Raw genomic sequence first — 69,019 nt, 5'->3', positions numbered from 1 at the left:
TACCCAGGAGGCTCCAGAGCCTTGACTAAAACTTCAGGGCTGGCCTCACTTCGTGGTTTTCAAATGTTTTTAGCAGCAGAGCCCCTTTGTCAAACCAACTCTTTTGTGGGACCCTGACTTATAAAACCATCAAAGTGGAGTGTCCTATGGAGGGGGGTCTGAGGGCCAGGCCCTGCCTAAGCGGGCCCTGGGCACCCACCCTGCGTCCTAGACCGCATCAGACATGGCCCAAAGTGCTCCCACACTCTGCACCCCAAAATGACATCTGACTTCGTGGCCTCTGAGTCAGCCATGCCAGCGATCCAGGCCCCAAGCCCCTCTCCCTCCAGCACATGCGGTGCGAGATGGAAGAGGCCCTGCAGCCTCTGCCACCTGGCTGCCCCCCCAGAGCCCCACCCAGTGTGAGGACAGAGATGTGCTCCTCTTAATCCGTTGGGGCCAATTGTCCTGTGTGATTTGGTTCAAAAAGTATTCGCTAAGTCCTGCTGTGTGCCAGGCTCCAGGGTACTCCAGAAAGATGCCCAGCCTTCTGTTCTTTTCCGGAAAGGTCTCCAGACCCTAAGCATGGGTGGATGGGTTGAGGGCCTCATCGGGGTCCCCTAGTCCCAGAGTGCGCCTGGATCTGACACTCACTACACTGTTCCCAGGGCAGTCTTGGCATTCAGTAGTGCTCAAACAATACATTCAATGGACAAAGGTGCACGGGAGCTCGTGTTCTCTTCACGACCTGAGCACAGGCAGGCTGGGAGGGACGAGGCCTGGGGTGGGAGGAGGGGACATCAGCATCTCCTTTGGGCCTCCTGGTGCATCTGGCGGGCTCCTGCATCCTCCCTTTATTTTGATTTTTAATTTTTAAAATAGAGATGGAGTCTCACTATGTTGCCCAGGCTGGTCTCAAGCTCCTGGATTCAAGCAATCCTCCTGCTTTGGCCTCCCGAGGTTCTGGGGTCACAGGCCTGAGCTGCGGCACCCAGCCAGGTTCCTGCATCCTCTCTGCCTGGCGTTTGGTTCTGTACTCAGAGATTCTTGTTTACTGAGTGTGCAGAGAGCCTCCTTGGGCTTCCGCTGGGCTGGAGTTTTGGCATCATCTCACCATTGAACCAGTATCTGGAAAATACCCCTCCACTGGTTCCACAAAAGATCGCTGTGTGCCTGCCATGCCCCAGGCTCTGTCACTGGGCTATTGTGGTAACAAGCCGGCCACCACCTCCAACTGAGGCATTCATGCCGTTCAGAACAAACCAGCGGCCTGGGGACCGTGCTCAGTGGCCAGTGACTGGGAGGTGTCTTGAGGTGGGGGCCTGGCGGGGTGGCCTGAGGATCAGCAGGTTGGCCACAGGGAGGTCTGTGGGGAGAGTCAGGGGCAGAGGGGCTGAGGGGCTGAGAGGCTGAGGGTGCCGCGGTCCCAAGAGGGGGCTTGTTTAACGAAAGTTGAGGACCAGGGCGGGCACAGACCTCAGAGTGTCAGAAAGGATTAGGGGCATCCTCGGAGGTTTTGGACGGGCTGCTGGTGTGGTCTGTTGTGCATGTTACTAAGGTCACTCAAGTGGCAGCTGGGAGACACGGTGGGAGGAGGGTGCAGAGTTGAAGGGACAGATGATGGTGCTTGGGTGGAGGGGATGGGGTGGCAGGGTGCAAGATGGGTGTTGGGGGTAGTGTTCAGGGGACAAAATTGGGGTTCCACGTTCTCACCTGACCCACAGGCAGACGAGGAGGGTCTGGGGAGATTCCACAGGGAGACTCTGACCTCCTTGGAGTTCAGATGATCCCTGGCAGGGAGGCCTGGGGTGGGGCATGGGAAAGGTAAGAGCCACTGGTCACTGAACATCCACTCTGCACAACACCTCACTCCCGATGCCCACGAGAGCCCTCGAGCAGGGGCCAGGATGACCTGGGCCAGGCTCGGGGCCAGATGCTTTGCTGCACACGGAGCCCCAGGCGTCAGAGCCGACGCTCACCCAGGCCTGCCACATGCCATTACCCACCCGACCAGCAATCATGCCGCTGGGGTGTAATGCACCAGGACCCTTGCTTTTCTCCCCAAACCCCAATTCTGGATGCCCAGCTGCAGCCAGCTCCGATGGACCCTCTTCTGTCCCCTGCTCCAGAGGAGCTGCCCCTGGGGTCTTCTCTGAGCCTCTCTACCCAGGCCGCCTGCCGGAGGCTGAATGATGGCCCGCAAAGATGTCCAGCCTCTGAGCCCTGGATTCTGGGGAGATTGCCCTGCAAGGCAGATGGGGTTGAGTGGAGGATTTTTTGATGGGGGAATTATCCGGGATGATCCGGGTGGGCCCTAATGCAATCACAGGCATCCTTTTAAGAGGGAGCTTCGGCCCCAAGGCCGGGGGAAGAGGAGCTCAGGGAGATTTGAAGATGCTGCCCTCCAAGGCCGGGTGATGCCGCCGCAAGCCGAGGGCGCCGCAGTAATCAGAGGCTGGGTCCTCCCCTGGAGCCGGGAGGGAGTGCGGCCCCGCCCACCTCTGGATTTGGGCCCAAGGATGTCGATTTCAGACTCCTGGCCTCCAGCACTGTGAGAGAATAAATGTTGTTTCAAGCCCCGTTTCTGTCATTTATTCCAGCAGCCCCAGGAAACCGTGCCCTCCCACCCCAAGGTCCCCAGCATAGAAGCCTTTTTGCTGTCCCCACCGGCGGCTCAGCCAGACTTCCCAGGCCTCTCCAAGCCTGGGAGCTCCTGGGGAACATCTTGCTTTCTTGGGACACAGCTCAGGGTCCAAGATGGGGCCATCAGAGCAGCACCCCCAATAGGAGGACGCCGGCCCCCACATGGCTCACAGAGGCCCCGCCAATCGCTGCAGGGAGTCCTGGGCAGGGAAGGGCGTCCCCAGGGAAGCAGGGGGGGGTTCCAGCGAACCCTAGGATGCAGGGCACCACTGCACAACGCACCGAGAGGGGGCGCGCTGGAGCAAGGGCGAGAGGGGGAAGTTGCCAGGCGAGTTGAGGAAGGGCTGGGGAGCTCAGGGAGGGTGGGGACCCTGGGAAGCTCTCTGGAGCGGGAGGCTGGGCGGGGTGGGGCCTGTTGGATGACGCAACCAAGCGTGTGCTTCAGGCCCCAAGCTCTCCATTTGAGCCCTTTTAAGAATAAAAACAAATATTTGTGTTGCATATTGTGTGTGTTGGGGTTGAGTTTTCTTCTTAAGGCTAAAAATAGGTGCATCTCCGCGTCCCCACAGCGATTCCTCCCGCCCCACCCAGAGTTGTGCAAGTCCTGGTCTGGTGCCCCGGATCTCATGCCAAGTTTTGACTTCACCGCCAGCGATGGGTGTAGGAAAGGTGGCAGAAAACGATTATGAGGTAGAGGCTGCCCACTGCAGCTGCAGAAGGCTTGGCAGGGCCAGGCAGGCCACGCCCAGGCAGGTGGCATCGACCCTGTTCTGGAAGAGGCATCGTGCCCACTGAGGCCTGAAGGGTGACTGGGTGAAGGGACTGTGTCTCTGCCTGAGGGAACTGCCAAGGTCAGGCTGGGACAGTCCTGGACTTACTGGCCCCGGCTGGGCTGGTGTGGAGACTGAGGGGGCTAGTGAGGGGGAGCCAGGGAGCACCGGAGGATGAGAAGTCTGCAGGGCCTGTGGGGGGGTGTGGGGTTGTGGGGTCCAGGGTAGACATGTGGAAATGATGGTCAGCCACTTCACGGGGTTTGGGAAAGACGCTGCAGCCCCGAGTGCCTGTGATGGGCAGAACAGTGTGGGGGTGCAGCTTGGCATGAACATAGGGACCCCCAGGAGAGGGGACTGTAGGGTGCAGGGGGAGCCCAGGGCAAGTGGCCCCAGGCAATCACCAGAAGGGAGGGGCAGTTCGGGGAAGGCGCAGCTCTTACGAGATCATGATAAGTACAGAGGGGATGGGGGGTTCAGGGAGGAGCTCTCCGGCTGGCTGGGGACAGGAGGGAACCCAGGGGCCAGTGAAGGGAGAGAGGGCCCTGGGGAGGAACTGAGGAGAGGTGAGAGACACCAGCTGAGGGGCCCTTGAAAAGTAGCAGAGAGGCTGGGGCACGGGGCTTCTGGGCCTCAAGGCTGAGCCAGATAATGGTCATAGGGGCAATTCGTAAACTGTAAAGTGCTGTTGGCACATGGGCAAGGGGCTCTTTGAATCTTCACCAGGAAGCGATCCAGCTGCCATGAAAACCCCCTTCCAGAGCCCCGACTTCCCAGAAGCCAGCCCTGTGCTGCCCCCGGGTCTGCAGGGCTCCCAGGACACAGCCCTGCCCTCCCCTACTGCACCCACACCCCCATCTCCCCTCCACCCATGGGGCTGCCCAGGGGAGGGGAGGGACCTTTGCTGGGCCCTGAGCAGGGCGGGTGGCTAAGAGACCTCCCAGGGCTCCTGGCTTGGCTGCCAGCTGGAGGGACACAGCTGCTCTCTGCCGGTCTCTTGGCCCCCAAGGCGGGCAGGGGGAGGGGCTTCCGCAGAGTGCGCCTCCCTGCTGCTATCCAGGCACTCTCAACCCAGCTTACAGGGGAAACTGAGGTAGCATGAGGCCAAGGTCACACAGGTAGACCCCACCAGAGCCTGTCTGAGAGCGGCTGTCCAGCGCAGAACCCCTGCTCTCAGCCCGCTCCTGGGCCCAGCTAGCCAGTCCCTCCACCACAGGCCATGCCAGGTGAACGAGGAGCAGGTGCCTCCCACCCCAGGTTACCCGCTGAGCCTGTGTCCTGGCTCCTTTCCCCACCCCTGGGGGGCCCTGGGGCAAGTCCCCCCACACCTGAAAGATAGCTGGGGTGCTCAGCCTGGGCCAGGCACACACTTGCCTCCTCTGGCCTTCCCCTCCTTGGGGTCGCTGTCTAGAGCCTGCCTGACCTCTGTGCGGGGACGCCCCGGTCTGCCTGCAAAATGCCTCCAGAACCCCATGCTTCTCTCATGCACCTCTTGACCTGACCTGAAAGTGGCCTCCTCGCCCTCTCCCTGCCTCCTCCCCTGCCCCCCTGGGCTTTTCCCTGCACTGCAGCTTAGGGACCCTCTTAGAAATGAAGGCAGACCGTGTCCTTGTCTGCCACCAGCCCTGCAGTGCCCATTGAGTCACTGAGAGGAAAGGCCACATCCTCTTGGTGGCCCAAAAAAACCCTGCTGTCTGCTCAGCCTCACCTCTGCACTCCTCCCCCTCGCTCTGTCCCAGCCACCGACCTTCTACAGCTCCTGGCCATCATTCATTCTCCCGCCTCCCAGCCTCATGCCTGGAACACCATCTACACCCTCCACACCCCACTCCCTCCTCTCCTGTGCTGCCATCTCTGTGTGGCCTGCTCTGTCTCTGGCTCTTCCTGAGCCATGATGACCTCCTTCCATGCTGAGTGCTTGATGATTTATAACATCTGCTTCCTTCATAGTAGGAGTTTATGGTCTCACGTCCCCCTCCAGACTGTCACATCCCTGTGGGCCGGACTTTTGCCAGACACATGGGAGGAGCAATAACGTCTGTGGAACCAGTGAACAAGGGTGAGACAGAGCTTATCACCTCTGAAGAGAACTCCCAGTGTCAGGCACAGAGGCTTCCCCCAGACCCTGGCCCAGAACTGCAACCCCTTCCAACCACAGAACAAATTCTCCTTGCACCTACAACTAAACATACAGCCTCTCAGCATCTCAGAATCGTGGAATCAGAACACCGGGGGCTGCACACCTCCCTCTCCATCATGTGGAGATCAAACCATGCTTGAATTCCTCCAGTGGTGGGGAATTCCCTCCTCCTAGTGGCTTGGCTAGCCTGAAAAAGGCCTTTCTAATGCAGCCTGAGGGCTGCCCCTACTAGGCCTCCTAGGGCTGCCCCCTGCAGTGTCTAGAATGAGAGGTGCTGGTGGATACACATAGCAGTAACCCTTGCCACAGAGCAGGGCCCTTTGAGATTGAGGAGCGCCCTTCCCTGCAGAGTACACTACCTGGCTCCCTGACACAGTCCTGGTGACTCAGATCTGTTGCCGCCTGCCCTCCCCCTCCCACAGTGTCTGTGGTTGAGATTTAATCGATCCCTCTTTCCTGGGAACCAGGAGAGGAAGCAGATGTTAGTCACTGTCTGTGTCAGGACCCATTGGTCAGCCAGTCCCCCCTCTCAGCAGGCAAGGTGCCCGCCTTGCAGGGCTGGTTGACAAGGAGCTCAAAGCCCTTGGCATTGGCCTTGTTGGTGCAATGCAGGCAGGTATGATGAGCCTGGGGGGGGCAGCCTGCTCTGTGCCCACCCAAGCTCAGCCCATCCTGGGGTCTGATAGGATCCCCAGGGATCAGCCTGTCCAAATAGTGCAACTGAGGCCCAGAGGAGGAGTGTGGAGTCCTCTCCCAGAGGGCTTTTGCTGGGCTAGACAGACCTGGGGAAACAGCCTCCTCCCCAGGGCAACCTGAGGCCAACAGCCCTAGCCCACCAGGCCTGGCAGGGGGCTTGAGACGGGGCTAGGAATAGCACCAAGAGGGGCCTCAGTGCCCAGCCCTCACTCCCCACTCCCCTGCAGCCCCCTCACAGCATGGGACACTTTCCTTCTGGGACCTAGGAGCTTGGCAGGCAGCCGGGGGTGGCCGGGCAGCCACAGGCCTTGTCCAGATGGCACCAGGCTGCAGGGCCATAGGTGGGTGGGGTGGAGGGGGTGACAGCTCCTTGTCCAGAGGGCACCAGGCTGCAGGGCCACAGGTGGGTGGGGTGGAGGGGGTGAGAGCTCCTTGTCCAGAGGGTACCAGGCTGCAGGGCCACAGGTGGGTGCGATGGAGGGGGTGAGAGCTCCTTGTCCAGAGGGCACCAGGCTGCAGGGCCACAGGTGGGTGGGGTGGAGGGGGTGAGAGCTCCTTGTCCAGAAGGTACCAGGCTGCAGGGCCACAGGTGGGTGGGGTGGAGGGGGTGAGAGCTCCTTGTCCAGAGGGTACCAGGCTGCAGGGCCACAGGTGGGTGGGATGGGGGGTGAGAGCTTCTGCTGAATGCTAGAAACCATGGGGCTCAAGAGCAAGAGTCCCCTCTGTCCCTCCAGAATCTTCTGAAAGCTTGTCTCCAAGCTCCACCGGCCCCTGCCCCAGCTCCCACTAACTGCATCTCCACTGTCCCTTCAGTTACCCCAGGCTCGCCGCTTCCTTTCCCTCTGGCTCCCACTGTCTCCCCCCTTTCCTTTCCTACTTTTGCTTCTGGTCTCACTCTCCACACAGCTCCTCTAGGAAGCCGTCCCTGATTGCCCAGGCAGGGCTGCACTGCTGGCCCCTACTTCCCTCCATGGTACACTTGGTCATGGAGGCTGAGGGTAACTGTTCATTTGTCATTCTGTCCCTCGTCCTGGCCTGGGGCTAACTGGGAGAGGACCCCACTTGAGACTCAGCTCTGAGACCCCACAATGCCCAACCATGCTCCAGGCGCTGAAATGCCCAGCAGTGATGGGCACATGAAGACATGAGTGGAGAAACGAGTGTGTGACTGGGTGGATGTCATGGGCCGTGCTTGGTGGGAACCACAGGGAGGGTTGGAGCCAGGGGCTAGGGAAGAACACTGGGCAGGGCCCCCACCCATCTGGAAAAGTGGAATGGTGTGCACACGCTCGGCCGGCAAGTGGCCCCAGCTGTGGCTTGGCCCCAGCAGCTCGGATGGGGATGGTGTGCGCACGCTCGGCCGGCAAGTGGCCCCAGCTGTGGCTTGGCCCCAGCAGCTCGGATGGGGATGGTGTGCGCAGGCTCAGCCGGCAAGTGGCCCCAGCTGTGGCTTTTTTGGCCCCAGCAGCTCGGACGACGGCTTCCAGAACGGCAGACGCTGCAGGGACCTCTCCAGGAGTCCTGTCTAAGACCTTCCACTGAGCTTGTCCTGGCACTGCTTGTGAGGCCACCCTTAGTCCTCAGGGTGGGTGGACTGCCCGCCCAGGGAGACCAGTGTGGCCTCAGGTAGGACACCTGGGTCTGGACCCAGAAGGTGTCCCGGCCTTGCCCCGCTGGCCCCAGGCCCTTCCCTGCAGATAGAGTGAGAGGACTCCTCAGCTTCTGCCTGCATCTCCTCCCTGCTGCTTCCGAGTGAGGCTGGGAGGGTTTTCCCTTCTGTGGCTACAGGACTCCAGCTGTGAGAGGTGAGTGGCCCAGACCACAAGAGGACAGGACAGTGGCCTGGAGGCCCAGGCTGCCTCCCCTGGCACAACCTCCATGTGTCCTAAGGTGGGGTCAGCAGACGACTCAAAAAAGAGCTGGGTCTCCAGTTCTGGCTGGCGGCACTGCTCACCCCAGGGTCCTGGCAGGAGCACCTACCCAGGGCAGGCTGTAGGTGAGCTTTGGGTCCTGGGACCACCTCTCCTTTGCATTTTGCTGGCCACCTGCCCACTGGGCACTGTCTATCTATGGGGAACTGCTGTGGGCATCAACATGCAACTCCCTGGATCCCCAAAACTCATAGGCTCTGATTCCCAAGGGTCCTAGGGCACCCAGGCCAAGCAGCTCTGAGTCCTCAGGTCCTTCAAGTGCAAAGACCTGATGAACAGACAGAACCCTAGGGAAGGAAGGCAGGTGCAAGCTCAGACTCAGAAGGAAGCAGGCTAGGACGAGGCCTGGGTGACCGCCAGCTGGACTCCCCGTTTCCCATGGCGAAAGGAGTCTGCAGCACCTACTCCAGCTTTGGGCTCTCCCGGGAGCAAGCTGGCGGCTCTGCTCGGGGAGCTCAGGTTTTCCTGTGTGTCTGGCACACGGCGACTCAGCCACCCCTCCCTGTGCACCGCTCTGCTCTTCTGCCCCTCTACCCTCTAGACCATGGCCCCTCCCAAGGGGCCAGCAAGACTAGCCCAGCTTGGGGAAAAGGTGGCCCACGGCCCCTCCTTCCTGATCCCCCTCCTTTACCTCCCAGTTCTGGGAGTTGTGAAGTTCACCCAGACGCATCTAACTCAGACCTTGCCTGCTGCATTTTAACTGGGTCTTTCTTGTTCTGTTGCTGAAGATACAGTGTTGCTTGTCATCTCTCTGAGACCAGCCGTAGCCACTCTTTTCCCCTTCATCTCTCTGTGACCTTGGACAAGGTCCCTGGGCCTCTGTGTCCCCTAATGGGAGGAGGCACATGAGTCGGGTAGAAGGAAGACCCCAGAGGGCCTGGGTTCAAATCCTGGTTCTGCCTTTCTCTGGCTGTTGAGCTTGGACAGTTTCCCTTACTCTCTGTGCCTCAGTTTTGCCGTCTGTAAAATGGAACTAGCACTGACCTATTTGGGGAAGGAGTGTTGTGAAGGTCATGGACACAGGTGGAACAGGCCCAAGGCCTAGCACGGGGGTGTGCTGGACCTCAGCCAGCTTGGGAGACAGGGGTCGTCACAGAAACAGGACCCCTGCCCCTAAGGGTGGGAGCTGAGGCAGGGGAGGAGGAGAGAGCAAGACTCTACAGCCAGCTTGTTGCAAGCCGGAGTCAGGGAAGGAAAAGTGTGGGGTGCATCCTGGGAAGAGCCAGCGGGAGCAAAGGCAGGGCTGGGGCTCACTCTGCAGGGGGGCGGGGAGGGGATGGGCTGTGCGCACCGCAGTGGGTCAGGAAGGACTCTAAGGGTACACCAATGAGACATCCTCTGCCCTCCAGGGCCACAAGGCCCCTGTGTGCTCTGGCCACCAGACAGTGCCAAATGAATGGCACGGGCAGCCCTGTGGGACAGGGCAGGGTGGGAGCCAGGGCTGCAGCTCAGCTGTGAGCCAGGGAAGGACGTGGATCCCCCAAGAGGGGAGGAGGGGACCAGGTGGCAGCAGGGCAGAGGTTTTGTTCCCTTATGTCCATTCTACAGAGTGGGAAGCCCAGGCTCAGAGGCCTGGAGTGAGTGCAGAGAAAACCCTTTCCTCGCTCCCAGGCTGCCTTGGTCGTCAGCTGTTGCATCCCCCCAGATGGGCCACTGGCCTCACCACTGGCAGCTGTGGGCACAGGCACCACAGGGGAAGTGGGGAGAAGGGTGAGGGGTCAGAAGTCAGGGCCAGCCCAGGGCAGAACTGAAGTTGCAAAGGAACTAGCCAGCGAGCCTGGGGAGAGATGGGTTCCCAGAACTCCAGCCCTTCCAGCCATCGGTCCCCACACCTCACCCAGCAAAGCCCACAGGAATGGCCTATGTCTGGGAGCAGCCGGGTGGCAGGCCTGGTGTGGGAACTGCTGGGGCCAATCAGAGGGCAGGAAGGCCCCTGGTGTGGGCGACACCTGCAGGGCAGGGCTGGCCAGGGCTAAGCACGTGGGGGCACCACCCCATGCAGCAGTGAGCCACTGAGTGGGGGTGTGAGGGGCTGGTCAGGGGGAAACGCTCCCAAAATATGAGCCTTAGGGGCGGAGCCTGGGGCTGGGGTCAGGTGGGCCCCTGGGCCAGGCCAGCAGCAAGGGCGAGGCCTCCAGCAGGCCCCCCGGGAGGATGTGCAGGGCAGCCCGAGGGGACTGGGCGGGGGTTGAACCAGAGCCAAGAAATCAGTACAGTCTGGGCACCAGGGCTGGGCATCTCAGAGGCTTCCTCATTCCTGGCCCCGTGGGAGTAGCCGGACCCCGGCGTGCCGCTGCAGCCGCCGCCGCCGATTCGCTTACTGTCTCACGGGGAACCAGGGCCTCCTGCCAAACTGCACAGCCCAGGCTCCATGCACACGAGCCCCACCAACCACCAAGTCCTGGCCCCGGGCCACCCTCTGCTCTTAGATGGGGAGACTGAGGCTGTACATCCAGGAGGGTCGCCCCAGAGGCTGCCCATGCATCAGGAAGGAACAGGGCTGGGACTGTGAGTCCAACACTCTTTTCTGGCTGTCGCCCCCTCCACACCCTGGAGGGGTCCATCCCCCTTGAGAAGCCCCTCCACAGGGATCTGGGTCTGGGGCCAGCTCCGTGGGTGCCCAGGCTGGGCACAGCAAGGATGGGGTCTGTTTGATCAGCAGTTCCGCCCGATGCCAGGCTGCTGGGACAGCGGGCAGTGGCCAAACCGGCCCTGCCACATGCCTCCGGCCCTCGGGGAAGCGCTGTGCATCGCCATGTGCATGGCTCTCACAGGCTGCAGGCTGGGAGGCCCTGCCACAGCCAGGCTCTGGGGAGGAGCAGCGGAGCCTGTGGCCAGCCGCAGGCTGTTGAGCTTCTGGGGGCCTCATGTCACCTTCCCAGGCCTGGTGAGAGCAAGGCAGGCCCCAGGGCTGTGGAGCCAAAATCCACCAGACCCAGCTGGATGGACCTACAGGGACCCTGAAAGCCAGACCCCACCCTGGTCAGAGGGAAGCAGAGGCACAGGGGCCATTGGGGCCTGCTGTCCCTTCTTCTTACAGCAGCTCCAGCCCAGCCCCTGGTAACCAGGTGCCAGGCCCATGGCCCTCCTGTTCCTGCAGCCTGAGCCTGGTGCTGTCCAGCAAGGCCTCAGGGTCTGTGTCCTATGCCCCAGCGCCCCTGGCTGGGTGGGGCCAGCCCAAAGGTGCCTGGAGGCAGGCAGGCGTGACTTGATCTCAAGGGTGGGCTCTGGGCAAGGGTGTCTGGTGTGAGGATGGGAGTGATGGCCCACAGAGGAGCATGAGGAAGCCAGACAGCTGGGGGCACATGAAGGCCTCGGGGGCTCGTCCTGGGTGGGCAGAGCATGTGTCCCCACCGGTGGGGCCGCAGCTGCAGGCACATCGCATGGGGACTCCACACACACTTCTCCGATTACAGCTTTTATTGGGCCGAGCGCTCCCCTCCAGGGGAGGCTGCCATCAGAAGGGTGGGGACGCAGCACCTTGGTCACCATCACCCCCATCTGGGCCACCCTGACCCCCGTCTCACCCAGGCAAAGGGCCTGTTGCTGACAGACTTCGGGGTGGGCAGGGGCTCAGTGGGGTGCCCGGCAGCCAAGGGACAGTGCGAGTGACTCGGTGGCATCAGGGGCCCCGAGGGTCTGTTCAAGCAGGAGGAGGAGCCTGGCTCGGGAGATGGGGGATGGGATGGGGGGTGGGTATGGAGAATAGGGATGGGGGATGGGATGGGGGATCGGGGTCAGGGATGGGATGAGGGATGAGGGCCGCAGCCATCCCCCCTCCGGTACCCAGTGTAGGTCACAATAATTTAAAGACACTATAGACATTTCAACGCTATATAACAACATAAGTTAACCAGGTTCCTTGCAGAGGCTGCCGGGCCTATGGACTCAGGTGTGTTCTGGGACTTGGGGAAGGTAAGGGGATGGGGCCAGGCTGAGGATGGGGCATTCACGGTGACCCGCAGACTCAGAGCATCCAGGCATGGTTGGGGCACATGGGCTGGACCACAGGGCCAGAGCCTCCAGGAGGGACCCACTTGCCCCAGGCTGAGCCCAGGCCCTTGGCTTGTCGGCTGCTCAAGAACACATTCCCACGGGCTTCCAAGAGAACACACCCTAAATGGGGGCCAGGCAGTGGGCAGTGGGGGTGCACCAGGAGCCAGCTGCAGACCATCCTCTCTGGCCTCGGTCAAGTTCCTCCCTCTGTCACTCATGCTCCTCAGAGACGGGTGGGAGCGTCCAGAAAGGACATGTCCAGCTCTAGATCCAGATTCTCTCAGCATTGGAGTCAGGGTAAAAGGACCAGGACAGGGTTAGGCAAAGCCTCAAAGGCACCGAGGAGAGTGCAGGCCCCAATGAGGCTGTCAGGGAGTGGAGGGAGCAACCGAGTGCCTCAAGGCATGGGAGCTACCTTCTGCCACCTTGGGCATCCTGATGTGTTCTCCCAGGTCCAGAGCCCCAGGCTGGGCAGGAGAAAGGTAGAAGCCTCCACTCAGAGCTGCAGGGTCTCTGGCAGGTCCTTGTGCCACTCTGGGCCTCAGAGTCCCCATCTGTCAAATGGGACAAATATCCCTGACCACTCACCACCTGCCTGTCTCCCGTGGCAGCACTGTCCCAGGGGTCAGGCTGGCTCCAGGGGGAAGGGGGTCTCTGTAAACTGGAGGTGCCAGGCCGGGAGGGTGACAGGATGAGGGAGGGAACGAAGCACTCCTGGAACCTGACGTGGGTGACATTTTGATTTGCTTGATATTATTTTTTCTTTTTTTTTTTTTTTTTTTTTGTTTTTTTTGAGACAGATTCTTGCTCTGTCACCCAGGCTGGAATACAGTGGCACAATCTTGGCTCATTGCAACCTCCACCTCCGGGGTTCAAGCAAGTGTCCTGTCTCAGCCTCCAGAGTAGCTGGGATTACAGGTATGCACCACCACGCCCAGCTAATTTTTGTATTTTTAGTAGAGACAGGGTTTCACCATGTTGACCAGGCTGGTCTCGAACTCCTGACCTCAGGTGATCCACCTGCCTCGGTCTCCCAAAGTGCTGGGATTACAGGCGTGAGCCACCACGCCCGGCCATTGATAGGATTTTCAAAAGAAGGAAAGACGGCGTGGAGGAGCCTGTCCATGGCTCTCCTCCAAGGCCCGGTCAGGGCTGTGTGGTCCGACGAGCCCCTGCCCAGCTCACTTCTAGGACCCGCAGGCACCGCGTGGTCCCCATCAACCCCAGGCTGCCTCAGCTCTGCAGGGGCAGAGGGCCGGCCAGGTGGGGCCGGGAAAGGAAACAGAGGGTGTCGAGGGGATGGGCTGACACAGAGTACGGAGTTAGGGCTGGCTACGCATTAGTGCTGAGAATCCTCTTCTGATACTAAGAAAACATAAATAATTTGTGTCAACATCTGTTCCCACCGCCCCAGCGCCCGGTGGCAGACCCAGCCTGGGAACTGGTCTTGAGAGGCCAGCCAGCGTAGCTTTTCTGTGTCCCTGCTGCCAGGTGGGGCCGGGGACGCTCAGTCTCATCGTCACTTTGCTCTCTGGGATACAGGTGTGTCCTGGAGGTTCATTTTCCCAGAGAGAAGAAAGGGAACTTGCTGGGACCCGTCGGGGAGCACCAAGGCCCCTGGCCTTGCTCTCTCAGTGGGTCATGGGCGCTGTTCTGCCGCAGGAGGTGATGGGAGGAGGTGGCAGGAAGGAGCCCCAGGGAGGTGGGCAGAGGGCGTGGGCCCTGGCCGGTGCCCTCCTGCACCTGGAGCTCCCCGCTTCTGCACCCGCCTCTGTCTGCCGCTGGCAGCACCAAGGCAGGGAAGGCGAGGAGTGGATGTGCAAAATGCCGCTGGGTTCCGGGGTGCCCGTGGCCGCCTCTGGGCCTGGCCTCACTTGCAGGTGAAGACCTCGGTGCGCTCGCTGCAGGTGTTGCACTTGACGAAGCAGCACCAGTGGAATTTGCAGTTGCACTGCCACACCTTGGTGTACTGGTGGGTGTTGTAGCCTCGGCCGCAGCACATGGTGTCACAGCCGTCTGCGCCGGGCGACGTGCGGTTGCAGAGACGGCCCTGCGTGCCCACGCTGCCCGTGGCCGCGTCCTCCTCGCAGTAGTTGGGCGACTTCTCAATGTACACCAGGTCCGTCTCCATGGGCTTCTGATAGCTGCGCAGCTGTTTGATGCGCAGGAAGGTGGGCTGCCGCAGACGGCTGGCCCGCACCACCTCCACCTGCACGGCCGCGTTGTACTTCTCCTTCAGCAGGTGGCCCACCTCTCGGAACTTGGGCAGCGTGGTCCAGCAGGTCTTGGTGGTGCAGGAGCCAGACACGCCGTGGCACTTGCACTCCAGCTGCATCCGGTCCTCTAGAACCTGAGGGCAAGAGGGAAGCTGCTCGGCACAGCACGGCCCAAGCTGGGCCCCTCCAAGTTCCCCTACCCCTGCCTCCAGCCCAACCCTGGAGCCCGCTCTTCCACTTGCGGCTGTGTGACCACAGGTCAATGTCTCTCCCTCTCTGAGCCTCAGCCTCCTCACCTATTACATGGGGCTGCTAACAATAGGTCTCCACTGCATAGGAGGTTGTGAGGGCGCAGTGAGAATATTCAGGACTTGGCGGAGCCTGCTGTACAGTTATTGAAGGTATTTTATTAGACTCTCACTGCCCTTCAAGGAGATACTATATCCTGGTCATGCACTGGTGAAGAAACAGGGGCTTGGGGCTGTGGGACCTGCTGCAGGTCACAGGCAGCAGGTGGGGTAGGCCCAGCAACAGTAGGTGCTTAATAAATGCTCATTACCCCACCCTGCCATCTCTCCCGCTCCCCACCCTCGGGCTTGGTGTAGGGTCTGGCATGCAGTTGGTGCTTAACAAATGGCTGTTTAATGGAAGCCTGGAGTGCGGTGGCCCTCGGCGCACGTTTGCCCAAGGCCGAGGGCTGAGCGGGGAGGCGAGTACATGGGTCAGCGAGGCCTGGGTGTGCTGAGAAGCCAACAGCCCCGGCCCGCCCGCTGTTGTTCTTTCTCCCCAGCTCCACAAGGGCCCTCCACGGGTGCAGCCGAGTGTTTTCCTTGGGCCTCCCTCCATGGCCCTGGAAGGCTGATTCCCAGAGCCAGCCCTGACCCCAGGTACTCATTTACCCGGATCGAAAGGGCCCTGCCAGCCGGGCCTGATTGAAGATGGGGAATTATTAGCTGGCGCCCCACGGCTGCAGAGAGGCCATTTGTCAGCTGTCAGAGCTCTGCTGGCCTCACTCGGCAGCCCAGCCCTGCCGGGGCTTGGCCACCCTCTGTCCCTCGGGCCAGAACTCACGGACATGGGGCACCTGCTGTTGGCCCCCAGCTCTAGCCTGGTGGAGAAGTCCCCCAGAAAATGAATGAATGAATGAGTACAAGAAAAAGAGAGAACCCCACAGAGATGGCTACTGCCCCAAGCAGCTTCCCTCGCCTGGTTGCATGAGATCCTCTGAGGCTCACAGTTCAGCATGGGACATAGTGAAGGTGCTGCAGGAACCCAGGAGAGCCTAATCCTGCTGGAGTGAGGGTGCTTGAGGTAGGGGCTTCCTGGAGGAGGTGTGGGTATTGATGGATGAGTCGGAGCTCATTAGACAAAGAGGACAGCATCCCAGGAGGGGTTCAACATGAGCGAAGGTCTGGAGACCACTGAGCATGAAGGAAAAGACTGGGCCCTAGGCTGGCAGGTGGGTGCCGGGCGGGCCCAAAGCCTCATCAGGTGGGTGCTGGGTGGGCCCAAAGGCTCATCAGGTGGGTGCCGGGCGGGCCCAAAGCCTCATCAGGTGGGTGCCGGGCGGGCCCAAAGCCTCATCAGGTGGGTGCCGGGTGGGCCCAAAGGCTCATCAGGTGGGTGCCAGGCGGGCCCAAAGCCTCATCAGGTGGGTGCTAGGCGGGCCCTAGGCTGGCAGGTGGGTGCCGGGTGGGTCCAAAGGCTCATCAGGTGGGTGCCGGGTGGGCCCTAGGCTGGCAGGTGGGTGCCGGGCGGGCCCAAAGCCTCACCAGGTGGGTGCCGGGCGGGCCCAAAGCCTCATCAGGTGGGTGCCGGGCGGGCCCAAAGCCTCATCAGGTGGGTGCCGGGCGGGCCCTAGGCTGGCAGGTGGGTGCTGGGTGGGTCCAAAGGCTCATCAGGTGGGTGCCGGGTGGGCCCTAGGCTGGCAGGTGGGTGCCGGGTGGGCCCTAGGCTGGCAGCCTGGAGCTGAGGTGTTCTCTGCTCTGCATGAGTGATGCCCTTCAACAAAGACTGGGGAGACTGGGGAGGCTGGAGAGACTTGGGGGAGGTGGGAGAGGGAGGCTGATGCCCCTCCCAGGATGGCTGAGGGTGGGTGGAGCCCAGGTGTCCTGAGAAGAGGGCAGGGTAGCTTTGGGGAATTGCAGGGCTCGGAGGCTGGGCTGAGGGGCATCTGGGCCAAGGTCATGGGCCAGAGCCTGGACTGGGTGTCTGGGCGACCCCCAGAGAGTATATTGGGACCTCCTCCCTGCCTCCTGTCCCGCTCCCATCCTGTCCCTCTCCCATCTTGTCCATCACCCCAGCTCCCTGTTCATCTCTGCTGGGATCTGTCCCCTCCTGGAAAAGCCCTTCCCTCCACTAACCTGCCCTTCAAGCCTGGAAGTGTCCCTGGCCCTGGCCACACGGCCTGCTCGGATGCTCCCCAGGCCAGATGCCACCCCAGGAGCTGCCCCGATGGTGGCCCCTCTCGGAGTTCCCAGCCAGGAGAAGTTCACCCCACCTCTGGCTGCTCACCCTCCTCAGATGGGCCTGGATGGCCGGAGACCCGGCAGGCCTGTCCAGACTAGAGGGTGTGCAGGCCACGTGGTCTAGGCTCAAGCTGCCCTCTAGTGCTCCTGCTGTGGCCCAGGATGGCTGCCCCTGGTACTGTGCCCTGTATCCCTCCCCCTCCTCCCTCCCCTGTCCCTGTCTCCCAGTCTTCATCAAGGCCAGGGAACCCAGCTGCATGCTACTGCCCGCCTGGGGATAATCGGCCCCTGCAGGGCCAGGCCCGTGACCATCCGCAGATAAAGCCTATTGGGCCGCTGCTTGCAGAGCGAGGGGCCACATCCTCGCTTGGCTGGATCCTTTGGGTCAGAGCCTCTCCCAGGAAGTGATCACGGGGTTCAAGAATGTGCCGTTTCCTTCTCCAGTGCCCTGGCCATTCGAGCGACAGCAACGGTGGCGCCAGCACTGAGACCGGCCCCCTGCCCCGGGAGACCACCTGGCAGGGTTCAGAGTGAGCTCATCTTGCTCAGGGGAGCTGCAGGCTGCAGCAGGGGCCGCTTTTCCAGGCCTTGGTTCCTCCTCGACCCTGGGGGCCTGGTTGGGCGGGGGGGTGGTGGACTGAGGGAGCTCCAGGAAAGGGCCAATTCAGTGTTCTTTCCAGAGTAAGGGTTGTAGCCTGTGCTCTGGCAACAGTGCTCAGTTATAGCCAGGCTGGGGAGTCATGGGGTTGGTGGACTAAAGTCCTTCCAGTGGGAGGCTGACCAGCGCAGGAGCCTGACGTCCGATATTCCAGCCACTGGGGCCGACGGAAGGCACCTCACCCTGGATCCTGGCCACGGCCTGGGGCTGTGGAACGAGGTGCCTCACACCCTCTTCCACGGCACCTCCCCCGCCTGCTGGTCCCTGCCCCTAAGTGTGGCCCTGACCTGTGAGCCCCTCAGGGACACAGCCCACGTCTGCTTCACCCTCTTACCACGAGCCCACAGAGTGGATTGAATGTGGCCTCAAGTGAAGTTACGTCATGAGCCACTGGCCGAGGAGGAGAGTGTGGAGGGAGTGCCCCTCCCCGGAGCCGGCGCTCCCATGAGAACGGTGTGAACGATATGCCCACCCCGCAGGACGCCGTGGACCCTCAGTCAGGGAAGGGCTGTGCAAAGACGTGGGACATGGCCAGCTAATGGGGTTCCCACCCCCTGGCTCCAGGAGCTGGTGGCACTCCCCGACAGCAATGGCTTCTAACCTCATGTCACCAAGAGAGGTGCCCTCAGCTGTCCGGACAACAGCCCCCAGGCCTCTGCAGGTGGACAATCTCCTGCCTTTACTGGGTTGGTCTTGGGGGCATGGCCTCTGTCTGCCCTGCCCCACACAGCAGTGGGGACCATGCACCAGGGGCAGAGCTGGTGCCGGGCACTGGGCACTCAGGTCTCCAAAACCTCAGGGGCTGCTCTGAGAGCTTTCTGCACAGGCACCCTGTGGCAGCCCATTAAAGGCCACCCCAGCCCACCAGGGAGCTTGGGGAAGGGCAGCCAGGGCCTTGGTCTGGTAGAAGTGGGGGCAGGGCAGGGGCGGGCCTCCAGACTCTGCCCATCTCACTCTTGCCCACCAGGGACACCAGTCTGGGCCACATACCAGCTTGGGGAATGGCATAGCAGTCCCCCAAATTCATGTCCGCTCAGAGCCTCAGCAAGTGACTTTATTTGGAAGTAGGGCCTTTACAGATGTGATTAAGGAAATGATGGAGAGGAGGTCGTCACCCTGGGTTGTCCAAGTGGGCCCTAAATCCAATGAGAGTGTCCATATGAGAGATGGAAGAGGGCCAGGCACAGTGGCTCACGCCTGTTAATCCAAGCACTTTGGGAGGCTGAGGCAGGCAGATCACCTGAGGTTAGGAGTTCAAGACCAGCCTGGCCAACATGGTGAAACCCCATCTCTACTAACAATACAAAAATTAGCTGGGCATAGTGGCACACGCCTGTAATCCCAGCTACTCGGGAGGCTGAGGCAGGAGAATTGCTTGAACCCGGAAGGCAGAGGTTGTGGTGAGCAGAGATCAGGCCCCTGCACTCCAGCCTCGGCGACAGAGCGAGACTCCGTCTCAAAAGAGATGGAAGAGAAGGAGACTCAGGCTCAGAGGAGACCTGGTGCAGACAGGCAGGGGCTGGAGGGATGTGACCAGAGCTGAGGAATGCTGGGAGAGCCAGGAAGCCTCCTGCCGTGGTGCCTGGAGGGAGTGCAGCCCTGCCAACCAGCACCTCGATTTTGGACTTGGGGCCCCAGAGCTGAGAGGGAACAGATGTCCTTTGCTCTAAGGCCCCACCCGTGGCACTTGTCTGTGGCAGCAGTCAGCTGCTTTCCACCCACCTCATTGTGCAGTGGGGTCCTGAGGAAGTTGGGGGGCAGGGGCAGGCCTGGTACTCTGTGATGGGGCCAGGGCCCCAGCACCAACCCAGGAAGGGCTGGATTCAGTGCTTATGGAAACTTCCAGAAGCCCTACCCTACACCCACCTCCCACTGCCTTGATGAGCACCGTGCTCTTTAGAAAGGACCCCGTCCTGAGGGTCACCGTGACACCACCACCCACGGCCTTTTCCAAGGGCTCAGGCCACACTTGTGTCCCACAGGTGCACAGGGTAAGGGCTGTTGGAGGGGCAGTGAGGAGTTGGGGGGACAAAGTGCATTGCACCCACTGTGCAGATGAGGAGGCCAAGGCCCAGCAGAAGCATGGGCCAGCCAGGGCCTCACTGACCATTGGAGACAAGGCTGGTAGGAGAATTGGCCACTGGTGGCATTGTCAGAGCCCTTTCCTGTGGCTGTCCTCTGTCCCCTGCCCACCCATGAGGACTGTCACCAGCCTTCTTGTTTTCCCACCTCCTGTCTCCCCAGGGGCCAGTCCTGCCTGCCTCCATTTCCCTTCTGTCTTTCCATCACTTCTGAGTCAGCAGACACCAAGTCAGCCCTGGGGTTCACACAGCACCCTAGAGCTAAATCAGACACAACCCTGGTCCTTGAGTTGGTCAGTGTCACTGCCCCAGGGCCCTGCAATGACACCTGTAGCCCAGAGGCCAACACCACCCTACCTGGCCCTCCCGGCCCTGGTCTTGCCACACTGCATACCACGACCTGGGTCCCCCATGCCTTTACCTGTGCTAGTCCCTCTGCCTGGAGTGCCCTTCCCCGCATCTCTGCTGTGTACACTTCCCCACGAGCGGGGACCCGAGCTTAGGCCTCCAGAGCCACTCATCCGGGTCTGCTGCTCACTGAGCCTCACTCTCCTTATCTTTAAAATGGGGACAGTGAGAGCTGCTTCTCCAGGGGTGTGGGAAAGGCTCTGCTCAGAACCTAAGCAGCTGCAGAGGCTCAAGGGTGGTGGTTTCCACGAGGGCTCAGCCTTGCCTTCTCCTCCAGGGAGTCTTCCCAGATGCCTCCAGGTAGGTGACCCACACTTTCCTCTGGCCTCTCAAGGTTCGTGGGCCTCCATTATGGCATGGACTGTGATCTGCCTGTACCTGGAGACTAGTGCTCACATGCTGGCTGTCATCTTTCCTTCATCCATCTGTTCACCCACCCACCCACCCACCCATCCATCCAACCAACCACCTACCCATCCAGCCATCCTTCCATCCACTCATCCATCTGCCTACCCATCCTTCCACCCACTCATCCTTTCATCTACTTATCTATCCATCCACCCACCAATACTTCCACCCACTCATCCTTCCATCCATCCATGCATCCACTTATACACCCACCAACCCACCCACCCACCCAACAATAACTTAATACCCACCTGCATGATAACCTCCACATCTACAAGAGAAAGTCAAACCCCTGGCCTGGTGTTCAAGCTCTCTTCTGTGCCAGGCCCTACTTGCTTCCCAAGCCCTGTGGCCATCAAAGCTTCACTCTGACACTCTCCTATGCAACCAGGCCCTCACCATCCTGGGTGTGACCCCTGCACCCCTCATGTAGCCAGAGCCCTGTCTGATTCCTCTCTGCCCCGTGCCCAGCCTAGCACCTGGCACAGAAAAGGGCAGTGAGTGACCAGTGGCCTCAGCTATGGTCCCTGGGCCCGAGGGATTCTTCAGCTCCTCTTTGCCTGGAATGGCAAGTCTGTCCCACATCTGAGGAGCCCCCCAGGCTCTGCTGCCCTGGGTGCAGCCCCCAGGCCTCGCAGCCAGAGCTGGCTGGGCGTTCCACTTGGCTGGCCACCCTATCTCAGGCCATCTTGCCGCCGTGCGGCTGCTCCTCCCAGCCCAGTATCTGGGGCCCTCATCTCCAGCGGGTGGGGCCCGGCTTGCTCTGACTTCTTCCCCAGTGTGTCCCTGCCTGAATTTCCTCCACTGCCACCCACCACACTCCATCCCGCCCCGTGCAGGAGCGGCTTGCTCCCCAGCAGCCCCCGGCTCACAGCTTCCACCTTCCTCAGGCTACTCCTGCCTCCTGGGGGCATCCCTTCCTTGCTGAGTAAAAAGGCTGCCTCTGCCAGGAAGTCTTTCCTGGTGTGCTGATGTGACCTCTGGGACCAGGAACGCCAAGGGCAGGGACATGGGCTGTGGCCTGGGACCTCCCCCCACCGGGTCCCCAGACAAGCCCAGCTCACACCCTGCATGGAAATGGGGTCCCCATCTTAGCTGGGGGCTGTGAGCATCGCGTCAGCATTCAGAGCCTCGGCTCACATCTCCGGATGGGGACAGCCTCCTCCAGGTGTCGGGAGGCTCAGAGCCCTGCACGTGGAGGACCCAGACAGCCCCACCTGCTGCACACCTACGGCGACTCAACTGCTTCTGCTAGAAGAGGAGCCCGAGGCTCCGAGAGGTCAGCGGGTGACACAGCGGTCCCAGCTAACGCCCCCACCAGCCGCACCCGCACCCTACCTTCCTGCCGGCCTCATTGTTATGCAGGTTCATGAGGCGCCGCGCGTTCTTCTTGATCTCCCGAGCGTCCACGAAGCGCCGGGAGAAGTCGATGCCGTAACGCACGTCGGCCGAGCAGCCACCCCACTTCCAGCCCTCGGCTTGGTTGTAGTAGCCCTGCTTCTCGCGGTCGCAGCCGCAGTTGCTCAGGTTGCCTTGGCTGCAGGCAGCGGTGACGGCGTGCGCTACGCCAGCCGCGGTGATGGCGTACGTGAAGGCAGCCTCACGGCTCCCTGCGGGGACAGACAGGTGCAGAAGGTGAGACCCCAGGCCCTGGGCCAGGTGGGCTCAGGGATCGGGGTGCCAGGCCTCGATCCACCTGCGGTTGGCTGGTTGTGTGACCCTGGGCTCATCGCTCGCCCCCCCTCTGAGCCTCTGACTCACCAAAGCGGGGCTGATGGGAGCCACCTCTCAGGGCTATAGTGGGGTCAGCGCCTGGTACACAGCAGGCCCCAGGTCACCCTGTGAGTGCCTGGTACACAGCAGGCCCCAGGTCACCCTGTGAGTGCCTGGTACACAGCAGGCCCCAGGTCACCCTGTGAGTGCCTGGTACACAGCAGGCCCCAGTGCACCCTGCGACCGCCCTCCAGCATGCAGTGCTGCCAACAGCTTCTCTCCCTGTTCCCAAGACTATGGGCGGCAGAGGCCCAGTTTCTCCAGCCCTGAGAGTGAGCGGTGGGGACCTGTGGAGGGGGATGGGCGTCCATGCCTCTGCCCGCCTCCCAGGAGCCCCTCCTCATGAACGGGCATTTGCACTGACCCCCGTGGGGACTAGGCACGCATGGCTGATGGAAGCTGGGAGCATGGGGGGGCCTCATCCCCACCCCCAGCCAGGAACCCAGGCAGAAGTCACACAGCTCAGAAGCTCTTTGTTGCCATCTCCCTCTCGGTCCACCCCCAGGTCCTCGGCCTCTTTTCCTCACTTCCTCCTAATAGCCCTGCCTGACCCAGGGACCCCAGAACTGCCTGGACTTGGGCAGCAGTCCTCCCTGCCTCCTTCATCCCCCCAGCCACCAGCTGGTTCCCTCCAAGGGCAGTCTGGCCAGGGCCTGCGCTGGCACCTCCGCTGCTCCCCTCTGCCGGTAGAGCCAAGCCCACGGCTGAGCTGGGAGGGGAGGGTCCCAGGTCAATGCCCGCTGGCTGCCTCAGCCCTCTCTCCCCAGAACAATGACTCGGTCCTTCCAGGCGCTGCTCACATCCCCTGGGGATTATGTGGTCTTTTTGGTGGAATCCCCTCCCACTTCATACCCAAATCCCAAGGCCCTTCCAAGGCCAGGGTCTCAGGCCTCCCTGTCCAGGCAGCCTTCCCAGACCCCCAGCCAGAAGGGAGCACTTGGTACCTGACCTTTCAGTTCCAGATCTGACCCAGATCCGGACACCCTCTCCCTGGTGAGCCCTACAGGTGGGGACTTCCGTATGGGTCCGAAAGCCCCTGAGATGGGCAGCTTCAGCTCTCATTTCCTCTTTGTTTCCCCCAGCTCCAGGCCAGGCCCTGTGCATCCTTCCATCCTGGCTCTGGACTCTTGGGTCCCTCTCAACCTGCCCCTGGCTGAGTCCGTGTCATTTCTATGTCCCCAGTGCCTGGCCCATGTGGACACCGAGCAGGCTCAACCATGCCAGCTGGAGGACCAACAGCCAAACTCCAGTGAGCGGGAACCTCCCTGCCCATCTCAGCAACAGGCAGAACAGGGCCAGTGCTCAGCCCAGGAGAGGGCAGCTGGAGACTCACGCCACTGGCATGGCACAGTCTCCTGCCCAGCACCTGCGAGCACCTGCACAGCCCTTAGTTGCCCACTGCTGTGCCTGTTATTAGGGCTGAGGTGACAGCCCGCAGACTGAGAGTCGAGTCAGGTCTGTTCTATGAACAACCATTGAGCACCAATGGCATATCCAGCTTTGTGCTAGGGGCTGTGTGCATGCTCTGGGGCCACTTCCTAGCCTGCTGGGGGCTCAGCCAGGTGGGGTCCCTCTTCCCCTAGGGTATCTTCCATCAGGGTGAGGACTGGGGTGGGGCCCACCAGCCTTAGTAGGAGACCGTGGTGGGCTGTCTGTCTGGCGTCACGCAGGGAGCCACGGCTTCCTAGGAACTTCCTTCCTAAGAAGAACTAAGGGGAGGGTGGTGTCCAGCATCCCTTCCTCCTCAGCAAGGTCCGAGACTGCAATGATCGGCCTCCTCTGAGCTACAGGCAGCACGGCCCCTGCCTTCGAAGGGCCTCATCCTGCCAACCTCTCCTCCTCTGGCTGCTGCCTACCCACACTGCCCATTCCCTGCCTGGGCCAGGAGGATATAGGAACCCACTTCCCCGAGTCTAAATTAGGTCAAGATGACCCGAAGGGAAGCCCATGCATGAGGTGTGAAGTGGGGTATTAAACGCCCCATTCTGTCTGCATTGCCCAAGCACAGCAGGGCCTGCTGGCAAGAAAGCCTCAGAAATCTCATGGGGGTAGGGAGAGGGGGCAATAAACCAAGAGGGGGATCCCAGTAAATGGTGGAGAAGGGCCACAGAGGGGTCATGGCACTTCAAAGGATTCACTGACCTACCTCTGTGGAGTGGAGTCAAGGAAGGCTTCCTGGAGGAGGTTACATCTTAAGTAGGTACAGTCTTAACAAAGAGCATGGATTCGCTTGCTCTGTGTGTGTGGGTGGGTGGTGTATGTGTGGCTGTGGCAGGCGTGCACTCCCGGCATGGGCACACAGAGGCAAAGATGCTGAGCTGTGGAAGGGTTTGGTGAGGTCAAGCATGGCCATAGCGGAGGGGGAGAATGTCTTACAAGCACGTGGCACTTTCTGTCCAGGTGCCAGGGCCAGCTGCTGGGGAGGGCTGGACGTCAGGGCACTTGCCTGGCCACGCAGGCGTGGATTCCGGAATATTCAGAGGCTGGTCGGCACCAGCACCAGCGTAGCCCACCCTCAGGGCTCTCCCCGTGCGCCAGGCGCGCACCCAGCCCTCACATGCGCTCCCATTTCACCTGGACATTAGGATGAGGTGCGTCCAACCATGATTCCCAGTTTACAGAGGAGGAAGCAGAGGCACAGACAGTGGCTGGAGCAAGATTCGAACCCAGGGAATGAATTCAAAGACCAGGAAGGCTGATGGAGGGGCAAAGAGCCTGGGGTCGGGGGCCCTGGAAGGTCCTTCTGCCCCCAGCTTGGCCTCTCTGAGGCTAAGGTGACCTGGGGCAGAAGAGGAGAGATGTGGGCTGTGCAGCCCCCAGGGAAGATGCTGCCTGTGGACAGTCTGTGGGCCTGGGGGGCAGGTGCAGCTGCAGGCAGGCTCTGCAGGAGCTCTAGGGAGGCTGAGCTGGCTCTGGAGTGGGCACGTGTCACCCAGTGGAGGAGGTCTAGGAACCCCAAATGATTGTGCGGGCCCAGCCGGTGGACCTTGAGGACAGATGTAGATGTCCCCTCAGAGGTCCTGGAACAACAGCCTGTGACCCTCCTCTTCCTGCCCCATGGGAAGGCTGCAGAGCAGGTCAGGGGATGCCACTGTCCTGAAGTCCCTGAGTAGGCTGGCAGGGCCACGGCTGGCTCTGCACACTTGGAGGACGCTTCCCACAAGCCTCCTGCAAGCGCCCGCTCTCACCTGGCTATGCCTGCCCCAGGCTCAGACTCGGTTACTCACTGGTTACTCATCGCCTGCCGCTCCCGCTAATTCCTTTTTTATTTGCTTTTAATGAGCCAAACCCTCTGGTCTCTCGTCACGGAGACAAGGGGGAGGTGAGCTGCAGAGAGTCGTAGTTTTGGCAGAATCAGTAAGAACGACGTTAGGTCCGGCCAGAGTCGCTGCCGTGGACTGCGGGCTCCCGTGCGCCCGGCACGTTTGCCTGTGTCGTCCGGTTTAATTCTCACAACAGCCCACAGGGGAGGGCCCGTTACCCCATGTTACAGACCTAGACGCCCACTCCAAGGGTGTGCCTGGGTGTGTAGTGGGAAGGGCTGCAGGCTTCCCCCGTGTCCCTCCCCAAGTCACTCCTGGGGCTGTGACTGGGGCACCTTGCCAGTCCGCGCACACGCCATGCTTCCTCCAAGCTGACAGCGAGCCAGTGCTTAGAAGCCGGTCCTCTGCAGCGGGTGCAGACAGCCTAGACCCATGCGCCTTGCTCAGCAGCTGTCAGTAGCCCCCAAGGCCTCTGGGACGACTTCCAGTGCCTTGGCCTGGCCCCGAAGGCCCTGGAGGCCTGACCCCACCGGTCCTCGCCCACCACTGCCTGCAGGTGGGGCAGCCACCTCTGGTGCACAGTAACTACTCCTGAATAAAGGACCTAGTGGCTTCCTGCCACCTGCCCTGGGGGACAGCAGCCCCCTCCCTTCCTGGAATACCTGCCCACCCTACCACATATCCATGCACTACTCAGGCTCTGGATGTAGGGAGGGAGGCTCCCTCCTCCCCGAATGCCCACTGTGGTGGGCACGCCCTCCCCTGGGCTCTCACTGGGTGTCCCTCTGGCTGCAGGAGTGGTGGGCAGGATCCACATCTGATTCTTTTGTGTACCTCCCACCCATCACTGTTTCCCAAATCCCATGCATGAGAAGGTCTGGGCTGGGCACGTCCCCCACACCACCTTATCTCCAAGACAGCCCCATTCTGATCAGACCCATTTCACAGATGGGAAAACTGAGTCTTCAAAGCAGGAAGGGATATGCAATAGGTCCATGGCGGTGACCACAGCCATCTGAGCTCAGCAGCTGCCCTAGATGTGTGTGGTGATGGGGAAGCTGGATGAGGGCAGCATGGATACTCTGTTTGGGGCCGGCAGCTGTCCTGCTGGTACACTTGGGTCTTGGGAGGCCTAGGGCCTCTCTGAAGACCCACAGCCTATCCAAGCACAGATCTGCACCCCCAGACTCTACAGCCAGCAGCAGCATCCAGCAGTATCCCTAGAAAATGCCAGAACAGGCTATATTCTGGCCACCCCTCACCCCACAGCCCTCAAAAGCACTGGGTGGGTTTCTGAGTAATGGTCCTGAAGGTTCCGGCCCTGCTGCAGGATTCACTGTTTCCAGTGCAGTCTATCTCTGGTGCCTCGGCAAGTTACCAACCCACTCTGAGCCTGTGTTCCCATTTAACACATGGAACTCAAAATCCTCACCTTGCTGCACAGCCCTAGCTGCCAGCTCTGAGAGCAAACAGGACCAATGGGCGTGGTACCCACATCACCAAGATGGTGGACAGTCCAGGGCCGGCTGTAGGTGGACGAGATGCAGGAAAGGACTCCAGGACAGACCCAGGCATCTCTCCATGCTCCATGCAGACTGGGCTGGAAACAGCCTCCTCCCCAAGGCCAGCCCCATCGGCCCTGCCCAGCTGTCCGCTCAAATCCAGAGTATCAGAGCAGCAGAGTCCTCAGAGACACGTGGGCAAATGGAGGCTGCTGGGTCAGAAATTGCCTGGCCATACAAGGGTCATCCAGCTCTGCTCTCTTTTCTGTAAGTTATTTGAACTCAAGCCCTCACTGGACCCCCTGGCTGGGCCCAGGACAGGCTCAGAGGGAGGAGACGCAGCCCCCTGCCCTGCCCCTGCAGTGCCAGCCAGACCCTGATGTCCAGGGAAAGGGGGGTGTGCTGGGGCAGAGCTGGGCCCTCATCCACAGTCATCTCACTCTGACCATGAGGAGGATGGTGGGGATCCTGGCAGATCTCTGTGAGCAGCTTCTAGAAAGAGCAGACGTGTCTCCTGCACAAAGCCAGGGCTTGGGCAGGATGAGGCTTCCCCCTCTTCTCCTCAGGGCAGAGCTAGGGGCTGAGTCCACCCTCCCAGCCACAGCTGCCACTCCTCGCTATCCACTCAAGCTCCCTGCTACTTCCTAGCGTCCATAGGGGCCAGCACACTTTTGTTAGAAAGCCATGGTTGGGCTCCTAATGACCTGATTAACTGCATGGAGGAGGAGGTGGGAGAGGCACTTGGTGCCCTCCTAGGAGGAGAGCCAGGAGTCTGCAGCCTCAGTGCTGGGAAGGCCCTCGGGGACCATCCAGTGCAGCTCCTCCATCCCCAGCAAGGAGCCTGAGGCCCAGCGATGGGCAGCATGCTCCCCGAGGTCACACAGCAGCTCAGGAAATGGGGGATCCAGAACATGAGGTTCTCAAGTGACTGAGGTGAGGGCAAAGGTCTGGGGGCCACACATGCTCCCGGAGCCTTCTGGAAGCAAGGGGGAGGCTCAGAGTCTGACACCCTGCCTTCAAGTCCAGACCCTGAAATTGGCCAGCTGAGTGACCTCAGACTGGTGAAGGGGCCTTTCTGTGTCCCTTACTCCCTACCTGCAAAATGAGAGAATTGCTCCAATCTGGCCAGAAGGGCACACACAGTCCTGGGGGCAGGCTGACCTGAGCTTCATGCCTGCAGGTGTGACACACTACACATTGGGGATCTTTGTGGGCAGACACACATTTGGGCATCCCTGGACAGCAGGTGTGCGTGTCTGCACGTGTCCCTGGGCATACACCTGGGCTGACCCTTGGAGGCAGTGCCCACCAGTGGCCATGTGAACCTGTGCTCATGGGTCTGTGCTTCTGGCCCACATGGTTCAATTATCCTCCTGTACTTGCTCCTCTTTTTAAAAAATGACATTTTTGTCCGGGCACAGCCCAGGTTCATGCCTATAATCCCAGCAGCACTTTGGGAGGCTGAAGCGGGCAGATCACCTGAGGTCAGGAGTTCGAGACCAGCCTGGCCAACATGGTGAAACCCCAGCTCTACTAAAAATACAAAATTAGCCAGGCATGGTGGCGGGCACCTGTAATCCCAGCTACATGGGAGGTTGAGGCAGGAGAATCGCTTGAACCTAGGAGGTGGAGGTTGCAGTGAGCTGAGACTGCGCCATTGCACTCCAGCCTGGGCAACAGAGCAAGACTCCGTCTAAAAAAAAAAAATGACATTTTCTACAACTCAATAATAAAATGGTTAACAACTCAATTAGAAAGGACAAAGACTAACGGATGAATGGATAAAGAAAAGGTGGCATAGATACACAACGGAATATTACTCAGCCATGAAAAAGAATGAAACCCTGTCATCCCTGCAGTGGCACGCAGGTCATCATGTGAAGTAAAAGAAGCCAGGCACAGAGAGACAAATGTCACATGTTCTCACTCACATGGAGGAGCTAAAAAAGTTGATGTTATTGAGGTAGAGAGTGGAATGACAGACGCCAGCGGCTGGGGAGGGTGTTGGAGGATGAAGAAAGGTGGGTTAAGAGGTATAAAGATGGCTGGGTGCGGTGGCCCACGCCTGTAATCTCAGCACTTTGGGAGGCCGAGGCGGGTAGATCGCCTGAGGTCAGGAGTTCAAGACCAGCCTGACCAACACGGTGAAATCCCGTCTCTACTAAAAATACAAAAATTAGGCAGGTGTGGTGGTGTGCGCCTGTAATACCAGCTACTCGGGAGGCTGAGGCAGGAGAATCGCTTGAACCTGGGAGAGGGGAGGTTGCAGTGAGCCGAGATCTCACCACTGCACTCCAGCCTGGGCAACAAAGCAAGAATCTGTCTTGGAAAAAAAAAAAAAAGAGGTACAAATACACACAGGTGGAAGGAGTGAGGTGTAGTGTCTGACAGCACGGTGGGGTGACTACAGTTAACAACAACATGTTGTGTATTTCAGAACAGCCAGAAGAGAGAACTGGAAATATTCTCAACACACAGAAATGATAAATATTCTAAAGGAAGGAAATCTTAAATACCCTGACTTGATTGTTACACACTGTATACATGTATCAACATATCACATGGACCCCATAAACATGTGTAATATTACGTATTAATTTTCAATCAAAAAATAAAAGCTAAAAAATAGTAGGTCAAGGACCTGAACAGACATTTGTCCAAAGAAGGTATAAAAACATTCAATAAGCAGACAAAAGATTCTCAGCATCATTAGCTGTCAAGGAAATGCAAATCCAACCCACAATGAGATGCCACTTCACACGCACTAGGAATAAAAGGCAAAAAAGACCGACAATACCAAGTGTTGGTGAGGATGTGGAGAAATGGGGACCCCTGTATGCTGGTGGCAGTGTGAGATGCTCGTGGCAGTGTGAGATGCTCGTGGCAGTGTGAGATGCTGCAGCCACTGTGGCAAAGTTGGGCAGCTCCTCAAAAACTTAAATGTAGAGTCACCATGTGACCCAGCACCACCACTCCTATGCATACACTTCAGAGAAATGAAACAGGCACCCACTTATATATTGTGCAGAAGTATTCATAGTATCCTTATTTGTAACAGCCCAAGGTAGAAACAACCCAGATGTCCATCAATGGACGAAAGGATAAGGAAAATGTGTTCTATCCATACGGCAGAATATTACTCAGCCTTAAAAAGGAAGGAAGTATTGATATATGCTCCAGTATGGATAAAACTCGAACACATCGGCTGGTCGGCTGGGCACAGTGGCTCACGCCTGTAGTCCCAACACTTTGGGAAGCCGAGACGGGCGGATGCCTTAAGCCCAGGAGTTTGAGACCAGCCTGGGTAACATGGCAAAACCCTGTCTCTACCAAAACACACACACACAAATAGCCAGGTATGGTGGTGCACATGCCTGTGGTCCCAGCTCCTCAAGAGGCTGAAGCAGGACGGTCACTTGGGCCAGGAGGTCAAGGTTGCAGTGAGCCATGTTCACACTACTGCACTCCAGCCTGGGCAACAAAGTGAGACCCCATCTCAACCCCCACCTCAAAAAACCCCAAAACACCATGCCAAGTGAAAGAAGCTAGACACCAAAGGCCACATATAGTGTGATTCCATTTCTACGAAATGCCCAGGCCGGGCACGGTGGCTCACGCCTGTAATCCCAGAACTTTAGGAGGCCGAGGTGGGCGGATCACGAGGTCAGGAGATCGAGACCACGGTGAAACCCCGTCTCTACTAAAAATACAAAAAATTAGCTGGGTGCAGTGGCGGGCACCTGTAGTCCCAGCTACTCGGGAGGCTGAGGCAAGAGAATGGCGTGAACCCGGGAGGCGGAAGCTTGCAGTGAGCCGAGATCGTGCCACTGCACCCCAGCCTGGGCGACAGAGCGAGACTCCACCTCAAAAAAAAAAAAAAAAAAAAAGAAATGCCCAGAGGAACAGGAGTTGGAGAGACAGACAGCACCTTAGTGTTGCCAGGGGAGAGAGGACCGGGACTGATTAAGCCACAGGGTTTCTTTCTGGGGTGATGAAAATGTTCTAAAATCAACTGCAGTGACAGCTACACAACTCTGGATATACTAAAAACCGTGGGCTTGTACACATTAAATGGATGAATTGTAAAGTATGTGAATTAGATCTCAGTGAAGCTGTGCTGCACACATAGGGGCAATGGATGGCTTTCAGAGGGTTTCATACCCATGTCCTACTCAATTTAAACCCTCCCTGAGGCCCCAAGGCTATGAACTAAGACCCCCCACCTCACAATTAGGACACTGGGCTCAGGAGAGGCAGGTGACTGGCCCAAGGTGACACAGCAGGTGAGACACCAAGCCAGGATCTGACCGGGACCCCAGAGTTTGTGCTCAGCCCACTCCACACCCACCGGGACAGGGAAAGCTGCGAAGTCTGCCTTGTGCCTCACTGACCTGGGTGCCACGCCTGCCTGTGCCAGCCTCTGACACTCTACACACGCGCAACACTGCCTGTAACACTCACGTTATTGCCACCTGGGTGTCCCCGGCACCAAGTACAGCCTCCCTCCCGGCCGGACCTCCCAGAATCCCATGGGTGAGGCTCTCAGCCTCCCATCCATCAAGTCGTTGCCCAAGGTCAAGTGCAAGGCTTAGCACACAGCAGGGCAGGACCAATACACCGAACCCGGGGAGCAGACAGGCTGGGAGCGGCTCACAGACAGTGCCGCCAGAGGCCAGGGGTCAGAGCCACAGAGGAGCCGGCAGGGCAGGGTGGCTGGAGGGACTGGGGTGCAGGGTGGCCAATGAGGGCTCCTCTCAGGAAGGGATGCTGAAGGTGGGTCCCGAAGGATGGTAGAGGTGAGGAACACAGAGGTGCAGGGAACAGTGCTCCAGGCAGAGGGAACAGCAATGCTAAGACCCCGAGGTGAGAATGAGCTGAGCATGAGTGGCTTGTCCCAGCAGAGATCAGTGATGATGAAGTGGGGGATGGTCCTTGGGGGCTGTACCATGTTGCCCTCGGAGAAGACTTTGGACTTTGTTCTGGAAAGATGGAAGCCCCTGGAAGGTGTCACTTTGACTTACATTGAAAGGGACCCTCCACCCCACCCACTGGGAGGCCTGTGCAAGGGTTTGGGTAAGAAATGCTGATGACCCGCCAGGTAGAGGAGGTGAAAAGTGGCCAGGTCTCAGAGTCTCAGGGTAGAGCTACCGGGATTAGCAAGTGGATTGGGTGAGGGGGTTTAGGGAGAAAAAAGTGCAGAAGGGCCAGGTGCAGTGGCTCACGCCTGTAATCCCGGCACCTTGGGAGGCCAAGGCGGGCAGATCACCTGAGATCAGGGGTTTGAGAGCAGCCTGGCCAACATGGTGAAACCCCGTCTGTACTAAAAATACAAAAATTAGTCTGGTGTGGTGGCAGGGGCCTGTAATCCCAGCTACTCGGGAAGCTGAGCCAGCAGAATCACTTGAACCCAGGAGGTGAAGGTTGCAGTCAGCTGAGATCGCGTCACTGCACTCCAGCCTGGGCGACAGTCCAGCCTTTGTCTCAAAAAAATAAAAATTAAAAAAAAGAGTGCAGACTCTTTTGCAGTGAGGACCCCAATGCAGTGAGGGCAGCTGGTGGGGCACTGTTACCAGGAAGCTGGACAGGATCAAGTGGAAGGAGTTTGCCTCGGCCACAGGTGGTTTAAGGTGCCCAGGGATGGCAGGAGAGAGGCGACGGGCAGGTGGGAACTCAAGCCTGGCACCGAGAAGATGCCCCAGCGTTGCCCAGCCCCCACCTCCCGGGGCCAACCCCCCATGGAACTGGGGCTTGCGCTCCGTGACCCTGGCCAAGGCCCTCACTCCTCGAGCCTCGGCTTCCCCATTACCATGGGATGAGGCCTGGTGTCGTGGGTTCTTTAAAACCCCTTTAGCAGGGGAGCTTTTGTGAGATAGACTTCCCTGAAGAATAGGTCAGGGGAGGAGGACTGCTGGGGCTGAGGTAGGGTAGGGATGCAGGGTGGGGTGGGGTCCCTGAGGCCTGGCTGGGGAGGGGTCCCTGGGACACGCCTGGCTGGGGAGCTCCTTGGTTATCTGAGCCCCGGTCTGTCCCCTACCCCACCTGATTCCCAGGCTCTTCACAGCCTAGAGCTGGACGGGGGTGTACTGTCCCCCCTCCCCAGTTTACTGGTGTAGAGATTGAGACCAAGGGAGGTGAGGAGACACCCCCGGGCCACATCCGCAGCTCCTGGTGTTACCCGGCCCAGCTGGTGTGGCCCCCGTGTCCAGGCTGGGGGTCTTGGTCTAGACGGCTCGAAGTGGCTGTTGGGCACAGAAGCTGGAAGAGAAGCTCAGAGCCCAGGTGGGGCCCCACAATGGCCCCCTGTGGCTGTCCACGCCCCAGCCTGCCCTTTGACCCCAGCCAGGGCTCAGTCACGGGGAATAACTCACTGCCTGAGCTAGTCCGGGATCTGCGTCCCCGACACACACAGAGCTCAGGCTGGGGTCATCGGGGTGGAGGCAGAGACCAAGGCACGGGCAGAGAAGCCTCCAGGCCACAGCTTGGCCCCAATCCCTGCTTGTGCAGTTGAAGGATCAGAAGCGCAGAGCCCTGGCCTGCCTGGCCCTGCTGCAATCCTGGCCTGGACCACCCGGGGCCGAGGTGCGCTCTGGCCAGGGAGGGCTGGACAGACTGCCTCACACCCTGCGCCTAATTCTGCGGCTTACACGAAGGTGATAGCAGCACGCACCTCGTGGGGTCCTACGTGGGTGAGTTGAGGCAGTGGAGGGCTCAGGACAGGTAGGAACATAAAAGTGCTGGATGCGTCTGGGCCACTTTTATTAATATTACCCATCTCCGAGCAGGCCTGGACCCTGGGCCCCATGGTCCTGGCCTGGGTGCAGCCTGAGTGGGTGCTGCATATGTGTGCATGTATGTGCGTGTGTGTGCAGTGTGCACATGTGTGCAGGCATGTATGTGTGTGCAGTGTGCATGTGTATGCGCATGTGTGTGCCTGCGTACAGTGTGCATGTGTGTGCGGTGTGTGCATGTGTTTGTGTGTGTGTGTGTGTGTGTGTGCGCGCGCCAGGTGTACTGCTTTATGTCTCTCCACACATCTCTGTCCTTCCCCCTCTGTTTCTCGCTCTCCCTCTGGGTCCCTTGGTCCCTCTCTGTCCCTCTGTCTCTCTCCAGCCCCACCCGGCCCCCGCCCGGGCTCGGGCTGAGTCAGCGTCTCCACACTAAGCTCTTCTCTGCCGTTGTCATAAACAGATCATTGGAAAAAGTCATGCCAGGTCCAAACACGCCAGCGCCCGTGCGCCTGAGGCCTTTGTTCCGACCCAGTGGAGGCCCTCACACGCCAAGCGGCAGCCCCCTAGGTGGGGACAGCAGGCTCCGAGTGGGAAGGACCTGGCCTTCCGGGAGCTTTTCCCCAGCCCTGAGGTGCTGGGGGAGCCCAGGAGGCCCCTCCTGTGTCCAGCCCAGGGTGGCCTGCCCTCGGGAGTGCTCTGGCAAAGCCAGCAACCGCCTGTGTGAGGTGGCACAGAGACCCCTTCCTCCCCGGGGCTGCCCCAGGGCTTCTCAGCACCTGGATCCTGGCGGGCAGTTCCCTGAGGGCCTGCGGGCTTCTCTGGCCCTTGGGGGCCACATGGCCTTGGGTGAGTGACACGGTCTCCTTGTGAACCTCAGTCTCCCCATCTGTGTTGTGTGGGCGACAGGACCTGAGGCGGTCATGTGACAGGGCCCAGCCCAGGCGGCGGCTACAGCCATGAAAGAAATGACCCTCCCAAAAAGGAGGCAGGAGTTGGGTTGAGTAATGGCTGAGGGCCAGGCTGCGGTGCCCCTGTGAGGCCGAGGGAGGGGCCCTACCCACCCTGGGGTCTGTGTCCTGCCTCAGTAGCCCAGGGCTCTGGAGCCTTTGCCCATGGAACCCACGTGGGAAGCTCTGTGGGGACCTCCATGTCCCCATTCTGAGGAGAGACCCCAAATCCTGGCAGAGTCCCAGCCTCCGCCTCGGCCCCTCATGAGGCAGGTAGGGCACCAAGGTCCCCAGGGCACCAGGCTGCACCCAGGGTCACACAGTGGGACCCGGGCAGGTAGGGCCTGTGTCCTTGGCCGTGGCCTCTCTGCAGCCAGCCCCCATCCTCACTCCACTCTTGTCCGTCTGTCGGGGCCCTGCCGGGGAGGATGGAAAATTCCCAACTTGGATGAGTTCCAGGTAACCTTGGAGGGGCCATGTGGAAGGACTGGGACTGGAGGACCAGCCACCGTCCAGCCCACAGGGCCTCCGTGCCACCCCCAGGAAGGGCCACAGCCCTGCCACTGCCACAGCCCCTCAGGCTCCATCCTCCCAGGAGCCTGTGAGCTGCCTTCCCGGGGAGGGGCAGCCCCGGCCTCATCCCACCCCGAGCCAGGACTGGGCTTGGGCAGCTTCGCCTCCAGGAAAGTCTTTCTGACCCTGACTTTCAAGGCCCCAGTTGTCCCTACAGTCCTGGCTGCCTGGCCCCTGAGCCTCAGAAATGTCTGTTGAGCTGCCTTGGGCTGGGCCCCTGGGATGAGGGTGGAGGTGGGGAGTGACCAGGGTTGTCAGCCTGGGGCCTGCAGACCACCAAGGTGTGGCCAGCACGGGACTGGGCCCAGCAGGCATTGCCTCCCGGCCTGGCCCCATTGGCCTGTGCTCACCCATCGTGTCCTGGGTGCAAGCCCTGGCCTGGCATACAGCAGGCACTCAATGAATGCAGGCTGAAGAACAACCAGGCCTGATGAAGGGGGCTGCCCTCCCACCCCCATGCTGACTGTCCTCCAAACATGGCTGCTCAGTGACCCTCCGCCCTCAGACTGCCCCACCCCACGCTGGAGGGCAGTGTCCCGGAAGTGACGGTCAGATCCAGGTTCCAATGTCCCGTCTGTCCCTGACCAGATGACTTGGGGCCACCCCCTCCTGTCCCCCTATGGGTGCAACACCGCTCAACAGAAGGTTCAGGCGAGCCGCAGGTGTCAGCTGAAATTTTCTAGTAGCCACATTAAGAAAAGTGAAAATAATTTTGGTGAACTTAATTTTTTTTTTTTTGAGACGGAGTTTCACTCTTATTGCCCAGGCTGGACTGCAGTGGCATGATCTAGGCTCACTGCAAGCTCCACCACCCGGGTTCGAGTGATTCTCCTGCCTCAGCCTCCTGAGTAGCTGAGAGTACAGGCATGTGCCACCACACTCAGCTAATGTTGAATTTTTAGTAGAGATGGGGTTTCTCCATGTTAGTCAGGCTGGTCTCAAACTCCTGACTTCAAGTGATCCACCCACCTCAGCTTCCCAAAGTGCTGGAATTACAAGTGTAAGCCACCATGCCTGGCTGGTGAGCTTAATTTTGATAGTATATTTTATTTAGCCAATATATCCAAAATCTTACCATCTCAATATGTAATCAGTAGTTATTCAAGAGATACTGTATTTGCTTTTGGGGTTTGAGTCTTCAAAATCCATGTGTATCTTACACTTACTGCACGTGTCGGTTGGCCAATACCATATCACAAACACTTGCCTGCCAGAGGTGGCTTGGGGCCACCAGAGTGAACACGTGAAGAGTCCAGCCCTCGAGAACTCACCCCTGCTGGGGGTCACAGGGCCTGGCCTGCAAAGCCCCGCAGGGCGGTAGGTGCACCTGGCCTGGGAGTCACCCTCTCACCCCACGACCCCTGGCCTCTCAGACACCCCGAGATGGGTCCCTTGGCCCCTCAGACTGTCTAGCAGCCAACAGCCCTTGCTGAGCCCCTGCTGTGTGCAGCCCAGGAAGACACTCCCCACGCAGAGCTCCCCCCCAAAGCAAACAGGAGCAGGCGACAGCTGTGCTGGTGTCCCGGGCCGCTCACATGAGCATGGATTAGGGGCAGTCCCTATGCCTGGTCATGTCTGAGGCCAGCACATGATGGGCAGCACTCAGCGTTCCCTGGCAGCTCAAGGGTGGAGCTAGGGGGCCCGAGAGCACCCAGTCGCTGCCCCAGGCCCGTGGTCCTGGGGGACTCTGGGCTCCGGGGGGATGGGGGCGGCGCAGTGGTTGGAAGGAAGCGGCCTGCAGAGGGAAGTCCTCGCCTGATCAGAATCTCCTATGCCTTCTGGGCCCTCCAGAGCTTCACTGGTGCTCCAGCCCTGCCCTCACCCTCCAGCCTCTCCTGTTAGCCCTGGAAGCTCCTATCATTCCTGGAAAAGTGTTCTTGGCTTTCTGGCCCCAGAGACTCAGCAGATGCTGTTCCATCCACCTGGCGCCCCCTTCCCTGCGCTCACCTCCAGTCTGGCCTGGGTCACCTCCTCCGGGAAGCCCTTGCTGACATCCCCGATTCGATGATAGTGCCTGGTTGAAACTCCCTGCCTTGCTGGGGGGGGCCCCAGGTTTCCAACAGACTTTCCTGGGATATAAGGTTCTCCTGATGCTCACGGTGCCCCTTCATCCTCCTCCCCCCACTACGGCAGAAGACTGCTCAGCTGGGGACAGTCACCCCTAAGCTCATTTCTAGTCAACAGAAGAGACAAGGGACAAGCCTCTCTTGACACATGAGGAATAGGCCTGGGGTGGGCTCAGGAGGCCTCAGGCATGAGGGGGACCACAGCAGTGGAGGGGGCCTAGTGTGAATCTTGACCCTCTGAGCAGAGCAACTGGAACCCAGGGGCCCAGGGCAAAGCCGGCACAGGGTCATTAGAAGAAACATCTCTCTAATGGGGAGAAGCGAGCGCCCCATCCCCAGAGGCATACAAGCACCCACACCAGGTGATGGAAAAGGGATTGGAACTTTGCACAGGGGGTTGACTTGCCCTTTTAAGGCAAGATTTAGGCACAGCCCAAGGTCAAGGCCTGAAAGGGGCTGTCCCACCCACGCAGGCCAAGCCCCTTCTCAGGGCCAATCATTAATTGGCACTGCTTGAGTGGCTGTTCCCACAAGTATCCTGGCAGCCTGCCAACCTATGGCCCAGCTCCCAGCCCATGCCAGGGCACCCAGCTGGCCTCGGACATGGCTGGCCTCCCTGATCGGCCCCTCTTCCTGCTCATGACTCCCCGCAGCTGAGCCCTGGAAGGGGAACAGGGCCTGGCGTGCTTGGGGAGGAGAGAGGAGCCAGCTATGCCTGAAGCTCTGGTTTTCAGAAGGGATGTGGGGAACCAGGGTGAATATGGGAGGCAGCTACTCAGATTCCAGGCTAAGAAGTTCACTTTATCCTGAGGCCATAAGGAGCTACTGCAGGTTTTGGAGGAAGAGCTTCTGTTTAACTCAGCAACTAGGGCTGGTGTGGGCAGGAGGCAGTGACAGCTGCCAGGGGAGGGCCAGAAAAGCAGACCGTGCCGCGGCCGTGAGGCAGAGCCCTGAGACGTGTGGGGAAATGATACCAGGTTTCTGCTGAGACAACTGGCCGGGGGAAAGCTGGGGACAGGAGATTTAAGTAACAGGGTGCTGAGTGTGTCAGGCCAGAGGTTCGCATGGGTCGCGGAAAGGAAGCCGTGAGCAGGAGTGAGCCTGCAGCTGAGAGGGCAGAGCGGGGCGAGGGGGCCAAGGTGCATCTGGAGGATCTGGCACTTCCCAGCTGGGACTGGGCAGAGAAGTCCAGGCTACAAGCCGGGGCCCAGAAGCCAGGGAAGAGCGGGGACAGTTGACACCAGGAAGGTCAGGAGTGGCCCAGACCAAGAGCAGTGGGGGCGATCAAGAGTGTGAGGTGAGGATGGTGGGTGTGGACAGCTCTGCCAAAATGTTTGCTTCTGAAATGCTCAGGAAAGCAACGGGGGCATCTTAGGTGGGCTTCCTAGAAGAGACCGAGACGGGATGCAGCGCTTCCAGGATCAAGGAACAGGACAGGACACACAGCCACATGGCCACACAGCCTGATCCCCAGGCCAGCTCGGGGACCCCACAGTGATGCCCAGGGTGGTCCACATGTCCCTCACCCCGTGTCTCATGGTCCCAAATAAAGTCCAAGCTCCCAGCCCTCTGTTGAGCAGCAGGACGATTTCCACGTCTGCCCCTCTCCTGGCGCAGCGAGGCAGCAAGGATTAGCAGGAACGGTGAGGGACACCTGATCGATACTCAGCTCCACCACAACTCCCCAGGGGCTCGGCCGGGAGGCAGGGGCACCCACAGCTGCCTCTGAGCCCGCCAGCTCAGCGCTCAGGGGCCAGGCAGGCAGATGGGCCCTGGCATGAGTGAGCACTCGTGCTGACGCCCTCCCCACTGGGGTGGATGGGCAGCCCTGCCTGCCACAGCTGGCACCTGGAGGGAGGGAACTGCACTTGGGTGGTGGGGCCCCAGGGAGCGGGCGGTGCCACCCTCCTCGCTGTGCCAGGCGCCACCCACAGGCTGCTCACCACAAAGGGGGCCCCAGGGGCTTTTCCCCTGCGCCACCCCCAGCCCCACACCAGCGTTCCAAGCCCTGCAGAACCTAGCTCTGGCCTGTGTCCCGGCAGCTGCGGCTCTGCTCGGCTCCAGGATCAGAAGGACATGTTATGCCCATGGGTTGGGCAGCCCTGCAAGCCTGGCACTGTGCCAGAGTTAGCCCCCCTTCCTCTGCCTCCTGCCACAGCCTGGAGGGCAGGGCACATCACTAGCCCCACTCTCACGCACACAACAGCAGTTTACTGAGCACCTGGGAGAGCCAGGGGGACCCACACAAGGGCCTACTGGCTCGGAGCTCACGTCACCAGTGGGGAAGCTGAGGCCCTGAGCAGCCCCAAGTGATGTGTTCAAGGTCACACAGCTGGATTCAAACCCAGGTCAGGCTCCAAAGATCCCTTTTTTTTTTTTTCCTGAGACAGAGTCTTGCTCTTTCACCCAGACTGGAGTGCAATGGTGCCATCTCGGCTCACTGCAACCTCCCTCTGCCTCCCAGCTTCAAGCAAGTCTCCCGCTTCAGCCTCCCAAGTAGCTGGGATTGTCTGGCTAATTTTTGTATTTTTAGTAGAGATGGGGTTTCACCATGTTGGCCAGGATGGTCTCGATCTCTTGACCTCAGGTGATCCACCCGCCTCGGCCTCCCAAGGTGCTGGGATTACAGGCGTGAGCCACCGGGTCCAGCCCAAAATTCACTTTTTAAGGCCCCTCTCTGGGCCTCAGTCTCCTTGTCTGTAAAATGGGCATGATGAAGCCTTACCCCCAAGGCTGTGAGGACAGGGAGGGGTTGTGGCCTCAGGGGCTGTGCACAGGCAGCAGGGACCTTGCCAGCCCACCTGGCAGGTTTCGGTGATTGCTTGGTGTCCATCAAACCACTCCCCACACCCACCCACCCGCCCTGCCCTCCAGCCATCGGATTTCCCGTGCTCCACGTGTCATGCTGGAGCGTCCTGCACAGTTCACTCGGCTCCCTCTACCCAGCTCCACTCTCGGAATCCACGACGTTCACACAGCACTTCCTGTGCCCCAACTGCCCCCCTGCAGTAAGTGTTACTATTCCCTGCTCTCCAGATACAGGAATGGAGGTGCTGCCAGAAGAGGCAACGTGCCTCCCTCTACACAGCGGCTAGGCAGCGACAGAATGGGCCCCCACCACTGCACGGCACCGCCAGCACCGCCGCGCCACCAGCCTACGGGCCCAAGGGCCCACGGCCACCTCACGACGATGTCCTCCAGCCCCGAGCAAGGACCCTCATCTGCACACAGCCTGGCTCCCATTGAGGCCTCCCCTGCCCCAGATGCAGCGGTGCCGCCCAGGGCCAGGCCAGGCACGCAGAAGGGCTCACAGGAAGGCAAAGAAATCGGCACCCCAGGAGGTGTGTGTGGAACAGCAGCCTGGGCTGGCCTTCAGTGGGTGGCCTGGCCCACTGCCCCCGGCCACAATGGCTGGGCCCCTTGAGCCCAGAGGCGCCCTTACCTACTCGGAGCTCTTGCCCGAAGACGGTCTTCTCGCCGAGGGCAGAGCAGTTCCAGCGTCCAAAGCGGAACTGGTACTGGCACTCGTTGATGCCCATCTGCGCCCCCTCCCCGATCACAATGATGGCATCGGGCCGGCTCTGGCAGATGGCACGCTGCCGCGGGGCTAGGCCAGGAATCTTGTTGCAGATGATGTTGGCTCCCAGGGCCACCACGGATGACAGTGCTCTGCAGAGGGGAGGAGACAGAGGCCGTGAGACGGCGGCGGCCATCGCCCCTCCTCACCCCCAACACCTTTCCCCCCACTCAGCCTCTCAGTCGCAAGCCCTGCACTAGCTCCGCCCACCAGGGCACAAGCAGATCCCTGCCCTCGAGGGGCTGTTTCCCATCAACTCACATGCATGACCCCAGGAGACCACACAAGTCACCCCAACTCACACGCGTGACCCCAGCCACACACACCCAGGCCTCTGAGCCTCAGAATGCGAGAATCACGCAACCGCAAGTCCCACGGCTCTCCAGGCCACTGAATCAGATCCACAGCCCTTCAGATGAGACAGCATCATGCTTCGGATGTGGCAGCCGCCAACTCGGGACTGTCTAAGCTGTCTCCAAGCGGCAGATCCCAACTCCGCGACCAATGGGGCTTCCCCTCATTTATAAATTCCCTGACGGCCCCTCCGTGGCACCTGGGCCAGGCAGGCTGCTGCAAAGGGCGGCAGCCAAGCCCATCCGGTACTGACTCCAGCTCCGACCTGTGTGTAACTTTGAGAAGGCACTCCCCGTCTGAGCCTCCGTTTCCACACCCATGAAATGGGGGTATAAAACACTCATCCCCCACCACCCAACCACAGGCTCAGACAACCACAGGGAGAAAGCCTGCACCGGGAATGGCGGCTGTTGCTGTTTTCTCTCCTGTCGGGGTGACCAGACACGCAGAGGAAGAAATTAGGCCCGCAGCAAATTGAGCACCTACCGTGTGCTGGGCTCGGCAGGGGCCTTATTGCAATACTGCAGCCTCGCAGTGGTCCACTGAGGGGAACTTTGTCATTAATCTCCTAGCAACTCTCATGACCTGAAGCCCTAGACAGGAACCCACAGGTCACGCTCACTCTACTTCAAGTGATATCAGTGGGATTGTCATTTGTTCATTTATTTATTTGTTTGTTTGTTTTGAGACAGAGTTTCGAAGTCTCACTCTGTCGCCCAGGCTGGAGTGCAGTGGTGTGATCTCAGCTCACTGCAACCTCCACATTCCGGGTTCAAGCCATCCTTTTGCCTCAGCCTCCCGAGTAGCTGTACTACAGGTGCCCACCACCACACCCGGCTAATTTTTGCATTTTTAGTAGAGACAGGATTTCACCGTGTTAGCCAGGCTGGTCTCGAACTCCTGACCTCAGGTCATCTGCCCGCCTCGGCCTCCCAAAGTGCTGGGATTACAGGTGTGAGCCACCGCGCCCAGCCTTGTGTGTTTTTTTTAATGAGGTGACATTCCCATAACATAAAATGAACCATTTTGAAGTGTACAGTTCTGTGGCATTTAATACACTCGCTGTTGTGCAACCTCCAGCAGATATTTCCACCACCCCAGAAGGAAATGGTACCCATCAGTCACTCCCCGTTCTCCCCTCCCCGACCCAGCAACCACCAGTCTGCTTTCTGTTCCCATGGATTTGCCCATTCTGGACGTTTCCTATGGATGGAATCATTCATCATGTGACCTTTGGCGTCTGGCTTCTTTCACTTAGTGTCGTGTTTTCAAGGGTCATCCGCGTGGTCACAGGTCAGTGCTTCATGCCTTTGTAAGGCTGAGTGATATTCCATTGTGTTGATAGACCACATTTTGTGTATCCATTCATGGCTGGTGGGCATTTCAGCTGTTTCCACCTTTGGACCGCTGTGAGTAATGCCGCCATGAACGTGCGGGTAAGGTTTCTGTTTGAGCCTGTTTTCAGTCTCTGGGGCATGGACCTACACGTTGCTGGGTCAGGTGGTTCCTTCGCTTTCTGAGGACTTGCTGGACCGCCCTCCACAGCGGCTGCCCCAGTCATCTGGCTTTAAGCACCTATGGAAGGGGCAGTGAGCTGGAAGGAGGGGGGCGGCTGGTTTCAGGCAGACCTGCAGGCAACAGTGAGTTTCAGCACAGCGCTTGGCTTCAAAACAACAGATCAGGCCTGTTTAGTGAGGGGGCAAGATGTGGGAGTTGGGGGGACCGCCGGGGGCTCCCCTAAGCTGATGCCCATGGCCCTGGTTCCCTAGTGTGCTGGGGACCCTTCTTCTACCTACTGCCCACCCGCCCTTTTCTTGAGGGAAACAAGTCAGTGATTTTCCAGGGTGGCCGAGCACCCACAGCCAGCTGGAAAGTCCCCGTGTGGCCTGAGCCCACAGCACGTGCTGCAGCCAGGCTGCCAGGGCGACACTCAATCCCCGAGGCCCGCCCGGCCCGCCCACTAATCTGGCCAAGACCTCCCTGGGTCTCCCACGGGCACAATGGGCAGAAAAGCCCCAGGCTGGCATGGAGGAAGAGCATCTGGATGGGTGGGGCTGGGAGCGGGCTGGAATCTGGGGAATTCAGCCCAAAGTAATTGTAGATCCTCGGAAAACCGAGCTGGGGAAATGAGATGGATGGGAACTCTGCCGGGCACCCTGTTTGCCCTGGGGCAGAGCCTGCCTCAGTCCTGGCCTGAGGGACACTCTCCAGTCCCAAATTCTCCCAGCAGGCTCAGGCCGAGAAACCCCCATAATCTGCAGTAGGTGCCCTTGCTGGGGGGACCCTGATGGGACTTAGCGTGGACCCTGGGGGTGGCAATGGATCATTGCAATGGCCAAAGCCCTGGCCTCCTGCCTCCAGCCAGCTGTCTACCACCGGCCCTGCCAGCACCCAGATCTGACTGTGTCACTCCTCTGCTCAAAGCCCATCCGTAGCTCCCCATTGCCCAGAGGACTATCCAAGCCCCTGTGCCTGGAACTAGAGGCCTCTCGGGGTCTGGGCTCGGATGACCCCGCCTCCCAGCTGTGTCTGCTGGTCCCTCCCCTGGCTGCTGCCCCTTCTCCGTTTTTCTGTCTGACATATTCCATTTCCCTTTCAGGGCCCAGGTAAAAGCCCCACTGTGCTCAAGCTCCTTATTCCCTGGCACTGAGGGGGAGCATGGTGGGCACTGGTTTTGCAGGTGTAGAGCTGATTCTGCAGTCTCACAGTCACCGCCTCCATGCCCGGCTTCCCCTCACAGTCACCGTGTCTGTGCCCAGCTTGCCCTCACAGTCACCATGTCCTCGGCTTCCCCTCACAGTCACCGCATCCGTGCCTGGCTTCCCCTCAGAGTCACTGTGTCCGTGCCTGGCTTCCCCTTGGTCCATGCCTGGCTTCCCCTCACAGTCACCGTGTCCGTGCCCGCCTTCCCCCTCACCGTGTCCCCGGCTTCCTCTCACAGTCCATGTCCCCAACTTCCCCTCACAGTCACCTGTCCGTGCCCTGCTTCCCCTCACAGTCACCGCGTCTGTGCCTGGCTTCCCCCAGTCACCAGTCCCCCCCCTCACAGTCACCGTGTCCTGTCCCCCCCCCCGCCCCCGCCCGCTTCCCCTCACAGTCCCACCCGTGCCTGGCTTCCCCTCAGTCACCGTGTCCTGCCTGGCTTCCCCTCACAGTCACCGTGTCTGTGCCCGGCTTCCCCTCAGAGTCACCACGTCCTTGGCTTCCCCTCACAGTCACCGTGTCCGTGCCTGGCTTCCCCCTCACCGTGTCCCTGACTTCTTCTCATAGTCCGTGTCCCGAGCTTCCTCTCACAGTCACCACGTCCGTGCCCGGCTTCCCCTCACAGTCACCGCATCCGTGCCCGGCTTCCCCTCACAGTCACCGTGTCCGTGCCGCCTTCCCCCTCACCGTGTCCCCGGCTTCCTCTCACAGTCCATGTCCCCAACTTCCCCTCACAGTCACCGTGTCCGTGTCCTCGGCTTCCCCTCACAGTCACCGTGTCCGTGCCTGGCTTCCCCTCAGAGTCACCGTGTCCATGCCTGGCTTCCCCTCACAGTCACCGTGTCTGTGCCCGGCTTCCCCTCAGAGTCACCATGTCCTGGCTTCCCCTCACAGTCACCGTGTCCGTGCCTGGCTTCCCCCTCACCGTGTCCCTGACTTCTTCTCAAAGTCTGTGTCCCGAGCTTCCTCTCACAGTCACCACGTCCGTGCCCGGCTTCCCCTCACAGTCACCGCATCCGTGCCCGGCTTCCCCTCACAGTCACCGTGTCCGTGCCACCTTCCCCCTCACCGTGTCCCCGGCTTCCTCTCACAGTCCATGTCCCCAACTTCCCCTCACAGTCACCGTGTCCGTGCCCTGCTTCCCCTCACAGTCACCGCGTCCGTGCCTGGCTTCCCCTCACAGTCACCATGTCCCCAGCTTCCCCTCACAGTCACCGTGTCCGTGCCCAGCTACCCCTCACAGTCACCGCGTCTGTGCCTGGCTTCCCCTCACAGTCACCATGTCCCCAGCTTCCCCTCACAGTCACCATGTCCCCAGCTTCCCCTCACAGTCACGGTGTCCATGCCCCGCTTCCCCAGCAGACGGTGGGCCCCTCCAGGACAGTGTCAAGTCTGCGCTCAGGCAGGTCTCCGGGCTGCCGGGTGTGGCCATCCGGAGTGTTTGTGGAATAGATAAATGAATAAATGAACAAGTCAGTACTTAAGAACCACATCTGAAAGAACTACAACTCAACAACAAAAAGACAAACAACCCAGTGTTACAATGAGCAAAGCGCTTGTAGACATTTCTCCAAAGGAGATATACACATGGCCAACAAGCTCTGGAGAAGATGCTCAACCTCAGCAATCACTGGGGAAGTGCAAACCAAAACCAAAATGAGACGCCGCCTCGCACCCACTAGGATGGCTATGATTAAAAAAAAAAAGAAGAAAGAAAAGAACAAGTGTTGCCAAGGATGTGGAGAAACTGAAACCCTCACACATTGACGATAGGAGCATACAATGGTATAGCCACTGCAGACAATGGTTTGGCAGTTCCTCAGTAAGTTCAACCTGGAGTCACCCAGCGATTCCACCCCTTGGTATATATTCAAATGAACTGAAGACAGGTGTTTAGACTAAAGTGTGTACACAAATGATCATAGTAGCACTATTCACAATAGCCAAATGGTGGAAACAAACTCAATGCCTGTCAACAGCTGAGTGGATAAACCAAATGTGGTCCATCTATACAATGGAACATTATGTGGCCATAAAAACGAGCAAAGCACTGGGTTATGCCACGGTGTGGAGGAACCTCAACAATACAATGTTACATGGAGGAAGCTAGACCCCAAAACCATGCACTGTGTGGTTCCATGGCTATGAAATGGCCAGAATAGGCAAATCCATCGAGACAGAAAGTAGAAAGGTGATTGCCAGGGCTGGGAGGAGGAACGGGGAACGGGGAGTGGCTGCCTAATGGGTATGGAATTTCCATCTGGGGTGATGGAAAGTTCTGGAACTGGGGGTAGTGACTGCACCACATTGTGAATGGACTAAATGTCACTGAATTGTTCACTTAAAAGTAGTTAAAATGGTAAATTTTATTTTACGTATTTTAACCATGATTTTAAAAAACTCTATCTATACACAGGACTTCTGCACCCCAGTGAAGATTAGGACCCAACTGAAGGGGATGCCAGAGGCCCACCCAGCTGACGCCCTGCTTGCTTTCTTGCACACTTATCTGGGGTGTGTGCGGCTGACACAGCGGGGGGACTAGAGCCCCCAACAGCCCCCTGCGTGCCCGTGCATGGGTTAAAGGGGAAGTAAAGGCATCAGGGAATAGAATACAGGCTCCTGCACTGTATTTTGTGCCAGGAATATAAATAATTAGATATGGTTGATAATTCAGAAATAATTTCAAAATTGTCTCCCTTAATAAGTGGGGCTGTTTGTGTTTCCACTAACAATACCAAGTGCTCCCATTCTGAGGGTCGACTCTGGGCCGTCGGGACCTCAGACCTCACCTGTGTATCATTTAATCCTCACCTTGCTAGGTGAGTGGTGCCATCCTCATTTTGCAGGTGTGCAGACTGGAGCTCAGAGAGGCTAGGGGACCTGCCTGGGGCTGCACAGCCAGGCTTGGAGCCCAGTCTCTGAATCCAGAACTCAGGTAGAAGGAGGAGTGCCACATAGTAAATGTGGGACACACACTAGAACGTGGCCTGGAGCAGGCACTGTGTCGGTTTTTCATTCTCAAAACAGCTTAAGTTCTTCCTTTGCTTAAAATCCTTCAGGCCGTGCAGCAATTCATTCCAGGTGCACAGGCGGCTCCCACGCAGCTGCCATCCCTGCCCTCCTACTGCTGCCCCGGGCACTGTCCAGTCTGACCCCTGCCCTCCCCAAGCCAGCCTGGCCCTGCCACACCCCAGGCCTGGCCCATGCCATTCCTTCCACCTGGAGGCGAGGGGGCTGGGGATCGGGGTGACTGGGACTGGCCCTCCTTAGAGAACGGTCGGCGTGGGAAGTGGGGGAAAAATATCTACCAACTATTTTTATAGCCAGTGATTTAGAGGAGGCCAGAGAGCCATGCGGGTAGTGTGCTGGGGCCACTGGGGAGCATGGGGCCACTGGGGAGCGTGGGCCGGCCATGGGCACCCTCAGCAAACCCTGGGGGGCGGACCCAGCTTCGCTCCAAGTGTGAAAACTCTCAGGGGTGGCTTCCTCGTCCTCAGCTGCTTGCCTGGGTGCCCAGGGAAGGTTGGCCAGGAAGGCTCTGAGTGGCTGTGAGTGCAGAGATGCTGGGAGTGGGGGCACTCATGTTTCAGTCGCTGACCTTTTTCATGGAAAATTCTGCCCCCGGCTTGTCCCCCTGCACTGAATGGGGCCTCGGGACACAGGCGAGATGCCAGGTGGGATGGGCAGGTTGCAAGTCTGGAAAGTTTCCTTACCCCAGCCTGGGCCAGTCCGCTGCAGGGAGAGCACTTACGGGAGAAGAGTTTAGCCCTGCAGACAAGAAGCCTCCTCCTCATTCCCCAGGGACCGTGGACAAGGGCCTGCAGTCTCAGGCCAGAGGCCAGCAGAGGTCCAGGAGCTTCCTGAGATGCATCCTGGAGCAGGCTTTGAGCTGGCCCCGTGTACAAGGAGGGGCTGCTGCCAGGTAGCAGGACGACCCCAAGGGAGTGGGGCTGCCTCCAGGAGGAGGTGGCTGCGGTGGGGGTGAGGGGCAGGTGAGGACACTCCAGCCCCTTCAACCACTGCCAGGTGACAGATGAGAGCAGAAGTGGACAGAAGGCAAGTCCCTGGATGCGGTGTTAGCCAGGTACCAGGCCAGCCCCGCAGCCCTGGGGTGCCTGAGTCTGCAAATTCCTAGCTGTGAGACTCAGGGGAGTTTCTTAACTGTGTCTCAGTTTCCTCCTCTGTCAAATGGGAGGGATAACAGCCCCCATCCATCTCAGAGCTGCTAGGAGGGGCCACCCTGTGGCGTCCACAGCATGGGCCGCTGGCCTGCAGTGACAGCCCTCATTATTAACCCTTGAAGCTTGAGACTGCAAGCTCATTACTGACCTCATTCACGGGACACACAATCTCTGACCCCCAGGATCCAGCCTCCCCCGGGAGATCAGGGACCAGCTTCATCTATGGGGCCCCAAGCCCGAGACCAGCAATTGTGAAGCTACTGGGTATCCGCGTCAGCCACTGCACCCACCACCGATGGGTCCATGCCCAGATCAGCCCTTCCCTGTGACCCAGCAATCTCTCTCCTGTACCCAGGATAAACCCGCGCGTGTGATCACCCAAGGATACGCACATGGGTCTATACCACAAATGGGAAACAATCCAGGCATCTGTCAACAGGAGGACAGATAAATAAAGTGTGGTCCATTCATGCAGCGTGACTACACGGCGAGGAAACTGCTGACACGCGTCAACACGGATGGGCCTCACAGACATCCTTGTGCGTGAAAGAAGCCAGGAAAGAGGATGTGTGGATTCCACCACTTCTAAGAATCTCCGGCCAGGCGCAGTGGCTCACGCCTGTAATCCCAGCACTTTGGGAGGCTGAGGTGGGTGGGTCACCTAAGGTCTGGAGTTTGAGACCCACCTAGCCAACATGGTGAAACCCTGTCTCTACTAAAAATACAAGAATTAGCCAGGCATGGTGGTGCACACCTGTGATCTCAGCTACTTGGGAGGCTGAGGCAGGAGAATTGCTTGAACCAGGAGGCGAAATTTGCAGTGAGCCGAGATCACGCCACTGCACTCCAGCCTGCATGAGGGAGCGAGACTCTGTCTCAAAAAAAAAAAAAACACACTTCAAAATTCAAATGCCAACATTAAAAATCCTGCCCGTGTGCTTTGTATGTGCCCAGCCCGCATGGGGGGTGCTAGCCTTTCCTGCACACATGCTCCATGGGGCCACTGGGCTGGGCCAGCCACCGACCTAAGGCAGAGCTGGGCTGAGCCAGAATGCCCTGCCAGGGCTCCTCTGCCCCAGCCTGTGCCCATCAGCCAGCCTGTCCCCACCAGGCCCTCAGCCTCTGTGGACCCTGAATGCCAGCAACAGCCCACCGCAGCAGCTCCCAGGCAGTGAGAAGGTTAAGTGCAGGAGACCTCAGGGAGTTGTGGGGGCTCACAGCCCTTGGTGGAGTGCCCTCCTGCTCTTCCCGTGCCCGGCCTGGCACTCAGGCAGTGGACAGAGTCACCCACATAGCCACCATCCTTCCTCTCAAAGGAGCAGGGCCCATCAGCAGTGATGCGGAGGCCAGGAAGGAACAGAGTTGTGGGACGTGGCCCCTCTGGCTAAGACCCTCCTCTGGGCGACACCATCTCTGCCAAGGCCCAGCCTGGGGGCTCCCTCCTCCAACATTCTCAGGAGCTTTGGGGTGACCGGTCATCTCACTCTTGGGTACCCTGAGCCCAGGTGGCAGGGAGTGGGCAGCATCTCACCTGCGACCAGAATTAGAGCCGCCCTGTCTTCTCCCCGACACCCCTGCTGTGCTCAGGAGTTTCTCCCGCTTCAAAGCCTCCCCCAGCAGGTAGGAGTCTGACCTAAATCCCTCATGCTGTCAGGGTCTTCAGTGGTTGAGGCAGAGTGGACACCCACTGCGTGCCTGACTAGCCTCAGAGTCCCCTCAGGGTTGCTATTTCAAAGCTCGGGAGGCCAAGGGCTAGAATGGTGACAATAATCATGATTACTCTTCCCTCAGAACAGGAATCGGAGGTCCAGAAAGGTTCAGCAGCCTGCCTGGTAGCTCAGGAAGGCAGGGAGCGAGCAGGGCTGGAACCCACCCCCGCTGTCCTGGGGTTGGCCAGTGCCCTGTCATCAACCCTGCCCCGGGACATGCCCCATTCCTGACCCTCAAAGACAGCGGGGGGCAGAATGGGCAGAGTGTGGCCACTTGTCCTCCTGGAGAGCCACCCTCCCATGTAAGTCCCTAGAGACAGGAGGCTGCATCTGGGACCAGGCTGTGTGGGGTGGGCCTTTCCCAAGGAGCTCTTGGAGAAGGAAGCCCCCGACGTGCACCAAGCTGCAAGGAGTCTCTCAGGCTCCAGACTGAGTCACGGGCCCTCCCCGAACAGGTCCGAGGCCCCATAGCTGGGTCCAGGATGGCAGAACCCTCTCTTACTCCCCGCGATATGCTGGGCCTGGTGCAAGGCCAGGCGTGGCAGAGCCTCAGCTGTCACTGCAGAATGAGTGAATGAATGGTGGGTGACGAGTGGCTGACAGACACATGCGGGAGACATTCTTCCCCGACAGAGGCCCCTGCCTGTGCAGGCAGCAGGATGGGGCAGCTGGGACACCCTCAGCGGGGCTGGGGCTGCAGGCTGGACATGGGGTGGGCAGCAACGCGGCCGTGGGGTGTCCCTTTGTCACTCAGACTGTGTTACAGGTCAGTCGAAACCAGCTTGCATCCCCACTTCACACAGGGTTGAGAAAATGCTCACGACCCACGTCACGGCCCTGCGTTTAAAAGTGGGGGACGGGGTGGTGAGGATTATGAGGGTGAAACCACCCAGAGTCACCATCGAGAGGGCACAGCTCCCCGCCAGCAACAGGACAAGCTGTGTCTTTCTGATGATGAAGCCTGGGAGAAATCGGCTGTGCTATGACACAGATGTGGGCTCGTGTCCCGAGGAGGCCTGGGAGCCAGGCACCTCCACCTCAGTATCCCGTTTCTCCTCCAAATTCCCAAAAACCGACCCCACAAACCACAGCTCAGCTCTGTTTTGCCAGTGGGGGTGCAAATGGCCCCACAGCAGCAGAGACTCCTCCCACCGGGCTGGACCCCCGCTCTCCCGCCTCGCTCTGCACTGGACACCGGCTCCCAACACAGCACCCGAGCAGCCCTAGTGCTGCCCAGCCCACCCAGTTCAGGGTGGAAGTAGCCCCCTACCCTGCCACTGAAAGCATTCCCCAGAAGGACTGGGGCCGCTCTCCGTGGGGGAGACACGAGATCTGACTTCTTCCTGGAACCCAGCTGGAGCCTGCCCGGGCCTCAGCATCCCACCAGACCCCCTAGAGCCACAGGAGCCAGAAGCGGGAACCCTGGGGCCGTCTGCCCTCCCCGGCAGATAACATGGACCTCTATCAAAAAGCTCATCAGAGGTCAGAAAGGCTTTCCCCAGCATGCCCCGCTCTGCCCCCAGGACACCCAGCATCCTGCCCCCCCAACCCGCCATCCTGCCCCTGGCATGGGCCCATGCCCCACCCTGACACCAGCAGGATCATGGCCTCGAGGGGCCCAGGCCTGCCCCCTCAGCCCTCACTCTTGCCCACACCCGTTCCTCCTTCCTAGCATGCTGGCCCGCCCCCGACCTCTGAGCTCTCCACTGCAGAGACCCCTTCTTGGGGCGGTATTCCCACCCACCAGCCCCCTCTGGGAGCGCCCAGACTCTGTGCTTGACCTCTCAGGCTGTCCTAAAGCCACTGTGTCAGCGGCAGACTCCCCAGGGCAGGGGTCCCCAGCATTGCCCAGCATCTGGCCAGGCCCTAAGCTCACCTTGGTCATGAGCCACCCCCCCCGCCCCCCCCCAGCTGAGGGAGCATGGGCAGCCCCCTCCCCAGCTCTCTGGGTGGCAGGGACAGCCTGGCTGAGCCTGGGCCTGATCTCCGGCCTCCCTCCCGGCCCCTGGCCCTGGCTGCCGGGCTGCCCCGGGCTCCTGCGGCCCACGCTGCTGGCCCGAGGCGCTTTGTAATTCTTCCTTCTCAGGCATCTTCTGGCAAAAATATTTGAAGAATGTTCCAATTATCTGTGATCAGCCAGGGAGGCGGGCCTGGGTCCACCCATCCAGGAAGTAAGTCAGCAGATACCCGGGAGGACAGCGCCTGGCCCCCGTGCCCACCCAAGGCCAAGTCCTCGCCAGCCTCTTCCTCGGGTGGGCAGGGGGTTGGCCTGGAACTTTCCATCTATATAGGGGCTCTTCTATGGCCTTGGAGCCCAGCAGGGTTCCTTGGGGCTGAGTATGGGGCAGGGGCTGGTGGTGGCCTCAGTGTTCCTGCCTGTCAAATGGGGATAAGAATGTGGACCAGGTCTGGGGTCATTCAGCAGACCCCATGAGCCACAGGCTGCAGACTGGCCAGATACCCCTACTCACCCAGAACAGAGCTCTACCTGCACCTGCCCCATAACGCCTGACCCCCACAGCAGCTCTGGCGCTGCCCTCAGAGGAGGCTGGAAGGGACGCATTGCAGCCCAGAGCTGGGCGCGCCGGTGAGAAGGAACCAGAGAGAATGAATAGGACAGGTCTGGGCTCAACAGCTGGTGCCCCGTCCTTTCTCAGGGCCCAGCTCCGTGGGGTGGGGGGGGGTGGGGTTTGGGCCAGAAGTTTCGCCCGGCCACCCCAAGGCTGTTGTGAGTCTCAGTTTTCCCATCTGAGAGCAGGGAACAATCACCTCTCCTTTGGCAAATGGCAGGTGAGGCCCGGGAGGGGCCTTGCACCTGTCAGGGAGGGACAGGCCCAAAGCGCTCCCCTTTCCAAGCAGGGTTCATGGTGTGTGGGGTCCTGGAACCGTTTCCCACCCTGTCCCACCCTCTCCCCACTCTGGTTCCCCTGCTGGTCCTTGCCAGCCTGACCTTACAGATGAGGAAACTGAGACTCAGAGAGAACAGCCAGAAGAGAGCAGTGTGGGTGGGGGCCGGGGCAGTGCGTCCTCAGAGGAGGCACAGGGGGCTGGGCGGGTGGGGGGTGGGCAAAGAAGGGGCTGCGGAGAGCAGAGGGCTGACACCCCCAGGGCCCAGCTCAGGAATGAGGCCATCCCTCTGCCCCTCCCTGCCCCTCCCGGCCTCAGTTTCCCAACTGTGTAGTGAGGGGCTGAGGCGACAATCTGGGTACCTGCAGCTGTGTCCTAAAGAGGTTCGCTTGCTTGCTTGGGTTTGGGGTCCTGTGTTCCAGTTCTGCTCAGCCGCTGGCTCTCGCTGGCCTCCCTAAGCCTCAGTTTGCCCATCTGTCCAATGGGGAGAACCGGCCTGCTGGGGGGTGGGGCATCCTACAGGCTGCACTCCACCACAGTCCCTCCTGCCACTCTTTCCACGCCACTGCTCTGCTCAGCTCTCAGCTCGCAGTGTTCCCAGGGAAGGGAGCAGAGCGTCCGCTTGCTCCCTCACGCCCCCGGCGGGCGGCTGCCCTCCCACCTTCCCCACATAGCTGGCATTCCTGGCCTGGCAGCCTGGGACCCCACCCTGGAGAAGAACCAGAATGCCTGGGAAAAAGCTGGTGAAGAGCTGGGGGCCCCAGGCAGGGCTGAGGCCGCTGCAGGTGGATGAGCCACAGCCATGGGGTCCATTGCACCCCTGGCCAACACAAGGAGCCCGCAGCTAATGAGGTCAAGGGCAGACACTCCCAGCCACCGTATCTGCTAAGTCTGTGAAATGAGAGCCTCACCCACTCACTGTGACCCCCAAACCTCAGGACACTGACCTCTGACTTCAGAACCTTCCAGATCTCCACCGGCACCCAGGGCCCCTCACGATGCACCAGGTGCTGGCCACACTGGACTAGCTCCTCCCCCTCCAGGGGCAGGTACCTTGCCCCCTCCAGCAGCCAGGCAAGATTCCAGAGCCAGCTTGGTGCCTCCTCCTCCAAGAAGTCCACCAGGGTCTCTCTCAGTTCTCCCCTCTCCACTCCCTGCAGGTTCACATCTGTGCTGGGCTCCTGAGAAAGCTGTTGGGACTGAAATTCAGCTTTGCCCTTCCCTAGGTCTTACCCTGGCCCTTCTCTTTGCTTCCCACAGTACAGATGGGAACAGCAACACCCAGAGATGCCACAGCACCTGAGACCACACAGTTAGCCGAGACCCTAGCAAGGATGGGACTCCCAGTCCTGGCCCTGGCCCTGATGCCACAGATCTGTTGGAAGCAGGGGCGCCTTGCAGGCCTGGGTGACCAGGATGCCAACCTGAAACCTCAGGACAGATGGGTGGGTGGACAGACAGGTGGAACACGTTGGAGGGAGCTGGCAGGCCCCATTGGCCCATGCCCAGGATGGGAGTCGGGACACTTTGTGGCTGGGCCAGCGCCTCGGCCTTCCTGGCTGCTCTGGACTTGGCTGAGCGGCAGGTCTCGGGGCCGAGCCATCACCTCTCTGCGGACTGCAAGACAGGGCTGAGCTCCCGGCCCTGGGACTCAGCCTTAGGCCGTAGTCCTGAAGGGTCCTCCTTCCAGGAACAGATGGGAGCCACGCCCAGCCCATGCCTGGGCCACACAGCGTCTCAGAGTGTGAGCCGGATCCAGGCCAGCCCCACGTAGGTCATCTGCATTCTCCAAAGCAGGGGACCCATTCTGGGTCAGAAGTCCCCTATGCATAATTCTACATCCCCCTCACCTTTCAAGCAGCCCACTTTTCTGGAATGCTCCCTCCAAGAATTCTTAAGCCACCACCGCCTCCTAGCCAACTGCTCAGCTTGGATGCCTTGTGGCCCAGAGTGCCCACTTCCCCAGGGGCAGCCTCCTCTGCCTCTCATCAGCCTGGCTGAGTGAGTTATATGGAGCCTTCAGAACTCCAGGGGCCTTGACTGAAGTGGCCCGAGGTCCTGAGTGCCATCCCTGCCTTCCCCACAGCGAGCCCCCAGTTGGAGTTCATCATTCCCATTTTACAGAGGCGGCTTAGAGAGGGGCGGCATCTCGGGCCAGGCCACACAGCAACGTGGCAGTGATTTGGTATCAGAGACAACAGCAGGACCAGACCCTGTGGCTTTTCCCCCACCTTTGGGCTCTGCCTCTTCCCACCCTCCCGTCCTCCCTGCCACAGGAATCTCCCCCTTGGAAGGCGGTAAGGGGAAGCCGAGCTGGGCTCTGGGCTCACAGTCAGAGCTGACTGCAAAGCCTGGCTCTCCCCAGCCTCTGAAGGTAGGGGACCAGCCCCAGCCACCCCTCCAAGGCTGCTCCGAAGCAGGGGACTCCCGCAACAGAGGGAGGCATCACACCGCACACCCTGCCAGGCTCCTAAAGATGCCAGAAGGAAATACAAGAGCACGATGGGGCGCCAGGTGACCCCCCGTACCTCCAGGAGCTGCAGCCTGGAGGGGAGCCCCCAGGCCACACGCTGGGGAGGCAGGTTCTGAGAGAGAGCAGGTGTGGTCCATGTGCAGTCTACAGCCCTCAGCCCAGTGCCCCTCCCCAGGTGCAGTTCCACAGCAGCCCAGCCTGGCCACTTCGGGGACTGTGTCCCGCAGGTCCCCAGGCCCCGCATCCCTGTGTACTCTGGACTACTGCAGACATGGAGTGACTGGAGCCCGGAGCCTCTGACTCCCTATCCAGTGCTCTCTCCACAACACCAGCCTGCCTGGCATCTGGGGATCCTGGGCCTGTCACCCCCAGGAACACTCCCTGAACACCCTGAGGCTCAGAAAGGTGTGCCCGACATGCGATTCCATCCCCAGGGCAGCGCCACCAAGGCGGGTGACAACCTTGCTGGAGCAGTGATGGGGCCCAGCAAGCACTTCAGCCTGTGGCCCCTGAAGGCCAGAGCCCTCCCCAGGCTGAGGGGAGCCGTGGGACACACAGGAGGAACCCCGGGCCATGGAGATGGCAGAGTGATGAATCTGCCTTCCTAGTGGGGGTGTCAGCCGCACCTGGAAATTCCCAACACTTCCCCGCCAGCGGTGACGTCACCCTGGGAAGACCTGAGTCAGGGGACCCCGGAAGTCATCCAGCCCCCGGCCACCCACTCCCTCTCCCCCCCTGTGCCACTAGGGGCCAAGCACATCTGGGGCCACCACCGGCTCTGCCACCCCTGGGCAGTGGGCCCTGACCTGGGAGCTCACTGGGCCCCAGACCCACAAGTGGCCATCAGACTGACAGATTTGCTGGGTACCGACTGAGTGAGGGCCTGGTACTGCCCTGAGCGCTGGGGAGGAGGCAGGCAACCCTGCAACCCCAGACCTGGCCAAGCACACTCCCTTGGCACCCCTGCCACCAGATGGTCCTACAGACTCAGCCATCTCCTCTCAGCCCCAGAGTGGCCCGGGCCCTGCATCTGCAGCTGGTGGGCAGGACCAGCCTCCTCCATGCTTCCCCATCCTCCACCTCATTGCCCAGAAGGGTCTTTCTAGAGCTCTGCAGAAGCCACTCCGCCCTGCCCTGGGCTCCCCAGACCCGAGATCACTGCCTCCGGCCCCGCACCCACCTCACCTTCCCCTGCTCCAGCCTACTCGAACCTGCTGCTCCCCACTCCTGATGCCGCCACATCCTCTTCACACCCTCCAGGCCTTTGCCCACATCTGTCCCTTTCCGAGGAACCCACCTTCCTTCCCTCCAGCAGGTCCTTCAGGGCCGAGGTCAGAGGCTGCCTCCCTAGAGAGGTCTTCCCTGGGCCACCCTCATCACAGATGGCTTAGAGCTCCTGCTGTGGGTCCCACAGGGCTTTGTGTAAACGACGCTGGAAGGGAGGGCGGTAGGGGCTTTCCTTCCCAGTCACACCTGCACACCTGGCCAGCCCTGATCACCCACCCATGGGGGCTGCCATCACGCTGTGGGCATGAAGGGAAAGTTCAGGGTGGTGATGGGGCCAGCAGGAAGGGGAGGAGGGAGCAAGAGGACCTGGGGGAGCATCCAGACCCACCACCCAGATGGGGAAACTGAGGCCCAGAGAAGGGGAGGGGTACCCTCAAGGTTGCCACAAGCCCACAGCTGAGCCAGGAAGAGGACCTGGGCATCCAGGACCACACACACGCTGACCCAACAAAGCTGGCCAGGCTGCTCTCAGAGCTCCTGGGTCAGGGGCGAAAGCAGGGCAAGGCCCAGAACAGAAGGCCTCTGGGCTTCCCATACCCACAGGACAGCTGCACCTCTGGTTCCAAAGCTAACCTTGGAGGCAGCCCCTGCAACCTTGAGACCCTTGCTCAGGGCCCCGGGGACTCTTGGTCAACACACAGTGCTAAGCAACTGGAGGCATTGGTTTCTGCCTAGAGAGGACAGGCAGGAAATGGGACAGGCAACAGAGCCCGCCCAAGGCTGGAAACCCGCCTTAGTAAGACACTGTGACAAGTGGCATGGACCCGACAGCCAGGAGTCCCTGGGCTCAAATCTGGGCTCAGCTGCTTGACCTGGGCGAGTGACTCTGCACCCTGACCTCGTCTTCCTCACTCCACCACCTACCAAGGCAGACGGACCTCTCCTAGCTCCCCTTCTCTGGCAGCCCGAGGGGGACACAGATTCCAAAGCAGACCTGGGCACTGTGCACACGTCAGTCCCGCCAGGGAGGGCCTTCTGGGGGAAACTGAGTCCTCCAGAAGTGGGAATGCCTCATCCTGTGTCCCCCAGGCGGGGGTCTGCAGGGCAGGTGGTGCATTCCCATGGAAGGGGCTTTGCCATCTGTCTCACCACTTGGGACTGCGCAGTTCTCAGTCTCAGCTCTGGACGCCTCCTCACCCTCGTCACACCAATACCCACTGCGCAGGGGCCAGCTGAGACACCGCCAGTCCCTGTGCCCGGGCTCCCTCCGGCCTGGCCCATTCAGAGCTCCAACAGGGCACGGAAAGGTTGGAGCAGGGATCCCAGTGCGGGAGGGCTCCAGAAAGCGATGGAGGCCCGCAGGGATCATGGGATGGGACTCCAGGGGATGCTCACTCGGGCTCTTCTCCGTTGCTGCTGACACCCAGCAAGCTGCTCGTCGGGTGGGGTGGCTTCCTCCCAGGCCCAGCTCCGGGCACCTGCAGGCTTCACACTCTAAAGCTGCAAAGGCTGCTTGGGGGAGCAGGACATTAGTGTCTTCTGCACACAGCCTCAGACCCAGCCTCATGGCAGCCCCAGCACCTCAGCTGCCACCTGCTCCAGCCTGGGGATGGAGGAAGTGTCGATGGCCCTGTGCCAAGTCTCACCTGCCACTCTACCACTGAGACTATGGGATGGCCTCTGGAAAGGCCAACCACTCCACCCGCTGCTTGCACAGAGAACCTGTGAGCACCGCTTCTCTGCCCAGGCAGGGACCCTCCCCAGCATCCCCGGCCCTCACTTCTGCATCTGCTTGTATGCCTCCGGGGCTGGGGAACTTCCTGCCTCTCTGCCAACAGCGGAGCTGACCCAAGCGTCAGGACCCACACTCAGAGGATGAGAATGCCCTGGGTGAGGGGCAGGGATGGAGGAGGGGCCCCAGGCAGGCTGAGTGGGAAGACAAGGAAAGGGGGAGGGAGCGCACCTGTACCCACCCCCACCCTGCCGGCCAGCCTGAGGTGAGGCCCCCAGCCCCGCGCCAGGGACGGAGGACAAACGGTGGTTTTGTCCTTGGCCAGCGGGCGGCCCGCACCACACAATGACCCTTTCATCAGGCTGAAGGAGCCCTGGGCCGGGGTTTCATCTGACAAGGGAGGGCGCCCGGCCTCCTGTCCCTTTGGGAGGGGAGCTGAGCCCCATCTAAGCCGGACCCAAGGCTGTGTAGGGCGGCAGCCTTAGGAGCCTGTACCGCCTCTCCATCTGCCCGGGATGACGGGGAGCAGTGTGAGCCGTGAGGGCTTGGGCTCCCACTGCATGTGGCTCCTAGCTCCGGGGGCTCTGCACCCTGGCCCTGGGCCGATGGCCTAGACACCCACAACCAAGCCCTCTACCTCATCCAACACTGCCATGACACACCCAGGGTCTGTGAGGGTCCTCTGAGAACACAGCCTTGGTCCACACCCAAGCAGGGGCCCTGGGCTCCCCACAGGCACCCACCTGCCCTGCCAGGGTGACTCAAGGCTCCGGGGACGTGGTGGGTGGGGGGAGAAGGGGTGGCAGTGTGACTTGCTCGGCCATTGTCCACTGTGTCCGCAGAGGAGCCCAGGGAAGTGTGTGAATGAGGGAACAATAATGTGCCGTTGCGCCTCAAAAATCACCAACTTCATGATCATCACTTCGCCTCCCATCAGCACCTCCAACTGCTGGCTGGAGCCTGAGGCCCTGGGAGACCCCGATTCCACTCCCCGTGGGACTGCATAGGGGGAACTTCCCTTCAGGGGCAGCGCTGGCACTGGGTGAGGAGCTGGAACTGGGAGGGCTGAACCCCTGGGATCCAAGGTGACCTTGGGAAACAGCCTCTTCTCTGGATCCTGGCATCCCATCGGCCCACCTCAGCAAGATGCTCTGAGGCTCCCTGGAGGGGAACCCCTGGTGAATGTGTTTGACAGTGTTGTTCCCTCTTCTAGGGGTCTCTTTCATGTGCCTGTTTAGTCTGGCCAACTCCTGTCCATCCTTCAAAACCCTGTCTGAGAGTCATCTCCTCTGGGAAGCCCTCTGAGATGCCCTGGGGGGTCCATCACTCCTTCCTGAATGAACACAGCCACTGGGCCTCCCTCTGTGCTGCCTGTGGCCAACCTCCCTGTTCCTGATAGCTGAGAATGGCCTGTCTCCCACACACCGACCGCACCAGGCATCGAGCTAGAGCTTCCCACAGCCACCCGGTGAGGTTTGTGCTCCCATGATCTGCACTGGAGAGGGAAGAGCTGGGCCTAGGGACACAGCCAGGCAGTGAGGACCTCCCGTCCTCCCTCTGCACACAGACAGTCCAGGATGCACATTCTCCCCTTTAGCCAGTGGTTGATGGGTCTCGTCCACATGGTGATGAGTTCTGGGGAGTTTCCTGTGATTAGAGAGGCTCCACTTGTCCACCTCCAGTGGGGGGTCCCCAGCTGAGGCCTCATCAGATTTCCCAGCTTGGACCGCACATGCACACCCTCTATGGAACGTTCTACACTTTCAAGTCCCAACTACACGTGGCCTAGTCTGGGCCTTGGGGGAGGGATCACCATCCCAAAGGACCCATGAGGAGACTGAGGCCCAGAGAGGCTCATGCACCTGCTCAGGGCACACAGCAGAGCCCCTCCCAGACTTGGATCCACACAGACCCTCCAGGCTGGGAGTTGTCCCTCCCCCAAGGGCAACCTGAACATGCCTGAGCCACGGGGCGCATCCTGTCCCCACACAGGCCATGGTGCCATGGGACTGGGCCTGGTTCATCTCCTCCCCCTCGAGGGTCATGGCCACAGCACTTCTGGGACTGTGGCTGGCACCGCTGACAAAGCCACAGCGGTGGAGCCGGGAAGAGGCCTGGCCTGGCAGGGCAGTGGTAAGCGCCCCCCCACCCTGCCACAGCCAGGTGGTCGGTGAGTAACCGCCCCGTCACCCATGACTCACTTGGCTCCCCAGAGCGGGCGGTCACCATGAGAGGCTCCTACCGGAAGACCTGGGGGGTTCGTCAGAGCCAACCCCCACATCTGGGAGAGGAAGGCTGAGACCGGAAGAGACCTGCCTGGGATAGAAGCTCAGCCTGGTCCTGGTCAAGGCCTCAGCCAGGCCCCCATTCCAGCTGACCGAGCACCACAAGCCTTCCTCTTGGCCTGCGGTCCCCTACCTGCCCTCCCTTGGGCCCTTACTGACCCCCGCTGGCCCTGGGAGCTCCTGCACTGACAACAGAGCTCTGCACAGAGAAGACGAGGGCTGGCCAGAGCCGCCTAGCATGGCTGCAAGTCAGCATGTAGCAGGGGCGCAGGGCGCTTCCAGGCCAACACACCCGTCCAACCTGATCAGTGGCAGGGGCCCAGGCATGCGTCTGGGATTCGGTGTGCACAGACCACAGCCCAGGACAGGGAGCTAGGGGAGCAGTCCAGATGAAATGGGGAGGATCAGCTGTCGGCCAGTGTCTGGGATCCCAGCAATAGGATCTGGAAAGTTCCTGAAAGTTCTCTGGAACAGAATGAAGCCTCCACCCAGCGACCCTCCTAGCCCAGGCATCCTCAGATCCAAAGGCCAACGCCATCGAGTGTGCCTGCAGTGCTGAGGGTGGGCTGACACTCACCCCCACCTCTCACAGCTCTCCAATCACTTGCTGCTGGCTGCCTCCCCCAAGTGCAGCCATTGGGTCGGAGACACCGGAACCAAGGTCTTCTCACTTTGCACGCTTTCATTCAAATCGAATTGTGCAGGCCCTACTCCCACCTATGGTCAGCCTTGCGCCCACCAAACAAACGGGGCAAGGGAAATCTGAGACCCGCCCCCCTCGCTCCGGGAACGTGTCTGGGTTGGTCTGTGCTTGGGGAAGGCTGGCGTCAGCGTTTTCCTCCCTGTGGGGCAGGAGCTGCTGAGGGCAAGTCAGGGGTGCAGTCTGCCTTCCTGTCCCCCACGACCCAGGCCGGACCCCAGCACTGGCCCAGGGATGTCTGGAAAAGCTGTTTCCTTAGGAGAATTTCTGCCAACACAGCTGGCGGTGCACACTCCAGGAGCAAGCCTGGCGGGTGTAGTCACTGCAGGCCCGGATGAGGGGCCAGCCCTGAGGTAAACCTGGGGTCTGCAGAGGTACACTGGGCACCACCTTGCCCCAGAGGCCCCTCACTGCTGCCTTGGCATCAACTCCCACCAGGCTTCTGGGGGCCCTGCGCACCTCCCTCTCTCCGACCCTTACCCCAACCCCCTCTTCCCTCGCCCCCACCTCCGCAGGACTCCTGGTCTCCCACCCCGGACACCTCTCCATGAACACGGAACCTCAGCCAGTCGGCTCCAAAACTGATTTCCCAAGCACCGGAGCTGCCAATTCTCTCTAGCAAGGCCTAAGGCTGAAATGCCAGGACTCTGGGGAGGGGGAGGCTTCCTGGCCTCCAACCGCCAGACACTGAAATTCCAAGGTCCCCTGGTTGATCCAGTTCCTGGGAAGGACACCAGAAGCAGGACCCAGGGACCCTGGTACTTTATTAGCCTGGGTCCCCACTGCTCAGGCGGTCCCCACCCGCATGCGCCCTGCTACCCCGCCCCCCTCAGGCGATGCCTCCGCAGCCGGGGCTGCCCGCCGGGCCTGGAGCGCTCTCTGTGCCCGGACCTTGTAATTATGTCCCACAGCCCGGGAAACCGCGGGCCTCGCAGCATCTGGCTGCGGTTGCGAACTTTTGTTTCAAGATGCGCGACTATTTATAGAAGGAAAACTGGTAGGATAGTAATTTCCTAGGAGCAAGAGGAGAAATTGGCTGCGTCTTTATTAAATGGGGGTGGGGGCGCGGCGATGTATTAGGACTGCGACTGCATGGGGGGAGGGGGTGGCGCAGGGAGCGGGAAGGCAGCGGCTGCCCCCTCTGGCCGCGTCAGGCGACCCCGGACGTGGCCCGCGTGTAAAGGAGGGGGAGGGGGAAGGGAAGAGGAGGGGAGGGAGAGCAGGCTCTGAGGTTTAATCAGTAGCATCCAGCTTAAATTCCCCCAAACGGCGGTTCCATAAATCAAACTTCTTTTTAAGTCAGAGGCCAGAGCATATGCGTCCCATTAGGAATCCGGCGAAGCCACCACTGCGCACCCCCTGGGCTTACTGGGCTGGACCCGGCCCTGCCTGGAGCTTCTCAGAGCCCCATGGGCTCTGCCCTTCCGGACGCACACACGCGCGCCCACGCTCCGCGCTCTCCCTCGGCTGAGACACCTGGGCGAACGCGGCCGCCAGAGCGCAACGCGCGTCCTCCTCGCCCCCAGGTGAGGACTCGGCAGGGGCAGGGATCAGGCCACCCAGCGCGGCAGGAAGGCGTGAGAAGCCGCAGCGACTTCGGGGTACAGTCCGGGCGCTGTCCGGTGAAGCGCGGTGTGCACGTGCGTGCCAGTGTTTGCACGAGGGAGCGGGTGTGTGCGTGCGGCTCTCCCAAGTGTGGCATGGTCTTGCGCGCCGCGTGGGTTAATATGGGGAGGGGTCCCCCGCTGGTCCAGGACTCTGCTGGGACGCGCAGGGAATCTCGGCGCCGCTCGCTTGCCCGCGGGCCCTCGCGCTGAGCGTGCACAGCCTGCTCTACTCCGGCAGTCGAGCCGCTCTCGGGCCATCCTTTCTTTGACCCCAGAGCCAGCACTTCTCACTGCCGTAGCTGCCCGCCAAGTACTCCACCTCGGCAGCTTAGGCTGGCGAGGCGACCTAAAGTCCCCCGGCTCCCGCGTGCGACGGTCACCCGGTGCCCCGCCCAGGGGCCTCGCTGCCGCGTTCCCTGCCCGCCCGGTTCCAGCGCTGGAGGCCCGGGGGGAGCCCACCCGCCCACCCCGCACGCCGCCCGCCGCCCGCGGCACTCACAGGTAGCTGCCGCTGGACAGGAGAAGAAAGATCTGCGGGCAATAGACGGAGACGAGCGCGCTGCGCGGCGACAGTAGGAGCATGGTGGGCCGGCGCGCCTGGCGGGGCTGAGCAGGCTCCGCGGGCCGGGCGCCTGGGCCAGCTGAGGCCGGGGTCCCCGCAGAGCTCCCCGATGCAGGGCGGCGGCGCTGGGCGCTAGGGGCCGGGTCTCGTGGGCCCGGGCACAGTTGTCGCCCGCGCCCCGCCGCTAGGGCCGCGCATGGCGCTGGGTCTGGGGCAGCGGCGGCAGCTGGGGCTGGAGCGCGGGGCGGGGACCCGGCTGGGGGCAGCGGGCGCGCCTTGGCTGCGGTCTGGACCTCCGTCCGTCTGTCGGTGCGAACCGGCTCTGTCGCTCGCTCTGGCTCACTTCTCCAAGTCTCCCGAGGCGCGCAGCTGCCATTGGACGGGCCGCCCCTACATCCGCCTCCTCCCCCGGCGGGTTTTTTTAAAGGGGAGGCTGACCGGAGCGTGCGGTGGGAGCCGCCTCCAGGGCTTGCCCAAGTTGCTTTGGCTGGGACACCCGTACCCCCCCCCAAAGCTCTGGCCTGGCTCCGGAAGGTGCACGTGGGGGCGGCTCCGCGGGGGAACTGCGCGGAGGCGTGTGTTCCTCTTGGGGGCTGTGCTCGGCAACGTATGCGCGTGTGTGCATGCATGTGCCTACATGTGCCTGTGTGTGCCTGCGGGAGCGTGGGCAGTCTGTGAGGACAGGTGTGTGTGCACGGATGCACTGAGTGTCCTGAGCCTCTGCCCCCGTGTTCCCTGGGTTTAGTGAGGCTGGTGTGGGTCGCACACAGGCACTACCGTGGCTAACCAGGCCCAGCCTTGTGCTGGTGCTGAGCCTGCACGACCCTGTCTTGCTCAGTCCAAAAAGGGCCCTGGGTGACAAACTGTGACTCCCTGAAGCCATCAGGTTTTCAAATTGCCCCAAATCCCAGGTGCATCTGTTCTTAGGGCCCTGACCCCTAAGGGGATTGTGAGGGCTGAGTTCTGGGTCCAGCTGGCACTGGAGTCCTCCAGGGGTTGTACATGTGAGTGGCGCCAGGCTTAGGGGAACATGTGTATGATGGCTGCACTTGCCCAGGTGGCCCCCCTGTGTAATTAAACACAGGCAGCATGCAGGGGAGTGATCACGTAATATCCCATCCATGCATACAACCTCTGATCCTTGGTCAGAACTTTATGACCCTGAAAATCCCAACTCCTGGGATGCAGACGCCCTGGAATACACCATCTGGAGGAGTCCCCAGGGTGTCAGCCTCAGTGACATCATTGTCATTAACAATAAGAAAGATTCTCCTGGTATCTACAGGTGTTCATTGGGACACGTATCTCCACCACCCACAGGGCAAAGGCCCTCAGGACTAACACGGGCAGCATGCAGTGAAGGGGGTGTTGTGACCCCATTTTTTGGATGAAGAAAGGGAGGCTGAGAGGTTAAAGGGCTCACTCAAGGCCACAGGCTAGGAGTGACAGGAGGACAGAACAGACAGCCCATTGGTCCCAGACTCCCCAACCTCCTCCTTAATGCAATGGGCTTCCCGGTCATTTAACCCCTGAGGACACACCTGGGCCCAGCTTCCCCCTTCTACGGCTGCGCGTAGCCAAGATGGCTTGCGAAGAAAGCAGGGCCCTTCTCTCCAGTCCTGGCGGGCAGGGGCTGAGCCTCGAGGGAGGGATTGGCTCTCCTTCTCTTAGCAGATCCCAGGGTAGATCTCTGGCTTTCCTGTTTGCCATTCCACAGGGTCACATTTTCGGAGGTCACATTTTGGAAATCCAGGAGGTGGGTGGGGAGTGTGTGTTTTAGATTGGCACACCGGGGGAGGAGTTTCCTCTCCAGGGGTCCTGGGTGGGGACGGAGGGCAGAGCCAGGGGCACACAGAAGGAAGCTCAGCCACTGCTTCGCTCTTACCCCCTCCCAGAGGGAGGCTGACACAGGTGCCCGGGGCTCAGGCTGGGCTACACGGAGGCCCGGTGGGGTCTTGCTCACTCAGACCTCTCTCAGACACTGGCCACCATCCTGTTCAGGATGGCCAGAGCTGCAATCCCTGTTTACAGAAGGGACCAGGAGGCTTGGGAAGGGCACACAGACCTCAAGCCCTGGAAGCAGCCCCAGGAGTGGGGCTGGGGTGGACCCTCAGCTCCGTCTGCTGTCTATGGGGGTTCTTAGAGCTCTTCCCACCCGCCCACTCGTGGGAGGAAGGGCTGCTTTCCGATGACTGATGCAGAAGAATGGACGCTAGGAACAGCAGCCCGCAGTGGGGGGGGGGGGGGGGGCCACAGCCAACTGCAGCCCCAGCTCTGTCACTGAATTCTGAGGACGGTGACTTAGGTCCTGTGCCCAGTTTCCTAATCCTTGAATCCAGGAGAGTAAAAGCGCCTAACTCTAGGGGTGCCAGGAGTGGGAAGGCCTCAGCGCTGAGAATCAGGCTGCAGGGACAAAGCCTCATTAAGGGTTGCCATCACTTTGAGGGGCCCAGCGGGAGTCACTGCAGGATTGCTGAAGATGCAGGAAAAGAGCAGCCTGCCCACTCCACCTCCAGCCCAGCAGGCTCAATGCCCCGCACCCCTCACCTCCATAAACAAACACCCAGGGACACAGCCTACCCACAGACCTATGATAAACGGGGCTACCGGCAGCCACAGGCACGTCCGCCCAGACCTGCAGGGCTCAAACTAGGACGGGGGCTTCCAGTCCTGCCTCTGAAGCCACTGGCTTTGTCTCTGCAGGCCTTGGGCCTCAGTTTCTCCACCTGTAAAATGGCGGGGTAGAGGGGGGATGGAGGGTGATGGAGAGATGATTCCCAGCGCCTGCTTCCACCTCTCCGCCTGGGAAGCCGCGTCTCCCACCAGTGGTACCTGGACCTGCCCCTCCCGCAGGTCTGTTCACCGCCTTGCCCGTGGCCTGGACCGGGCTTGCCTCGGGGCAGCCGGCGGCACACAGTAGGCGCGCAGGGTGCGGCGGGGCGCGGGTCCCCGCAGGTGCGAGGAGCGCGGGGCCAGCAGCGGGCGGTGGGCGCCCCAGGCGAGGTGCACCGCACCCCCTCTCCGTCACGCCGTTTCTCCACCCCCACTTCGAGCGAGGCCGAGACAGATTCTGTCTAAAGGAGATCGCGGCTCAACAGGTAAGGACTCGGCTGGGTTCAGGAATGTGGAAATACGACTCGGAGCAGCTACCGCAGAGAGCAGCTAGCGCGGCTCGCCGGGCGCCCGCCCGCCCGCCGGGCCGCGCCAGGGGGAGCGCGGCGAGAGGGGGCCGGGCCCAGGGCCCAGGGCCCCGGGCGGGCGGGGCGCGGGCCCCGGACCGAGCCCGAGGCGGCCCGGCCGGCCCCACGGCCCATCCCGAGCCAGCCGGACGAGTTGTCAAGGTAATTTCAACACGTCTGGGTGATGGATAGAGACGAAGGGCCGCGGCGGGTGCCCCGGCCTGCGCGCTCGCGGCCGGGTGCGCGCCCCCCGCCCTCCCGGGCCTCCGCAGGCGTCGGACGCCCCCCGACCCCGCCCCGGCGCACCCTCCAGGCGGCGAGCGCTCGGCCCGGGCTCGGCGCCCAGCGCAGCCCGGGGGAGGGAAGGCGCGTCCCATCCCCGGGGCCTGGAGCCCAAACAGGTGAAAGTACGCGCCGGGCACGCTCGCCGCTACCCGCGAGCCCGGCCGGACCGCCCGCGCGCCCCGCTCTCTCTCCTCTCGCGCTGGGCTCGGCGCCCCTCGGAAGCTCAGGGGGTTGGGCTGTGTCTCTGCTGGCGTGGGGCGAGGGTCTGACACACGGGCCAGCCCCGGAGCCCAGAGAGCTGCCGTGGCCCCCTCCAGTCCCCATGTCCCCACGGGGACGCCCTGGAGGCAGCTCCTTCGTGCTGTCTTGGCCCCTGGCTGCTGCCCCCGCCTGGGATACTCACCCGAGCTTCACGTACAGGACGCCAAAGCAGAGAAACACGTAGAAAATCCACTTGCGAAAGTTTCTGTGCATGATCCAGGGAGGGGGGCTGCGCCATAGACAGCGGCGGCCGGAGGGGACGCGCGGGCCCGGCAGGGCCGGGCAGGGGCCAGGGGGCTGCGGGCAGACGGTGCTCAGCCTGCGCTGCGGCTCGGGCGGCCGGCGACGCGCAGGCACTCGGCGCGCGCTGCCACCATGGTGAGCCCGGGATGCCGCCGCCGCCGCCGCCGCCGCGTGAGCCCGGGGAATTGACCCAGGCTAGGGGCCGCGACCTCGAAGCCCGGTTGAGCGACGGTGGGCCCCTGCAAGCGCGGGCCAGGGGCCCGGGCGCGGCTGGCGGGCGGGTGCAGCCTGCACTAGGCGCAGCCGCCTGAGGCCGTGCGCGCCTCGCCGAGCGCCGCGGCGGCCAATGTGTCCGCACTTGTCGGCCTCCCCAGGTGACTCGCGGCCCCGGCAAGCGAGCCGCGAGCGAGCGAGCGCGCCCCAGGTAGGAGGATCCGCCTCCCGCCCGCCCTCCTCGCTCGCCGCGCGCTCTCTCCCTCGCTCCCTGGCTCTCCCCTCCCTTTTCTCCTCCCTCCCCCGTGACACACAAACGCATCTACCCCCCGGCCCCCCCTCCCCAGGCCAGCTCCCTTCCGATTGCCCTCCGGGGACTGGGCGAGGGAAGAGGGCTTGGGTGACGGGTGGGGGGGGTGGGGGGAGGGTGCGGCTCGGAAGAGACACCTGCGCTCCTCCGCGCACGCGGGGGTAGGGGCGGGGGTACAGGTGGGGGCGGGAAACTACTGGTACAGGTCGCGGTGGCCACTTGGCTTCCAGTTTCCAGTGGGGGAGGGAGAGACCACCCACTCCCATTGCCTGAGTGCACTTCCCTGACCCCCAAAAATTATCCGCATGGGGTACTCTGGGGCCATCCTTTTTAATCCAGGCATCGCTGCCACTCCAGTAAAACTCAACGGGAGATTCCCACAACCCCAGGTCCCAGCACTGGTGCCACCTGCGCTAGCCCAGCTTTGGGACCTGAAAGATGACAGACGGGCTAACCTGGCCACATGCAGGGAGATGGCGTGCGTGACCTCCTGCAGAACCCATTGGCCAAGCGCCGTGATGGAGGTCTGTGGAAGGAGGTTGAGGGGCTTCCCCGGCACTGGGGGAGGCTCCTGGCCCCCGGAGTCCCTGCCCCTGCGCCATGGTTTTCGTGGCCTCCTCTGCGGCGCCCAGCTGTGTTCAGTTTCCCTGAGGAGAGCCCGAAGTCAGATTGACTCGTGCCGCGCACACCCAAAGCCCATCTAGCCTGATTCAGCCCAGGGCAAACGAGCACCAGAGTCCCGCAGACCCTGCTGCGCCAAGCCTGGTCTGTCCTCAGGGGGCAGGACCCAGACCACAGCCAGATTGCTGTCCAGGCCAGGCTTCCTGCCTGCTCTGTGCTTTCTCAGCCCTGGATGGCTCCCGGTGCTGCAGGCGGACGGCACAGGGAAGAGCTCAGTCCCCGAGGACCAGCAGGGAGTGCGGCCACCAAGGCGAGAGACTGTGTGTGCATCCGGCTGCCCTCTCCCACCTGGCCAAGCCTGAGTAGGGACCTCGAGCCCAGAGCCTGCCTCCCCTGCCCCCCGCAGTCCCGCCAGACCCCCTGCCCCTGATCCCTTCTTAATCCCTCCAAATCCCTGAACTTTTGCCACGACCCCGGTGCAGGTCATTCCTGGGCCCCTCGATCTGAGGCCCCCGGTGCCGCCGAGCCCCGTGCGCCGATGGGGAGGGTTCCCAGATAAAAGGGACGTTGGCGATCAGCACGGACAGGGGAACCGGGGCACAGGAAGAAGTGAAATGGCAATAGCAGCTCCACCCCTGGGTGGCCCCTGCTCCCCAGAGCCCCACTCTAGGGCAGCCACCCCCATTTCACGGCCTGGAAGC

At 60.8% G+C, this 69,019-nt stretch overlaps 1 protein-coding gene across 3 annotated transcripts; it reads right to left on the bottom strand.

Moving 5' to 3' along the window:
• Positions 1-11,564: 11,564 nt before the first annotated feature.
• WNT7B (Wnt family member 7B) lies at positions 11,565-67,521 on the bottom strand. 3 transcript variants are annotated; one of them, XM_030815374.1, is made up of 4 exons: positions 67,074-67,521; positions 40,689-40,915; positions 21,733-22,004; positions 11,565-14,505 (listed from the first exon to the last, which is right to left on the bottom strand). In XM_030815374.1, exons 1-4 carry the CDS (start codon positions 67,142-67,144, stop codon positions 14,026-14,028), a joined length of 1,050 nt encoding a protein of 349 aa, XP_030671234.1. In that variant the 5' UTR covers positions 67,145-67,521; the 3' UTR covers positions 11,565-14,025. The 3 variants fall into 3 exon arrangements, with proteins under 3 accessions (XP_030671234.1, XP_030671232.1, XP_030671233.1); XM_030815372.1 differs by having other exon boundaries at positions 40,693-40,915; positions 67,074-67,216; XM_030815373.1 differs by lacking the exon at positions 67,074-67,521 and adding an exon at positions 63,144-63,347.
• Positions 67,522-69,019: the final 1,498 nt, after the last annotated feature.

This window comes from Nomascus leucogenys, chromosome 7b (assembly GCF_006542625.1).
Source record: "Nomascus leucogenys isolate Asia chromosome 7b, Asia_NLE_v1, whole genome shotgun sequence".
Taxonomy (NCBI): Eukaryota; Metazoa; Chordata; class Mammalia; order Primates; family Hylobatidae; genus Nomascus; species Nomascus leucogenys.
The sequence above is the reverse complement of the archived record's forward strand: the minus strand, read 5'-3'. Positions and strand labels throughout refer to the sequence as shown.

What these genes read in the sequence shown, in the direction of transcription:
- WNT7B (XM_030815372.1), bottom strand. Translation starts at nt 67,169, where the DNA reads ATGGCGCAGCCCCCCTCCCTGGATCATGCACAGAAACTTTCGCAAGTG. An exon ending in GTCCTGTACGTGAAGCTCGG is followed by an intron (nt 40,916 to 67,073) that starts GTGAGTATCCCA and finishes TCCCCTCTGCAG; the next exon opens with AGCACTGTCATCCGTGGTGG. An exon ending in TCTTCGGGCAAGAGCTCCGA is followed by an intron (nt 22,005 to 40,692) that starts GTAGGTAAGGGC and finishes CTGTCCCCGCAG; the next exon opens with GGAGCCGTGAGGCTGCCTTC.